Raw genomic sequence first — 69,654 nt, 5'->3', positions numbered from 1 at the left:
AAAAGGGTACGGTCTTTTTTTTTTTTTTTTTAGTTTTATTCATTTCAAGCGGGCCGTAGTTTGCCCACGGCTGTGCTAGGCCAATGAGCTGCAGTCACTAGCCAGGTGGTCACATAGGCTGGGGGGTCATATTTTAATAAGCAGTAATTATACAGGAAAGGTGGGTCTGCAGGTGAAGTTTTCTCAGAAAGCTTCAGGTGGGAATCAGAGAGAGACTTGCACTGGGCATGGTGGAAGGCCCAGGCGCAGGGCCTGCCTGTCTCTCACACATAATCTCCAGGCTCCTTCTGCCTGGCACCCCTTCCGCTGGACTCTGAGAGTAAAGGAATGAGCAGACCCGCAGGGTCCAGCCCTCGGGAGCTCACAGTTCAGAGGAGAGGAGACAGACTGAATAAAACCATGGGACTACACGACTTTCCTTCTACACGGGACTTCCTCTCCCTTCTTCCTTGCTGTAGCCCAGTTTATTCCATAAACTCGGGCCAAGGCTTCTTTTAAATGAGGGCAGAAGGCGTCTCACCTTCCACTTAAGAATGTGCTCTAGCCCTAGCTGGTTAGGCTCAGTGGATAGAGCGTTGGCCTATGGACTGAAAGGTCCCAGGTTCAATTCTGCTCAAGGGCACATGCCCGGGTTGGGTTGCAGGCTTGATCCCCAGTAGGGGGCGTACAGGAGGCAGCCAATCAGTGCTTCTCATCATTGATGTTTCTATCTCTCTCCCCCTCTCCCTTCCTCTCTGAAATCAGTAAAAAATACATATTAAAAATAAATAAAAGAATGTTCTGTAAGCTTTCCTGCTGCGTGAGCTCACGTAAGTGCAGTCAGCACTTTTGCTCATGGGCAAAAATGGTATGAAAGACCTTTGTTTTTATTATGTTAAATGTAAAGCATGGAGTGTTAGCTGTTTGAGCGTCAGGGAATGTTGATAATGACAGGCAGTAGGTAACCACACTAATGAATGTGAACCTGGTAGCAGGTGAGGCATCAGCGGTCATCGTTTTTAACTTGTTTGGAAGCCGGACATACGTTAGCACTGATGAGAGCAGCGTGTGTGGTGCAATTGGGTGCTCTTCAGGGCATCAGTGGTCACCATCCCTAGGAGCCAGTATCCTTTCATTGGGATAATACTTAAGTAAGAACTTGCTTTTCTTCCCCGCTCACCCTGTCTCCCCTAGCTGCTGGAATGTGGTGGAAATTTGTTTGATGCCATCTCCATTGCTGTAAAGGCCGCTCTGTTCAATACAAGGTGAGTCTTCCGAGAAACATCCCCGGGGCCGCTGCAAAACCCAGGCGGATACTGAGGAAATTTCTACTGCAGCTCATAGGTGAAGATAACGAGGGGTTAGCATTAACAATGATATGTAATGTCAAGCTCCAGAAAACAGAGATTTCATCAATTAAAACTAAATCTGTGCATCTATTTCTGTATTTATTTTTTGTATTGTTATTTTCATAAGTAAGCATGTACCATGTAGAAAAGTATTAGAAAACTACAGAGAAGCAAAAAAATAGAAACCAACCACTGGCCCAGCTGATGTGGCTCAGTGGTTGTACACCGACCCATGAACCAAGAGGACGCTGGCTCGATTCCCAGTCAGGGCACATGCCTGGATTACAGGCTTGGTCCCCAGTAGGGGGGCGTATAGGAGGCAGCCAGTCATTGATGTTTCTCTCTCTCTCTCTCTCTCTCTCTCTCTCTCTCTCTCCTCTCTTCCTCTCTCAAATCAATAAGAACATATTTTAAAAAAAAGAAAGAAACCAACTCTAGATCAACTGTCCAAGTACTGTTACTGGACAAAGCTCCATGTGGGCAGTTTGTCCGTTTGGTCTGCTATCCCCCCAGCACCATGAACAGTGCCTGACACAGCAGGTGCTCACGGAGCCCTTCACTGGACACACGCATGTTCTAAAACAAGAGTTCTCAACCTTCCTAATGCCGCGACCCTTTAATATAGTTCCTCATGTTGTGGTGACCCCCAACCATAAAATTATTTGTGTTGCTACTTCATAACTGTAATTTTGCTACTGTTATGAATCGTAATGTAAATATCTGATATGCAGGATGTATTTTTATTGTTACAAATTGAACATAAAGCATAGTGATTAATCACAAAAACAATATGTAATTATATATGTGTTTTCCGATGGTCTTAGATGACCCCTGTGAAAGGGTTGTTCAACCCCCAAAGGGGTCGCGACCCACAGGTTGAGAACCGCTGTTCTAAAAGCAGGGTAGCAGCCTATTCTTTGGTTTTTGTTAAAAGCAGGTTCAGCTTCCCCCGACAGGCTGCATGCATAGCAAGGGACGAGGCACTAAGCTTTTGGAGTTGACATTCCCACAGGCTGTTTGATTAGGTAGCATTTCTCCCACTCAATGCACCAGGTTCTTTGAGGAAAGTTTGCAGCATTTGAAAATAAACATATGGGCCCTAACTGGTTTGGCTCAGTGGATAGAGCGTCAGCCTATGGACTGAAAGGTCCCAGGTTCGATTCCGGTCAAGGGCATGTACCTTGGTTGCGGGCACATCCCCAGTAGGGGGTGTGCAGGAGGCAGCTGATCAGTGTTCTCTCTCATTGATGTTTCTAACTATCTTTCTCCCTTCTTCTCTGTAAAAAAATCAATAAAATATATTAAAAAAATAAAATAAAATAAACATGTGGGTGAGGTGTTCATTCCACAGAGGGCTTATATTATGGTAATGGGATTCTGGGGTATTAGGGAATGAGGATTCGAAGCTTCTAGGGAAATAGCCTATGGAAGTGATTGGATAAGTGAGCAGAGATATCTGAGAAATGTTCATTGCAGCTTTGTAGTGGTGAGAAATTGAAAACAATGTCCCAACATGGGCATTAAAATCGACACAGAAACCTATGTACAGTTTTGTTAATATGGAAAAGCAGCCACTAAACACAGTCCTGTCATCCTGTTTTTGCTTTGTCTTGTTTTATTTTACTTCTGCTAATTCTTATATTTAATATGTCTGGAAATATCTAAATGTCCCAAAATTGTCATTGTGACAATTTTCCAGTGCTCATATTATGGATGATTTAACATTTATCTCTGTTTTAGAGTTTTTCTATGATGAATTTAGACTACCTGCATAATTTAAAACAAAACAAAAACAAAGTTAAATAAATTTAGGTCAGAAATTGTGGGGTCCTCATGCAGAGCTGTGCCACTAACTCTTGGCTGAGACAGTCGAGGGTCTGGCACTGGTGGCCACTGTGGGACTCGAGTAGCAGCTGCCAGCAGCAGCAGCAGCCTGGCTTGGCTCCATTGGAGAAGAAAGGAAGCTGCCATCTGTTGCACCTCCAGCCTAAAAAATTACTCCCCATCTGCCAGCTGGTTTGCATGGGCACCAGGGCAAAAAGAGTAGAACCAGCCGAGGCTGTTGGGCGCAGGGGGAGGTGTCAGGCAGACTGTGAGCAGGATGGTAACCCCAGCTGCTCAGGTTGGGAGGACACCTGTCGTGGGCATAGCCACAGTCTCATCCTCAGAACAAGAAAGGAATGGGGACCCTACAAACACTGGACCCTCTGGCATGTGGAGAGACCTTTTGTACAGTCAGGGCCTTTAGAAGGGGAGAGGCCAGTCTCTCGATGGTATTCTTTAGCCCTTCCACTGAACCATGTGTGCCCACGCACTCACGTTTATTTTTTAAAATAAAACTTCAAACTGGTACCTCTTTTATGAAGTCATATTTAGTAGGAATTCTTTATGGAATATGTCAGTTTATACATACACACATGCACATTTGCAGATATTTTTTTCCACTCTGCATTATCTTTTAATTTCTACTAATAAATGGTGTCTTTTGATGAACAAAGTTCATAATCTTGATATATATTATATATATGTACTAGTATGTGTATGTGTTTTAATTATAACATAGTTGAATCTATCATGTTTTCCCTTTATGATAGGCACTTTGTGTTCTGTTTATGAAATCTTTGTCCACTCCAGAGTCATTAAAATGTTTGTAGTTTTTCTTCTGAAAGCATTATTGTTTTATCTTTCACCTTTACATCCGCAGTTCCTTTGGTGTGAGGTAGGGATCACAATTCATTCTGGACATGGGATTGGTCAAGCATTATTTTTTTAAAAAAACCTCCTTTCTCGCTCTAACTGGTTTGGCTCAGTGAATAGAGCGTTGGCCTGTGGACCGAAGGGTCCCAGGTTCAATCCCGGTGAAGAGCATGTACCTTGGTTGCGGGCACATGCCCAGTAGGAGGTGTGCAGGAGGCAGCTGATCGATGTTTCTCTCTCATTGATGTTTCTCTCTATCCCTCTCCCTTCCTCTCTGTAAAAAACCAATAAAATATATTTAAAAAACAAAACAAAAAAACCTCCTTTCTCACTGCACTGCAGTGTCACCTGTATGCTTTTGACAGGAACGATGGGGAGTACAGGCCTAGCATGAGATTCAGGGATTCCAACTCCTGTTCTCAATCTCAAGAAAAAGAAATTATCTTTCAGGAAGTGAGGATTTTAATTGTGCTTCTGCTTCCAGGATACCAAGAGTTCGTGTCCTGGAGGATGAAGAGGGGTCGAAGGACATTGAACTGTCTGATGACCCTTATGACTGCATCCGGCTAAGTGTGGAGAACGTCCCCTGCATCGTCACCCTGTGCAAAGTATGAGCTTCCCTCTGGGTCTTTTTCAACCCCCCGCCCCCCCCGTTAAGGTTACTTAATAAGTTGAAAAGTTATAGTTTCACAAACTCTAGAGGGAGCTTTGCCCCGAATCCAGTAGTTGGTTATAGTAGAGATCACCGACATGAGCAGTCTTTCTTCTTAATGAGAAGAGGTGGCGGAATGCTGGGAGCACATGAGTGGGTTCAGAGTGAGAGCAGCCAGTTTGTTAAGCTCCTTCTATACCAGGCATTTCACCAAGACACCCTGTAGGCCTGTTTCCTTTCATTTTCTCTGTGGGGTCCAGGCTGGTTGACAGTAATAGGTGGTTGAAAGGCGAGTACTATCCTCTCTGGAGGCCCCAGTGTCCACATCTGCCAAATGAGGGGGTTGCAGCAGCTCCTGGTGTGGTTTCTACATGAGCACAGAGGCCTGTGAAGCCAACATCTGGCTGATGCTGATGTGCACAGAGGCCTGTATTGGCTGAGCTGTCCCTGATTCCACGCAGGATTCATTGTTTAAAAATAAGGCCAATTGGGTTGGGTTTAATTCCACGAAAATCACTTCATAAACCTGAGTATGGTAAAGTGTTGGGACTGACTCAAACCACCTGCACCAGACTCTTTTTTTAAAATATGTTTTTATTGATTTTATTTTTTTAAATATATTTTTATTGATTTCAGAGGAAGGGAGAGAGAGAGAGAGAAACATCAATGATGAGAGAGAATCATTGATCAGCTGCCTCCACAGCCCGGGCATGTACCCTTGACTGGAGTTGAATCTGGGACCCTTCAGTCCGCAGGCCGACCCTCTGTCCACGGAGCCAAACTGGCTAGGGCCTGACTCATTCTTGAGCGTGTCCCTTAGCATGTCCTCTCTTGCTCTCATCTTTGTCACAGGGCAACATCCATGTGGCCGCCCATGTGAATTTCTCCCTGTGCCCCGCTGTCGGAAACACTTGGTGGCCTCTGACTTGGATGGTCACTGAATTCTAGTTCTATCCCCCCCACCCCCATATTTCCATTTCATGCTTCTGCTACATGGCTCACACCGTGGCCGGCAATACATTGGTTGAACATTGCTTCAGATATTTTCCACATGATCAGAATCTAAAAATCTTGATCCTGAATGGGCAGTGCAGGCTTTTTGCTGGTCTGGGTGTACTTCCGGGAGTGGTCGGGCGGGGATCAGGGCTGTGTCACCCACGTGTGCTCTGCTGCCTGCCTGCAGATTGGCTATCGGCACGTGGTGGACGCGACTCTGCAGGAGGAGGCCTGCTCCTTGGCCAGTGTGCTGGTGTCCGTGACCAGCCAGGGAGTCGTGACGTGTATGAGGAAAGTGGGGAAGGGCAGCCTGGACCCAGAGAGCATCTTCGAGATGATGGAGGTGAGGTTCCGGTTCTGAGGCAGGTGCTGGGCCTGGCTGGGAATGCCTGCTGCTTCCTGCCACCTCGGCAGCACCACCGGATTCTCCCATTTACACCCCTGACCCAGACTTGGAGCTTGGAGGACAGCTGGTACGAGCTGGATGTCTGCTGACTTAGCCAGGCGGGTGGGGGGTGATAAGGAACCCGCTGGTAACAGTTGCTTATCTTCCCCTCCCTGATCCCACGTTCACGTTTCTAAAGGAGTGTTGAACTGATAATGTGAACTTATGACTCCAAAATCCCAAGCTTTTGTGATTTGATGAGGGAATTGGAGGCAGCAAAGGTGGAGCCAGGGGCTGAAGGGTGGCCGTCTCCCCTTTCCTCCGGGTTTAGAACTGTTTCAAGGGGAGAGGAGTGGGAGAGGGGAAGTCCTCCTGGCAGCCTGAGGGGTGGATTGCTCCCTCGGGCCTCCTCCACCCTCTGCAGCACCATTAGGGCTCTTTCCAGCTGCTCTGTGCTCATTGGGTGACGTGTTTGTCTCCTCACTGGCCCACAGCCACAGGGCCCTGGTCCTGCTCACCCTCCCAGTCCACCTCAACTTTGTACAAGTCTTCGAGGACTTTAACACTGACCAACTGACCGACTGGATCACATCATAACGCGTGCCCGTAGGTCATTGCTCAGGCAGGGTTGCCATGTAACGTTTCCTTCATTCCTAGAAACGGTGGCTTTTCACGGGAGACTCTGAGCTCTTGGTGTCTGTTTTCTCCTTTTATTATCTTCCTTGAAAGCACAAATGGGCGGTGTATGTAGTGTCGGAGACACCAAAGACCCTATCCAGGCGTTGACTTTGGTCTCGTCTGAGGGGTCTGCTTGGAGATCTGCTGGCAGGTACATTAGAAACTGCTTGTTAGGACGAGTCCTCAGCACCATCTTCATCAGACACACTGCGTGCCCTGGGGTCTCTCTGCCTTCTTACTCCAGGACCGTGGGACTTGGCGGGGACCACGTCCAGACTTGGTTGACAATTTCGCTGCTGTTGTGACCGCAGCAGGAATGCTGAGCGTGAGCTAATGGCCGAGGCAGCCTTTGCTGCTTGCTGCCTGGGGGATGGTGTCTTTTCTTCTCTTTATTGGGATGGAGGTTTTCTCAGAAGGAGCTATTATACTGTTGAGGTTTGGAGTTTGTTTTGTATTGACTGAATTATTTAATTGCACAAAGGCCCGGGAGGCAGATGGAGTGTGTACGGGGCTGGAACCGCAGGCTGGCAGAGGGGCTTCTCCGGGTCAGCGTGCCTGCCTCACGCGTGCTCTCTCCCCTCCTCGCCCTGCAGACCAGCAAGCGCGTGGGCAAGGTGCTGCACACCTCGCTGCACAGCATCCTGCACAAGGAGGAGAGCCTGGGGCCCAAGAGACAGAAGGTTGGATTCCTGGGGTGAGCTGCACATCAGCCCCCCCCCACTCCAGAGCTGGTTTCCACTTTTTTTGTTTAAGCCGAAGTTTGTATATATTTTTCCTAATTATGAATTTAAAGCAGCATTTGTACGTGTAAAATTAAAGTTTATTTTCTGGTCTGGTTGGGTATGGCTGGGATTCTTTAGCGCCGCGTCAAATGCCTTTCGGTGACGCCTGCAAGAGTCTGGCCCTCGCCTCCTCAGGTCCCAAGAAGTGCTCCCCGGGAGAGAGAGGGCTCTGGCCATGGCCTCCCCGAGGGGGCTCATTCGTCTCCTGCTGCAGGAGCTCAGAACAACGAACCCACTGGAATAAGGGCCCCTGCGAAAAAATGGCTTAAAGGAAATGCTTATGATGTGCATTTTGTGAAATTTCCCCCCTCGCAGAGCCTTTAGTGTAAGAATCACACAAAAAGGTTCATTTGCTTGTGCATTTGGCGCTCCCGGGGAGGAGAAGAGAGAGGCACTCTGCCCAGGTGTCCACCCAGGGCTTCCGCCTGGCTGGTGAGCCTCCGGAGGCCTGGGGAAGCCCAGTTCTTGCTTCCTGCCCCCCCCACCCCCCCTTCCCCCCCACCCCAACCCCCCCTGCCCCCCCACCCCGCCCAGAACAGGGTCTTGGTGGCCACTTTGGTCCTTAGCCAACCTTTCTTATCAGCCTCATTCTCAGTGTTTTATAACCACTCCCGGGTGTTTTGTAAGATTTTCTTGTTTTGTCAGCATCAAGAAGGCTGCTTTAGAGATGTTGTCATTTGATTACCCAGCCTGCCTTCATACTCTGGGGCGGGAAGGCTGTCCTCCATGGCCCCAGCAGACTCCCGGGGCGCTGCTCGGAGTGGCTGCCGTGTGTTGGAATCAAGTCTGTTTGAGGGCTGAGCAGCCCGTTTCTCTCCAGAGGCTCGGATCCTCCCAGTCCATCTTAAAGGACCAGGAGAGCAGCCATGGCATTCACTCTGCATTTCAATTCGACAAGTAGGGTAAGGAGCTAGGCATGGATTGCTCAACGGGAAAAGCATGTGGGAGCCATGCAGGCTGCTCCAGGGGGCCTGGCATGGGCACCTCCTCTGCATGGCCAGACCCGTCCCTGCAGAGAGAAGCAGCTGCCCACACTTAGACTTGGAGCCGCTGCCCTATTGAGAACACAGCCTGGATGTAGTTATTTTTTAGCGTTTTTCCAGGGTTTGTCCCTCCTGGTGCCATGACAGTGCTCCCGAAGACACAAGACCAGCGTGCCTCCTCCCTGCTCCTGGTGGACTGTGTGACAGAACGTGGCAGTGGTCAGGGCCAGGTGTAGAAGCTGTCCGTGTTGATGATCAAAGACAGGCAGATGAGACAGACGGGTGAGGCTTTGCCGGGCCACTTCCCACTGCGTTGCGTGGCTAAGCAGTTACAGAAAAAAGGAAGGAGAGAAATACCGGGTGGGGCAAAAGCAGGTTTGCAGTATGAGTATGAGGAACAGTTTATTCTTGTATTATTACTTCCTCATGGTTATTTACTTGCATTACAACGGTAAGCAGTGTACATCACAAATGCAAAAAAACAGCGACAGGCAAGGTCTCCCCAGGCGAGGTGTTTATTAGAAATGTCTGGCCCTCTCAGGCCGAAGCCCCACCCCCAGATAAAGGAGAGCAGCATCTCCTGAAAGAAACTACGCCACTGGCCTTGCAAAGGCCGTACCTGAGTCAGAGGCCTCACGAGTAGATGCCTGTTAACCTCTGCCCCCTCCCTCCCCTCGCTGCCTCCAGGAGATACGGTTCCTGCTGTGGGAAGAACTAGGTTACTCATCAAAATAACGGCAAGACCTGGCTTGGCATGTGCCAGGGGACTGGAGGGGGAGCGGGTCCTGAGGGTGTCGGACCAGCACCATGGCTGGAAAGGGGGTCCGTGTCCCCACAAAGAGGCCTGAGCTTGTTCCTAATTCGCTGCCGGTAGCCCCCTGAAACCTGGACCTGGCAGTCACGTGGAGCCACGGAAAAGGCAACAACTCTTCTTCAATCTGTGAGAGCAGTGAGGTCACGGGGCAAACCTCTGCTCCCCAAATTGGAGAGACCAACAGGCAAATCAGAGACACACTCACTGGGACTGAACCTCTGGGGCCAGAAGCAGGAAGGGAAGCCTGAGCCACACCTGTGAGCTGCTGGAGGCCCGGTGCGTGAGAGTTAAAAGCTCCAGGGGAAGGGGAACCTGGGCAGCAGGGGCCCCACACTTCTGTGTGTTTTATCTCCAGGAGCTCGGCCTGGTTCCCACAGTGAGTTTTGGAGAAATACTCCCCTGGTGCAGAGGGAGGGACAAAGGGGCCATTTTGGAAATACATCAGAGCACTGTTGTTTTTAACAAGGTCCCTTCAGGAGACACTTTCACCAGAGCCTCTGGGGACCTGGCTGCCCTGGAGGAAGGGAAATGCCCTTCTCCAGCCATCCTGGCCTACCCCAGGGCCCACCCCAGGGCCGGGTGGGCGGCAGGGCGATCGGACTGAGAAGCAGTGACGTTCACTGCCAGAGGCACAGCCTCACTGGAAGACCTCATCGCAAGGCCAGGGACAGAGCAGAGGCAACCCTTGTTCAATCAAGAGCTGACCACCAGGCCAGCGAGGCCTGCACCGGAGGACTTCCCTCAGGAGGGTCATGAGGCCAAGGCTGCAGGCCCTGTCGGTGGTTTTGACTCTGGCTGAGACCGCCCTTGCAATGCTCTTGGAGATTCGCACCCTGGACACTCTCACCTGTGAGGAGAGCGTGGGAAGTTCGGTGCCTCCCGGGCCTCCGCGCTCCGACTTAGGCCAGCGGAGCTGGGAGCTGAGAGGAAACATCTGTGCAGGGCGGGGGCGATGTTGGGCCAGAAGTTTTCATGCTGTTTGGGCTGACGTGGGTGGGGTGGCCAGAGGGTGTTTTCTATAACTCAGACTTCCAACAGTTTGGAGGAAAAAAAACAACAGGAACTTGAAAGCTCAAATGGGCCTTTTAGAGCTCTCTCCTGATTTCCCTGCCTCTGTGCCTGGTTAGAAAGATCATTCTTTGTGCAGGAAAATTGGTATAAAAAGGGGGGGGGGTGTGCGTTAGTGCAGGGACATTTCCCTGAGGGTGGGTCACTCATGAACATTAGCCCCAGGTCATCTCCAGGCTGAAGCTACCCCTGCCTGCTGCCCCTCTGCTGGAGAGGCCTGGGGGATGGTGCCAGCACAGCGATCCTTCACACGGGAGGATGAAATCCACAGACTCTCCGGGGCTGTTGGTGAATCCATTGCGGGCGGCCACTGCGAGCTGCTGTTTTTTTAAAATATCTACGTATATAAAAGCCCAGTGACTGAACGGTGGAACTACCAGAACAACCGTTAACCAGTTGCCATGACGTGCACTCACCACCAGTGGACAGATGCTCAACGCAGGAGCTGCCCCCTGGTCATCAGTGCACTCCCACAGTGGGAGCACCACTCGGCTGACCAGGATGAGCGGTGCTCCCACAGTGGGCGGATCACCACAGGCCATGCCCCCACCAGTGCATGAATCCATGCACCAGGCCTCTAGTATATATATATATTATTGATTTTTTACAAAGAGGAAGAGAGAGGGCTAGAGAGTTAGAAACATCAATGAGAGAGAAACACCGATCAGCTGCCTCCTGCACGCCCCCTACTAGGAATGTGCCCGCAACCAAGGTACATGCCCTTGACCGGAATCGAACCTGGGACCCTTGAGTCCGCAGGTCGACGCTCTATCCGCTGAGCCAAACCGGTTAGGGCTGCGAGCTGCCATTTTGATGCTCAAACCCCTGACTTCAGCCCTTGGACCCAAATCCAAGCTGGTTCTGTGTCCTGCTGGCACGTCCCCCTCTTCCTTAAGCACTTCATCCTAACGAACACCCCGAATGCACATCCCTAATGCAGGGTCACTGTTCTGGGACCGCCCTGCTTACTTTAAATACTGGTGCTGCTCCCAACATCTGAGCAGCTTGGGTAAGTCCTTCAACCTCACTGAGCCTCAGTTTCTGCAACTGTAAAATGGGGAGATGGCAGGACTTCCCTCCTGTTGCTGTTGGGAAGCCTCTCTGGGCAAATTCCAGGGAAGGGCGCGACTCCGCACCTGCCCTGGGTGTGAGCTCTGAACTCTATCGTGTGTTTTTCAGAATCCTAGAAAATATTTTAGAAGGCAGGGCCGGAATGCCGGGGGCTGTTCCCTGGGAGGCGAGGCTCTGCAGCTCCCAGCCTTCCCCCTTCGCAGGCGTTCCGTTTTGTTTTGCTCGGGTGCGCCCACAGCCAAGTCTGGGAGGGTTTCCTGGACAGAGGTCCTCGCGGCAGCTGCTGAAGCTGTGCAGCCCTGGTCACAGCGCCACTGCTCTCTGCCCCAGGCGCACTGCAGGCAGCAGCAGCATGGAGCTTTGGGGCGCCTACCTGCTCCTCTGCCTCTTCTCCCTCCTGACCCAGGTCACCGCCGAGCCACCGTCCCCCAAGGTCAAGAAGGCTGCAAACGCCAAGAAAGGTAAGGAGGGGGACAGGGCACCTCTCCATCTTCCGGGGAGCTGGCCGCCCTCTCCTTCGCTGGGTCCTTGGGCCCATTTTCCTTCTGGGTGAGTCCGGAGAACGCTAGTGAAGCCTCTGGGGCCTGGGAGTGCTCTCCATAGCAGGGGCGGCTGCCAGAAAGAACTGACTCTCACAGTCAGAAAGAACCTTCCAGATCATCAGATCCACTTCTCTCCCCCTCGATGTTTTAAAGAAATCAAACTTTTTGCTCAGCCGTCTGGAGATGCTCAGCCCTCACCGGAGAGAGCCAATGGCTCTGCTTTGCAAGCTCCGAACCTCAGGTTTCTCAGCTCTGAAGTGGGGACCTGGCCTTTGCCCCAAGGGTTGTCATGAGGATCTGATGATACAAAGCTTATAAAGTGCCAGGCACATAGAGTATACTTGATGCAGAAGGCTGGCAGGAATAAGTTAATTCTTGGTTCCACAGCGTATCCCAGCCTTGAAACTCAGACCAGGACACCAGAAGCAGCTTTTCTCCCTCTGTCGCCCCTGGGGCTTGGGGTGTCTTTGGGTCACCTTGGCTGCGGCAAGGCCTGCCCTGGGAGCCTTGCCCGCAGTGAAGTCACTTGGAGCTGTGTTGAGACAACACCAGTGAAGTGCCATGGCAATGGACGGGGCTGTCGCCCCCGCAGGGCTCAGAGGCGGGGAGAGTTCCAGGCGCGCCAGGTCCGAGAGCACAGAAAACACGAAGCAGGGAGGGGCGTGTGGGCACCCTCAGGCCCCCCTCGGAGCCTCCTCTGTCCGTGGCCAGTGGCCAGTGGCCGTGGATAGTGGCGTATGTACGTAAAGGTACATCTGGATTAGAGAGACCCACGGGGGGGGGGGGGGTGACAGACAGAACGGGCCGAGCTGATGGAAATAATCCCAAGGTTCCATTTATAAAGCGAGCAAAGAATAGTTCAAAATGGAATGGGTGGTGTGCTGGCCTGTGTTTTGAGAAAGAAATTTATAGGAAAAATCCTATTGTGCATGTGTAGAATTTTTCTGGAAGCCTTTATAAGAGTAACAGTGATTACCTCGGGGAAGGAAAGCTGGTCGGTCAGCCAGAGGCGAGGTTCACAGGGAGGCTCAGGCGGCGGGAACTCCAGGGGCCACGTGGCCACATCCGGCCCAGGAGCTCAGGTCGGCAGGATGGCCTCACAGGGGTCACAGGTCCTTAGCACAGAAGCTGGAGGACAACCATTTCAATCACACATCCAGACTCTGAGCCTCAGAGACAGCGTTGGGGCGAGGGCCTCCTGACTCCTGACCCCGAGCGGTAGGGACCCCTCCTCCCACACCTTCCTCGGGTGGAGCACTGCTAACACCTTCTCCTGGGCCGGTCCCTGGAGCGTGCCTTGCACACACACACACACATTACAGAAAGGCACCCACCCCATGTGTGATCTGACCCAGCACAACCAAGGGCAAGGCTTAGGCCTGGATTCGCGCCCCCGTGTGTCCCCTGAGCTGAGTGCCCTTGTGTAGCGCCCAACTTGTGCCACCTCACTTGGCACCCTGTGCTGGTGCGCCATGTGACCGGGGACAGAGCTGCTGCGGACTGGCTGAGGCAGAGTCCCGGGTGAGGCACACACACCCGCCAGGCTCCTTCCCCAGCCCCAAACCCGCCCTTTTTGGCCTTGCTCATCCGGGTGTCACTTTCCTCATATCTCATAAGTTGCAACACAAACTTCTGTGCACACAAGGGTGGTTTTGCTTGCATCTGTTTCCTGCCATTCCCCTGCCAATACATCTGATGGATGGACAGAGGCTCTGGCCTCACCCCTCATGACTGTGGACTTCATGCAGGCCCAGCCAAATGGACCATGGAAGCCCTTTCCCACCCCCACCCCAAGCTGAGCGCAGCTTTCTTAAAGTCCCTGGGATTTCAGGAAGACGGGTCCACCCACAGAGCTCTCCACTTACACACACGGAGCAGGACCTCTCGCTCACCAGCTCCCTGCAGGGCCTGGGGCTCACGTTAGGAGTCTGTGCTGTCAGAGGCGGGGAAGATCAAGCTCAGAGCCGTGTGGCCTGCATTCAGGCAGCCCTGCCAGCTGCTGGCTCTGCCATCTTGGGCGGGTTGCTTCAGTCTGGCCTCAGTTTGCTGTCCGTGAAGCGGTGGTGCAGAAACATTGCCCAGCTCACAGGGCTGACGGCAAGCCCAGCACTGTTCACACGCTTTATTTCTCCTAGTCTCTCGTTTTCTGCGGAGTCCTCTCAGGTGGGGCTGCTAGCTTCCCATTTTACAGATGAGGGAACTGAGTTCAGAGAGGCCGAGCACTGAATTCATGCTCCAGGTCACGCGCATCCCTGTGACCTCCGAGGCCACGCGCCCCTTTACCTGTGCCACCACGCTCGGTCCCGGGCTGGATCTGTGTCTTATTCCTCCTGCCTGGAGAGGGGAACCTGGGAGGTCTCTAGGGCCCCAGCCCTGCTTCCTGTGCTCCGTTCTCTTCGGAGCTGGGAGGGTGGCTGGATGGTCGGGGCTCACGGAAGACTCTGCCTGCACCCCCAGCCCAGCCCCTGCCAATCCCAACACCACAGGAACCCCAGCAATGTCCCTGAGCAAACGCCACACAGGTCTCACCTCAGCAAGAGCAAGTGACAGGTGCCCCTGGCGGAGGCAAAACCTGAGCGAATACTTACACTGTCACCAGCGGACAGACAAAGCATACACCCAGAGGTCAGGTCGAGGGAGTCCTTTCCCCTTGTCCCTGATGGTTGGTAGACGGAGTCTCCCCCGTCCCTCTGCCCTGCCGATCCCTACTGCCTTCCTCCCACGTGCATCATCATCTCCACGCCCTCCTGACTCCCTCCTAGATGTTGTGAGCCCGAAGATGCTTGAGGAGCTCAAGAGCCAGCTGGAGAGCCTGGCCCAGGAGGTGGCCCTGCTGAAGGAGCAGCAGGCCCTGCAGACGGGTGAGTGTGGTGGCGGCCTTTCCGGGCAGCGGTGGGCCAGAGAGAAGGGCTCAGGCAGGCAGGCAGGCAGCTGTGCGCCCGAGACCTCCAGCCAGCACCCCGCTGGCTCCGTTGGGCCAGCCCCATAGGCCAGGGCACCTGGTGCTCGGAGGCCCCCTGGTGTGTCCCCAGTGGACAAAATCTCTCCCACAGAATCCATCATCACCCACCGGAAGCGGGACCCCTGCAGCGCTCTGTGGAGCAGAGGTGGCACCACCCTAACCGGTCCTGGGAGACCCTCCACTCAGCCAGGCCCTGCAGCCGTGGGGGGCGTCGGCTTCACCCCCTGTGTGTCAGCAGCTTTGCTGACGCTGTCACTCTTTTTTGTTTTTTAATACGTTTTTATTGATTTCAGAGAGGAAGGGAGAGGGAAGAGAAAGATAGAAACATCAATGATCAGAACCATTGATTGGCTGCCTCCTGCACGCCCCACACTGGAGATCGAGCCTGCAACCCAGGCATGTGCCCTGACAGAGAATTGAACCAGTGACCTCCTGGTTCATAGGTTGACACTCAACTACTGAGCCACACCGGCCAGGCCATCGACTCATTCTTCACAGAAAACCCACGCAATGGGCCTATTGTTATAACCCCGCCTCCATTTTCTACCCAGCAGCTGAGTCCCCTCCCCTGCTGCCTCCTCAGAAACCTCCAAATCCTTTTCACTGGGCAGTTTTCACACATCCTCTCCCTCTCAGATCTTTTCTTTCAGCATCCACACTGCCATCCTTCTGTCCCTCTGCTGTGCCACACTCTGTCCCTCTACCACAGGGCCTTTGCACATGCTGTTCTGGCGGCCTGAACTTCTCTGACAAGAGCCACGTAATAAATACCTCCAGCATCACCATCTCAAAGTCTCTAATCCCTCTTCTCAATCAGGCTCCTCAGTTAAAAGCTCTCACAGAATGATGTTCTTTCCTTTATCTCATTTATGGCAATTTGTAATGTTATATTCATGTGTTGATTTATGTCTACACTATGAGCCCCAGGGACATAGCAGCCAAGTTTGCTTCTGGTTGCCCTTGTCTCTCCCGCCCCCCTGCCCAGCACAGTGCCTGCCACATATCAACACTCCATAAATCTCTGCTAAGGGAGGACAAACACAGGACTCTGGACAACATGCTTAACCTGGCCGGTGGGGAAAGGGGGGCTCTAGGAAGGAAATGTCTACCATGTTTTGGCTTCAAGTAATAGAAAACCTAAGGGTAGCTTAAACAACAAGAGAATCTGGAATTAGCTCGTTCCTGCACTGGAGACAGACAAGGAGTGGGGCGTGGGAAGGGGTGCTGGCTGGATCAGCCACAGTGTCTGCATGAGCACAGTGCCACCCTGGGCCTCATTTCCTCACTGTAAAGTGGACGGGGTGGGGATGTAGGCGCAGGAAAGCTCCAAGGTCTCTCTCATGTCTAAGCTTTGTGCTTGTGCAAAGTCCTGATAACCCAGGTGCCACCTTCCCCTGAGGTGAGGGCAGGTGGTGGGGACCTCCCCGCACAAAGCCCATGGCCCGTGGGAATCCCAAGAGCCCCTCTTCTCCGCTGAGTCCCAGGTGGTCACGGTCTCTGGGCCTCCTTGGGGACCTTCTCCCTCTCACCGTCCTTTCCACCACCACCACCTGCAGATCCCCTTGTCTGTAGCCCACCCAAAGCATACCGCTCTGTTGACCTAGCCAGAGTTGAGGGGTTAGGGGAGCAACCCTCCTCCTGGCATCTGCCCCTTTTCTCCGCCCCGCCCCCCCACAATCAGCAACCACATGTGAGGTCCCCATTCAGCCAGCCTCTGCCAGACACACGGAGGCAGAGGTGACCTTGCCAGGGCCCTGCTCCCAGAAGCCTCCATACTTTCACGCAGGGCACTCACTGGCACCCTTCCAGGAGGAGGAGGGAGATACAGAGGGGCTGCCAGCAGAGGGCGCCGCAGGAGCAAAGGGCTGATGGCCAGCCCAGCACTGCTCTCAGGCTTCGTCTTCGTCTAGTTTTCTGCATGAACCCAGGGGGTCACGACTAGGGCACAGCCACAGAATATTAGCGGGGACGGGCAGTGGGCGCTCCGGCTCGGGGACCGGGACCTTGGTGACGGCCCTCTCCCCTCCCAGTCTGCCTGAAGGGCACCAAGGTGCACATGAAGTGCTTCCTGGCCGTCGCCCAGGCCAAGACCTTCCACGAGGCCAGCGAGGACTGCATCTCGCGCGGGGGCACGCTGGGCACCCCGCAGACGGGCTCGGAGAACGACGCGATGTTCGAGTACCTGCGGCAGAGCGTGGGCAGCGAGGCCGAGATCTGGCTGGGCCTCAACGACATGGCAGCAGAGGGCGACTGGGTGGACATGACCGGTGCCCGCATCGCCTACAAGAACTGGGAGACCGAGATCACGGCGCAGCCGGACGGGGGCAAGGCCGAGAACTGCGCCACCCTGGCCGGCGCGGCCAACGGCAAGTGGTTCGACAAGCGATGCCGCGACAAGCTGCCCTACATCTGCCAGTTCGCCATCGTGTAGCCTGGGGACCCCGAGGGAGGACGGGGGGGGGGGGGAGCGGGTTCGTGGGGGCCACAGGGAGCTGTGGGGACCTTCCAGCCTTGGACCCCTGCTCGCAGATGCCCTGCAGTGCTTGGAGCCTATTTTGCAAATAAAGTCGGTGCAGCTTTTGGAGAGTGGCTGGGTCCATGCGGGGTGCTGGGGCGGGGCGTGTGAAGGCAGCTGGACACGCGAGTGGATGCTGGAGAGGAGGGCTTCAGGGAGGGAGGAGGAAGAGAACCCTGGCGGCTGCTGCCTTTTTCTTGTAATAACTTTTATTTTTCGTATCATTTCCTACATACAGAAAAGTTGCAGCCATTCCTGTGTGCCCTTCAATTCGATTCTCCAGACATTAACATTTCCCCTTATTCTCTTTACCCTTTTATTTTTTCCGAACCATTGGGCAGTACATTGCAGGCATGATGTTCCCTACCCCCGAATATTTGAGTGTGTTCCGGAAAGCAAGGACATTTTCTTGCATCTGTTGTCAAGGTGGGGAATGAACACTCTCCGGTGTGTCATCTAAGTCGCAGCCAGCGTTCAGATCCCCAGGCCTCTCTCTGAACTCCGCTTCTCCGTGTTGGACTCCAGCATCCCCTCCCCAACCTCAGGGCGGGGAGACCCCCACACTCCCTTTCTGGGGTGTACTTATATGCTGAGTCCTGCTGGGGGTGGGCGGGAGCAGAGGCTGCCACGGTGGGATCAGCACCCCCCTCCTTGCCCAACACACTGAGGGCGGGGGGGGAGGGGGGAGGATTCCAGAAGCCAAATATGACCATTGCCAGGGTTGCCCGATGGGTGTGTCCCTGTTCTTCCCACTCCTCACAGAAGTCCCCAAGTTAACAAAAGCAGCTGCTACTCGTTGAGCCACCATATCGCAGGCAATTTAAGTATGTCATCTTATTTAATCTTACCCACTGAGGACAAGATGTCTTATTATCCCCATCCCCTAGAGAAGGACGTTGAGGCTCAAGGAAGTTAAGTGACTTCCTTTGGTCACACAGCTCGTAAGTAGCACAGCCAGGATTGAACCCAGGGCTGATTACAAGGGCCTTGGCCTTCCTACCACCACTCTAATGCTTGCTTCATGTCCTGGAATGTTCCCGAAATAAAATAGACGTGGCCTAGCGATCCCTAGAGGCTATTGGCCAGCTCTTGGCCTGACCTGGCCCTTCCGGTCCCGTAGGCTCAGCTCTAATGACACCTTCTATGGGAAGCCTTCCTTATCCCACTGGCCACGGCACTGGCCACTGTCTGGGCTTCTCTAGCACCTTGTTCGGCGTGGTTGTCTTTTGGAGTGTCTCGCCTTCGGTGATAAATTGGTGACAGTGTGATTTGATCCATGGTAGTGGGTGGGCCGGCTGAGGCAGCATACTTCTGGCCGGTCTGCTTGGCATTGTCACAGAAAGAGTCTCACGTAATTGCTCAATTATGGGAAGAGGTAATGAGGTCCATTTTAGGTGCAGAAACTCAGGCTCAGAGGGTGATGTGACTCGTTCAAGAAGGCCCAGCAAAGAGGCAATGCTGACACTCAGATCTCGGTCTAGAATCTGAGCCTTGGGCTCTTTTTAGCACACGCAGCCATCGACCAGGAAGTAGGTGGCCAGAGGTTCCCAAGGTTCCTGAGGTGGGTGGCTGCAGGCAAGAGTGTGAGGACGCGGCACTGGGACGCCCGGTTGGCCAAACAGCGAGAGTTACTCACTTCCAGCAGCAGGTGGCAGTATGGGCAAGAGAATGGTTACCCATCTTGGCTCAGCTGCCAGCTCTTAATTTGGGACACCTGTGGACTTCGAGCTGGGGTACGCCTGTCCTGGGATTTTTATTTTAAATTCCGATGTTTTGTTCACCACGGACTTTTTTGCATTAATTTTTATTTTTACAAATATCTCATTCAAGCATTATGTATCATGATTACTGAGGTTTATTTTTGTGCTTCCTTTAATTTTATACCCCAGGTGAGTGTGTCACTCACTTCACTAGTCCCGGCCCTGGATCAGAGGCACAAAATTAGGAGAATTTTCCAGGGTGTATATGAACAATGATAAGGAATCAGTTTCTAGATCGTCAACTTCTGTGTTGCTCCACTAGGTTGAGGCCTCTTTCACAGTCACCCTTTCCCTCTTTGCCTTGGTGTGTTGCCTTCGCAACAATTTGAAATATTGGTGTAGGTGTCGAAGAAGCAGAGACTGGGGGAACACTCCTTTTGCAAGGGTTCCAATAGAGGGCACTTTGACCTGTCCCCGAGGAGGTCAAGTGGTAAGAGACGTCACTCTTCAGTCCCACCAACTTATCTGATCAACGTTTCTCAACATTTACAGCTCTAAAAGTGAAAACTTGAATTATTGATGCAGAACTCTGCTTCATTTTATGATGTATGAACCAATTAAAAAAGAAAAATCCATGTTTATAAAAATAGACACTAGACCTGTGATGTTTTGCTCAGCTGTGTGCTAACAGTGAATGGGTTGAGAGAATGCTGGCAAAATGTTTGAAGAGCACTGGCCTAAACCCTTCCTCTGAAAACAATGTATTTGAAAGGTGAGTAGCTCTCGCCCTGGCCGGGTAGCTCAGTTGGTTGGAGCATCGCCGGATACATCAAAGCTGTGAGTTCGATCCTCAATCAGGGCACATACAAGAATCAACCAATGAATGCATAAATAAGTAGAACAACAGATCTCTCTCTCTCTCCCTCATCAATAAAAATAAAGCCACACACAAAGAAAGAAGATGTCCCTCCACTGATGTGTCCTTGATGCCTTAAACCTCCCCAGTGGTTCTCAACCTTCTGGCCCTTTAAATACAGTTCCTCACGTTGTGACCCAACCATAAAATTATTTTTGTTGCTACTTCATAACTGTAATGTTGCTACTGTTATGAATCGTAATGTAAATATCTGATATGCAGGTTGGTCTTAGGCGACCCCTGTGAAAGGGTCATTTGACCGCCAAAGGGGTCGTGACCCACAGGTTGAGAACCGCTGCTTTAGGCATTTTTCTTCCTTTGATTTTGGCTTTGCTAAGAGAACATGGAGATATTAATAAAATGAGCAATGTGTATGCTCCCAATGTGTGCTGGACCAGACCCAGAAGGCCCTTACCTTGTCCTGACAATAACCCAGAAATTATCTCATTTAATACTCATAATAACCTAAGAGACAGGGATTACTAAACCGATTTTATAATTGAGGACGAGGTAGAGAGAGGTTAATTTTTCAAAGAACACCCATCGATGGGGCTGGAATTCCATCATAGGTCTATTGAGTTCCAAAGCCCATATCCCATCTCTTATATACATTAAATCCTTGAAGCTTGAAAGTTTCCAGATGCTTCCTGATGTGTGAAAGGTTTGTAAAAGGGAGTTGATAGTGGTGTGTATTGGTGTGTATAGTACTTGTGATTGGTGGCAGGGGCTCCTGTAAAAACACATTTTTTCCTTCCAGATTTTCTAGGGCTATTTCTGAAGCCTGATGCTAGGTTCTGTGTCGCCTGCCTTTCATGGGTGACTCATTTATGAGCATCGTTTATGAATCTTTCAAGCTAAAAATCATGGCACAGCCTACAAAACAACGAGCCAGTTTCCCCACTAGAATGCACTGGCGTGTCGTGCAATGTGAGGACACAGCCAGCGAGAAACATCTCCAAGGTCAATGCCATCTTCAGGCGAAAGAACAGGCGCACGGGGAGGCTGAGTGGCCAGTGAGGGGAAGCAGAGTTTGCCAAAATATGCCTCTTGGGAACATGGGTTATTTTAAGCTGTTTTTTAAAAAACATATTTTATTATTTACAGAATGGAAGAGAGAGGGATAGAGAGTCAGAAACATCGATGAGAGAGAAACATCAATCAGCTCCTGCACACTCCCCACTGGGGATGTGCCCGCAACCAAGGTACATGCCCTTGACCGGAATCAAACCTGGGACCCTTCAGTCCGCAGGCAGATGCTCTATCCACTGAGCCAAACCGGTTAGGGCTATTTTAAGCTGTTTTTTTTTTTTTTTAAAGGCTCTCCCCACACTTCAAGGAATTCATCTAGAAAAGCTTGCCTAAAGAAAGGGAGCATCACCTTAGCATCAAAATATGACCTAAGTGTAGCAGACGGGGAAGAACCTAGAAGGGCTCCCCTCTGTGTCCCGCTGGTGTGCCAGATGCTCGCTCTCGCTCTTCTACCTGTGAACTGCCCACCGTCCTCGGCAGTCCCAGACCCTGGCCTCCCTCTTAGTCCAGAATGTTATATATAGGCCTCAACCGCCCCATTTGTCCTGGAGTCCCATATTCTCAGGGAACTCACCTACATACCTATGTAAGGAACTCTCCCCATTGATTATTAAGTTTGTCCTGCAAGGTTTCAGCTTGCACAGTTGTTTTTCAAGTCCCCAAACGACTGTGACTGTGGAGAGTGGCTACAGTGTTTGGGCAGGTTCAAGCTTCAAACTAATGAGAGCGTGTTGGTCCTCTCGTGGCAAAGCCACGTGCAAGTCCTCGCTTGGAGGGCAAAGTCCTCCCAGCACAATTGTAGCCAAAGGCTACGGCTGTAAGCTTGACCTTCTGGTCCGAACCTGTAGCCCCACGTGCCTGAATGATGTGGGCTTGATAGATTTCAGGTGCATGTAACTGAGTAGGTTCAAAACCCACTAGAAGGTTGTAAACATCTTAACCACGCCCTTACTTTCCCTCCTGGAAACTGGCTATAAAATAAAGACTCGGCTTGTAGTCCGTGGCGCTGTCTCTCCATCAGAGAGGGCAGCATCCCAGCCAGACCCGGCTTTCTTCTCTTTTCTCAATCCTTCCCGGCCCCCCCCTCAGGCTCACCGAACCTGGCTGCGCCGGCTCGGCACATGTGACTCCTGTATTGACAGAGACATGGGAATGATCAGCGGGCATTCCGAGGCCGGCCAGGAGCACCGAGGGGCAGAAGGGCCAGGGGCACCACGGAAAGCCCTCTCTGGTGGAGGACGCAGCCACACACAGTGTGTGGCCCGGAGCACAGAGCTGTGTATGCCCAGCCTCCAGAGCCTGCAGGTGCTCCCGCTGGGTGAGCCCAGTTGGAAGGCAGCTCGCAGCAGGTCCAGACGATGCCATCTAGGATCCCTGTCAGCGCCTAGCTGTCTCACTGTCTACTGACCACACCCTCCTCCCTTCCCTTGACATAAAAGATGCCTGAATTTGGGGCTTTCTTAAGAGGGACCTGAGGATTAGTTCTCCCATCTTCTCAGTTGGCACCTTCCCAATCAATAAACCTTTCCTAATTCCAAACACTGACGTATTGTTGGCCTTTCGAAGCATTAGGCGCTCGAACCTTGTACCTGTAACGGTCCCTGCCCCTGGGCGTCTCCCCTCTAAGCCCATTTAAGCCAGCCATGCTGCCTGACTCCTTGTAAGGGGACGGAGAGAATCAGCAGGGCAGTTTCTCTTCCTCAGCACTACCGACGACCTGGGCAGGATCGTTTTCTGTTCCGGGGGCTCCTCTGTGCTTTGTAAGATGTTTAGGAGCACCTTGGCCTCTACCCACTAGGCGCCAGCTGTGACAGCTAGAATGTCTGCAGACAGCCCCGGCCATGTGGCTCCATTGGTTGGAGCACCGAGCTGTACACCAAAAGGTGGCGGGTTCGATCCTTGGTCGGGGCACATGTGGAGGCAACCTGCCGATGTTTCTCTCTCAATTTAAAAAAATATTTTTAACATTAAAAAAAAATGCAGAAATTACCAAACATTCCCTGGTGAAGCAAAATCGACCCCCACTTTTACCCCCCTGTTGAGAAGTTGAGAAACAGCTAGGGCCAGGGGCCTGTGAAGCCGGAACAGGAAGTGCAAAAAGTATTGGTTGAGACAGACTTTGATGTTTTAAATTCCAAATCGGCCATTTCACATGCCTTACAAAGAAACCATATTTCCCAAGCCAAAATTCAGGACACATGACTTAACAGAGTTTGATTTTTTTAATCTCCTCTATGAATTGATTTATTCACCAGCAGTATACAGCTCCCATTACTTTTGTATAGGGTTTTCCTTCCCCCACCCTTTTTTAATCCTCACCTGAGGATATTTTTTTCATTGAGTTTTAAGGGGAGTGGGAGGGAGGGAGGGAGGGAAACAATGATTTTTAGAGAGTGTGGAAGGGAGGAAGGGGAGGAGGGAGGGAAACATCAATGTGGGAGAGAAACATCGTTTGGTTGCCTCCTGCGTGCACCCCAAGCAAGGCCAGGGATCGAACCTGCAACTCAGGAACCGGGCCCTTTGGTCTGAGGGACGCTCTAACCGATGAGCACCACCGGCCAGGGCTCTCTTCCCCCTTGTATCCTCCACAGGCGTTTCCCTTAATAAAATTCTTGCATGTCTAATCCCCTCTTGGCTCTGCTTCTAGGAAAACTTGAGCTGGTTCGAAGACTCAAAGCGAGTGGTACCAGCAGTTGAATCGGGGCTGGGAGGGAGGTGCTCAGATGCTCTGAGGAAACCTGCTGCAAGGAGCAGAGTTGACTGACAGCTCGGCGGCCACCCCGCCCGCCCGGCTACTGGGGACACAGGCCAGCCTTTCCCTGTTAGCGCCTGGGCAATGACCGAGCAAGGCAGGCGCATCCGAGCTGCACCACGCCTGCCCACCCGCCCGCCAGCCCAGCTGCACTAGGTGCCTCCCCAGTGGCCAGGACAAGGTTTTCTCAGAATTGCACTGCCCTCTGAGGTTCTTCTGCCCAGTCCCTCTCTCCCGTCTCTTCATTCAGATGCTCCCGGCCGTTGATTCTCCCAGTTCTTCCCCAATAAATCTCTTGCACTTCAAATCCCATTTTGCTGCCTGCAACATTACATCCAAGGTAGTAAGATAGTCGTATTACTTAAAGTCGGGACGGACCAGAAAATTGCACTGACCGGTCACACTACCTATGTTTCCCAAGAGAGTGGCTTGTGAGGATTATCTATATTAAGAACGGCCACTTCTTATTGCCTTCCCCACCCCAGTCCCTGGAATTTCCTCCAATAATTCAGAAGCGACCTGCACACCAATGTGATCCCAATTCCTCTTCCCCTCCCCCCCCCAACACCCCCCAGCCCCAGTATGGCTTCGGAATTCCACTGGATCCACTCAGTGACAACTGTGAATCCTCTGAGCTAAGATGCTATTTCACCCCCACCCCCCAAACAAATCCCCCCATTCTGGCCCATCCCTCCTCCCCCCCCCTCCTCTCCCGGTGTGAGGACCCTCATCACCCCACCATGAAGGCATGAGACTGGGACGCAGAGAGGCGGGCTGAGGGTAAGGCTTTGCCTCTGTAGTGAGAACGAGAAAAGCAGCCCTGGCCAGGTGCTCACAGCGGGCCGCTGCGTTCTCCTGCTGATCAGAAGCCCATCTCGCCGATCCCGATCCCCCAGCATCAGACGAGGGTGGGCAAAACGAGACCGTTCCGTAATCACGTCTGAGCACAGGCCAAAACGGGGCCACTGCGCCCCGCATCTATCACTGCCCACCCCCAGCAACGACGGGTGACGGCTGTCTCTACCAACCACGGCTCTAGCTCTGTGGCTTTCATCTGACCCCCTTGTAGACAGAAACCCAGAGCAAAGCCCTGCTTTCTCTGAAGTTCCCCTCGTAGCCCTTAACGCAGCGCGAGTCCCAGGAGGAGTCCTCAAACACCCTGCACCGAGATGCTCAGGGGTCCTCATGGAGACACGTGTAGCAGCTTCCTCGTCGCCACAAAGCAGCCAGCCCAGCTTCGTCCCAGGTGGTCTCTGGCTACAGGGCACAGACAGGGGCCTGTCTGAGTCCAGCTTCCCCCTCTGTCTCTGGGGCGCTGGATCCAACCTATGAAAGAAAAAGAAAAGAAATGAAAGGCGAGACAATGGCAAGTATGCACAGCTGAGTCTCGAGCTCGAATGCTGACTCTGGTGGCTCTATGACCTCGAACCATGCATGCAAAGTGGAAATACACTTAACCTTCACAGGGCTGCCACGGAAGTTCTAACCCAGGCCGGGATGAGAAGGGCCCATGCCCAATGGCTGGCACACAAAGGCACCTGCTGGAGGTGGGAGGACCAGGCAAGTGGAGGGAAGGACAGAGAGGGCAGGCATCTCTATGATTCTTTAAGAATAGCAACCTAGCCCGCTGGGGTGGCTCAGTGGTTGTGGACCTATGAACCAGGAGGTCACGGTTCCATTCCGGGTCAGGGCACATGCCCAGGTTACAGGCTTGATCCCCAGTGTGTGTGTGTGTGTGGGGGGGGGGGGGGTGTAGGAGGCAGCCAATCAATGATTCTCTTTCATCACTGATGTTCTATGTTCTACCTCTCTCTCTCCCTCTCCCTTCCTCTCTGAAATCTATATATATGTTTATATATATTTTTTAAAGGAAAAAAGAATAGCAACCTAGTATTTTCTCGCCTGAAGGGAGAGGAAACCCATACCAAAGCCCCCCAGGAACACAAAGAAGGGAAAAGGAGGCTGGAAGGGCCCCTGTGCTGACCTGGGCCAGGGGCCAGAGCAGCGGGGAGGCTGTGGGAGGCCCGTGGCTGGGCGGCCTTTCAGCCACGCTGTCGCCGTCACCCTGCTAACAGGTCTAGCTGTCCGCTCTAGGGGGGCCCAGCAGGGGAAATAACGCTCCAAAGGAAAACGCTCAGAGCCGGGACTCGGCGTCTGAGAACAACACCTGCTGGCCCCGCGGTGAGGGGTCCGCCAGGCGCCCGCCTGACCAGCCCTTGGCGGGGTCTCCCAGGGTCAGCGGGCTGCGCTCACTCCATCGGGGGTCCCGGCGGTTTCTTTTCTCTCACGCCGGGGGCCTCCGACCTGGTTTTAATGGGGTTGATTTTGCGCCCCGATGCGGCCCGAGGTTCTGCACTTCTACCCGCAGGCCTGTGTGGGAGGCCCCTCGGGGCGCGGGCGAGGCCGGGCCCCCAGCCGCGCCTCTGCAGGCTGCACCCTGAGCCCAGCACCGGCCCTGCTTCTCCGCTGCTGTGCAAGCAGGGGGGGCGCCCCGGCGGAGGGGTCCTGGCTCCCAGCGCGAGACCAACCGCACCAACCGCCCCTCCGGATCCCCGACTCTGCGGTGGCCCCCCCCCCCCCGCCCTGGCCCTGGCCCTGGCCCTGGGGGGCGGGCTCCCCCTTCTCCAAGCCTCAAGGCTCTTTCTCCCCCTCTGGGCTCCTCAGTTGTCCTCCCCTTGGGCCGTTTGAAACCACGTGGCTTGGCATTGGGGGACGGGGGGGGGGGGGCAGGGGACAGGGGACAGGGGACAGGGGACATGGGGACTCCGGCTCTTGCTTCACATGCGCCAGGATAAGAGCTTGACCTTGTACAGGAGAAAGGTCTGGAGGGAGGGATTGGGGCCGAGGTAACCCAGGACCCTCGGGTGGGGGTTTCTGCTGTTGTCATTTGGGGGTGGGGGGGGCAGCCCTCGGCGATGTCTGGGAAGGAGGCGCCCCTTATTTAATGGTCCCTGTAGTAGGGGCCCTTTCATGGGAATTTGCTGGAAGAATTTGACCGACCAAGGAGGTACAGCTCATGGACCCCCTGTTCCTTTCCTCTCGTTACCACTAACCCCACACCGTAGGGTGGCTCACTCCGGGGCCAGGACAGTGTGTGTCCTGCAGAAGCTCGTCCCTGGCACAGCCATTATCTTCGAATCCCTCTTCCTGGCGCTTTGGGTCCTCAAAGAACTTGGGGAAGGGGGACCTGGAAAAAGTCAATTCAGAAACGTGAGATGAACTAAAGCATCCTGGACGTGCCTGTCCTCTCTGCCCCAAACGCTGGGTATGATGAGACGGATCACGGACATCCCAGAGTGGCCCTGGCTGGGGTGGCTCAATGGTTAGAGTGCCAGCCTGCTCACCTCGGGGTCGTGGGTTTCATTCCTGGTCAAGGGCACGCACCTGATTGGGGCATGTGCGGGAGGCAAGCAAAGATGTGTCTCTCAGACATCTTTCTTTCTTGTCCCGTCCTCCTTTCCCTCCCTTCCACTCTATCTTACAAAAAAAAGCAATGGGAAAAATCTCCAGTGAGGATTAAAAAAAAAAAAAAGAATATCCCAGAGTGTCACCCAACCCAACTGAGCCTGTTTGCTTCTTTGTATTCCTGGATGGTTCCCTCTCCCCTTCAGGTGAGAGAACATTAGGTTGCTATTCTTAAAGAAATAGTAGTTCTCTCTGCAGAGGTTTGGAATCCAGATTAAACCTTGAGGTGAGCCTGTCTCTTACCGGCTCACAATCTCTAACCTTCTAGCTGCTGACATGATAGAGTGGGTGGCTTTCTTTCCCAGTATCCAAAATGAAAGTTATTAGTTAAAGAATAATAGTGATAAATCATTGCAATATGTTTTAATTGGCTTAGAGATTAATGTAGCTTGTTTGCTAAATAACTTCCAATGTGGTCTGTTGCCTAGGGAACAGGGCTAGGAACAAAAGCTCAGAATTGGGCAAACTGAATACAAATTGGCAAAGAGCCTTCATCACATTTTATTACTGCTCCTCCAGGCACAGCCCCACATTCATGCTTCTACTTGTTTAAAAGTGTCATAGCAGCTCGAGAAAGCATGCCGGGCTTGCTGAATGGATGAGTGGTTGCCACCACCTAAGGTCTGCAATCTCGGCCCTCCTCCCCTGCCACCCGGGTCTGAACCCTCCTACCCTCCCACCCATGAATGAACCCTCCCTCACAGCACTTTCCATGGCAACTTCTCCAATTAGCCTTAGCACAATGTCTTGCACACAGTAGGTGTTCAAGAAGAGTGAATTGAAATAACGGAACTGAATTGGACACCCCGCAGAACAAATACCACACTGTTCAGTGCTGCCCACACTCACAGACCAAAGCAGATGTGATGCTATGTTCCATTATCACGCAACCCTTGGCAAGAATCTGACGACAGAAACATCTTGATCTATCCGTGCTTGCAGCATCTGTAGCAAGTGTAAATTTTTCTCTTAAAAATCATGTCTCTGGCCTGGAGGAAATAAATTTGAATGACTGTTTTTTAAACACCAAAGACAAAGACTTTATTACAGGAGCTTGTTATCCATGTTATTTATGGGAAACATAATTGAAAACACAACTACATCCCGGGCATACCAGAGTGACTTGACACTAGACTAGACATTATTTAAAAGGTATGAGCCATTTTTATCTTCACATATTGGAAGTATCTCTGTTGCCAGTGTTTCTCAAAGAGATTATTTGCAGAAATTTCACTGGGTTGCCTTTCAAGAGGTGGCGAGGAAGATTTCTGGAGAGATCTAACCCCTGACTGTAAGAATCACATCTGACAGACACATTTCCCCATCATCCTTTCTTCAGCTGGGCCTCAGTTTCCTCATCTGTAAAATGAGCGGGTTGGTCACTAGATAACCTTTAACATTCTTTCTACGTCTAAATTTTCAAAAGCCTTTGCTTTTTGCCAGCTGAAATGAAGGGCAGTTGGTCAGTTAATACCGACGTATGAATCCATGTTACTTTTTGTTCGTAAAGGTGATTATGTGAGGAATGGCTTCTGCTGCCACTGGTATCCTGAAGTATTTTCTTTACCAGTGTTTGCATTTCAAGTAGAAACTGAAAATGGCAGGGAATCGAAGTCTAGCCTCTGCAAACCAGTCACTGCTTAGAATGAATCAGACTATTTAAAAAATACAGGAAATCCTGGTTGTTTTTCTTCTATCAGTTTTATTGAGGTGTAATTTACATACAAGAAAATGCACCCGCCCTAATCGGTTTGGCTCAGCGGATAGAGCATCGGCCTGGGGACTGAAGGGTCCCAGGTTCGATTCCAGTCAAGGGCATGTACCCGGGTTGCCAGCACATCCCCAGTAGGGGGCGTGCAAAAGGCAGCTGAATCGATGTTTCTCTCATCGATGTTTCTAACTATCACTCTCCCTCTCCCTTCCTCTCTGTAAAAAATCAAAGTATATTTTTTTTAAAAAAAGAAAGAAAATGCACCCATTCTTTAGTCAGTTTTGACAAATGTTTACCCCCAATAGAACCTACCACCTCCATCACGACACAGAACATTTCCATCACCCAGAAAGTTCCCTCACGCCCTTACATGGCAGTCCTCAACAGACTGGGTCTTCAGTAGACATCCCTTCGCATCCCAGTGTCTGACTTTGCTGGGGACAAAGAGGACAACACAAAGGCCAGGTGTCTGCATTCAGAGGGCTTACACGCTCGTGCTGGCGGGTAAGCAGGTCTTCAGCTAGCACAGCCCCAGTTGAAGGAACTCGGCCTCTGCTACTGGATGCGGAGACAAGACTCTCTCTAAACCTTTGGGGGGTGCCCCACATGGGGGCGTCCCTCATCCCTCAGTGTCCCCAGCCCTTCCCTGAGCCGGTCTTGGTTGTCTCCCCTCCCTCCAATCCTTTCTTTGGAACAGATTGGCCTTCCAACAGGATGGGGAAGTCCCTGCTGTGTCTCCTGCAGCCCAACGCCAATGACGTCTTCTTCTGTCCCATTCCTTCCTGGCAACCGTGCGGGGAGCCCATCAGGAGCTCTGAGTGGGTGACCGTGAGGAGCAGAATTGCTGAGCGCTTCAGAATCATGTTGTTCTCGTTCTCTGGAAGGCGGTAGCTTGTTTTAGAAAAAACACTTAGCCCGCAAGGCTTATTTATTTTTCTGGAGATCATCATCTATAGTAAAAGTATACCCAGTGGGGAAAATGATGGTAGACTGAGAGGGCAAAGTTAAGACACAAAACTGGCTCATGTCCTCCAAGCAGTAAAACCATATTCTCTTTTCTGTGGGACAGAGTGCATTTGCATCTCTACCTGACAAAATCATTTGCAACTTGTCAATTTTCTACAAAAGAACATGTACCCCGACCGCGTCTAGTTCCCCGCCAATGGTAAGCCCACCAAAGGTCTCATTTCCCTCGAGCTCCGACTGAGCTGGAAGGGAGCTTCTTAGACGATGCTCTGGGAGACTCGGAAAGGACAGCGGCTGTCTTTTTGCCTGACTTTCAGGTTTTGGGTCATTTCTCTTAACGGGATTGATCGACCTCTTGCAAAATACCAGCCAACCCTGATCGGACGAAAGGGACAGGGGCCCGTCGAGCTGTTGCCGCTGATGGCACTGCTGTCATAGGAATCCTCTCTTCCCCGAGGCTTCCCCTCAGTACAGTCTGATGGACGAGGTATTTCTTGCAGCTCCCTCGTTGGTGTTATCAAGTGACAAAATTAGTACAATTTAGTACCGAGTTTGATGTCCTTTAATCAAGGGAAAACAATCCATGGACCGGGGAGTGTAGTGGCTCACTAGCAGCAGAGGACTCTTCCTGAGGGATTCAGGGCAGGAACGAGTTTTCCAGAGTGTTTTGGACAGGTTCAAGCCTCGGACCGAGGAGAGGGCACAGTCCTCTCATGGCCACGTGCAAGTCCCAGCTTGGAGGGCAGAGCCCTCCCAGCACAATTATAGCCAACAGCTGTGGTTGTGAGCTTGAACCTATGGTCCGAACACGTGGCCCCACGTGCCTGAGTGATGTGGGCGTGATAGAGTTCAGGTGCATGTAGTTGAGTAGGATTGAAACCCACGAGAATGTTATAAACATCTTGATCACGCCCCTACTTTGCCTCGTGGCATCTGCTATAAAATAAAGACACAGCTTGCGGGCGCTGTCTCTCCATTAGAGAAGCAGCGCCCCACCGAGACCCGGCTTTCATTCTCTTGTCTGTCTTTTCTCAATCCTCCCCCCCCCACCCCCCCCAGGGTCACTGAACCAGGCTGAGCTGGCCTGGCCCATAAGGCGCCCTGGGGCTGAGTATGCCATGGCCGTGCCGGCTCGCCACACGGAGTGTTGGAGAGACCCGTGGAAACAGGGCACGTTGGCTAGGAGGTGGGGATTTCCTTAGAGGGCGAGCAGGTCCTGTTCTCTGGGGTAAGGTGAGCTAGCTAACGCTGAGTTGGAGGATTATGATGGGGGTATGCTAGGTTTCCTCAACAATGAGGCGTTTCCCGTAAGTGCAGGCTGACTTAGGTTTAGATTTGTGACGCAGGCCGGGCCACAGGGGCGGCCTCCCTTTTGTGGGTCCCAATGAGTGTCTTTCTGAAAAGGAAAGACCCATTGCTAAGAATGCTCAGCTTCCCGGGAAACTGGGGCTCTCAGAATCAAAAGACTGATTCATTCTCCTTTGGCAACTTTAGATTGAGTTTTTTGACTCATTGGTGGTTTTCCTTATAGGAGAAGCTTCTAAGCAAAAGAGGGGGAACAGGCCTGATGCTGAGTCATAGTAATCCCTACACAAAGGCCCCAGCGAAGGCTGCCCTAAAGCTCCGGGGGCCTGTGCCATCGGGAGCACGAAATACCGAGTGAAAGATCCGCAGCCACTGCACCGTCTCATCAACTCCCTTGGGGAAGCAGGAGGCTGGAGTTGGCCCCATCAGCCTGCCAGGTTCTTGCTGCAGGGCCGTAGGCAGAAGTCACACATTTTGTGTTTCTTGATTTAAATGAAAAGAAGGAAGATACATCCTGCTGTACTATTCTCGGGGGGGGGGGGGGCGTTTATAAGGGCCAAATCAATTTAGAATTTGTTGAGTTGGTACGTGCCAGGCACAATGCTGCCTGTGGGACCAACTGAGACACTTGTCTTGCAACTCAAAAGAAAAGGTATAACCCGGCGGGTGTGGCTCAGTGGTTGAGGGTCGACCCATGAACCAGGAGGTCACGGTTCAATTCCAGGTCAGAGCACATGCCCAGGTTGAGGGCTTGATCCCCAGTGTGGGGCGTGCAGGAGGCAGCCGATCAATGATTCTCATCATTGATGTTTCTATCTCTCCCTCTCCCTTCCTCTCTGAAATCAATAAAAATACATTTAAAAAAATAAAATAGCCGAGGCCGGTTTGGCTCAGTGGATGGAGCATCGGCCTGCGGACTGAGGGGTCCCGGGTTCAATTCTGGTCAGGGGCGTGTACCTGGGTTGCGGGCACATCCCCAGTGGGAGATGTGCGGGAGGCAGCTGATCGATGTTTCTCTCATCATCGATGTTTCTGACTCTCTATCTCTCTCCCTTCCTCTCTGTGAAGGGTCAATAAAATATATTTTTAAAAAAATAAATTAAATAAAGAGAAGGTATATTAGGTGACAATTATTAGGATCAAAGACTCATGACAATTAGCCTGCAGGCTGGCCCTGGGGGCTGCAGCCCCCAGGGGTGTGGGTGGGGGAGCAGTGCTGGTAGAGGGTTGAAGGGCTGTCCTGAGGTGGAAGGTGGGGAAAGAGACTTAACCCAGAAATAGCAAAGGATTCCGCCTCTGCCTCCTGCTCAGCCTGCAAACCAGCTCCCAACAGGCTACCCTGCAGGTGGCTGGCAGCCAAGCAATTAGTGCCGTGTGAAAAGAAAGGATTGGGAATAGAATTGCTCCCTGCTGGTCTCCTGAGACCCAGGGAGCCAGCTCAGGTCCAAAGTCCCCGCTGGGTCCAAGTCCCAGGCCGAGTGGCTCCTCCACTCACCCCCAAGGGGCTGTAGACATGGATTACGGCTAAAAATATATTTCCTCCTCAAATTACAAAACAACCATAAAATGATTTTCTGAGTAGCCCTTCCCACTGGCAGGCGTTTCTCCCTGAGCTCCAGGGAGCAGCCGGAACCCCTCACCACCCCAGTCCCTAGGATTAGGGGACCGGTGGGTGTGGATCAGGCCTGCTTATGGCCGGCAGGTGGTGTGTGGGTTCCTGACCTTGTACAGGAGAGAGCTCACAACTCGAATCCAGGTGACTTCGAGAGTTCAGTTTATTACAGCTGGGGACGGTGAAGCAAGGAAGGACTTAGGATGGAAGCAGCCACGGGAGCGAGATGAGGCTGCCTTGGCTCATGGGAAGCCAGAGAAAAGGGGCCTTGGGGTCAGGTTCATGGGTTTAGCCTGGGACGAGCTGCAGCGGCCCATTGCTCCCTGGTTGCAAGTCTCCTGGGACCCCCAGAGTTTAGGAGATGCCGACTGTGGGGAAAGATGAGGGGGAAGGGAAAGGCAGGAGCTTGTGGGGTTTGCCTTTATAGAATCTTTTTGTTCTCTTCAGAGCGCAAACCTTGACTCCAAGAAATGCACTTTGTTCCTTATTACTCTGTTTCGGGTAACACTTTCCTCCCAGGCTGGGGAAGAGGCTGTCGGGGCTCTACCTTGTAACTCACGGAATCGGCCAGAGGCAAGGAGGGGGCCAGCGGGGCTGAGGTGGAGGCTCACGCCTCTGAAGCCCCAAAGCAGCCGGGGATCCCAAAACAAGAGCAGCTGGCTTGGCTGAGGGTACTTTGGACAGAGAGGAAACCACGCAGGTGTAAAGTATGACCCCCTCTTTTGGGGGGCAGGAGTCCCTCAGAGGCATGGTCTGAAGGCCGGGGGGGCTGGGCAGCGCACACTCCTGGGGAGGAGCTGCCTCCACAAAGCCCAGAGGTGGCACAGGTGGGGGTACCCGGGGGATGTGAGTGGGAAACCCTCCAGGCAGTGAAAATGTGCGGCTGGCACCCAGGTAGCTATCAGCCAGGACGTGTAGCGTTAGTGGAACCCCATGGGGCAGTGGCAGAGATAAAAGGCGAGAGGCCCTAAGACTGAAGCTTGGGGATCAAGTAAAGGATCCGGGACAAGGGGCAGTAAGGGGGGATGTGGCCCAGAGGCGAACATGGTCAGTGCTGTCCGAGGCCTTAGACGCTGGGCTCTGATCTTCCCAGCCCCGCTGTAGTGTACTAAAGGCGGCTGCAGTCCAGCGCCGTGGCTCAGTGGTTGAGGTCATGGTTGATTCCCGGTCAGGGCACATGCCGGAGTTGTGGGCTCGACCCCCCAGTGTGGGGCGTGCAGGAGGCAGCCGATCAATGATTCTCTCATCATTGATGTTTCTCTCCGAAATCAATACAAATACTTAAAAATTAATTTTAAAGAAAGGCAGCTGAGCTACAAATTCTTTCACCCCTCTCCCACAGGACGTGGCGGCTTTGCTTCCTCCCATTAAGCCTGGGCGGGCTGACTGATGTGCCCACAGACTAAAGACCCCCATAGACTAAATACCGGCAGCTCCGACTCCCTAAAGCTGGGAACACTTGCCCTTAGAAGCCAGCCACCCCGCTGTGAATCCCCTTAACGCGGTCCAAGGATGAGGAACCTTAGCTCACATCACATTCGTGAGCTGAGGTTTGGGGTGGTCATACAGCAACATCCATCCTCCTCTCCCAGGGCCTGGTGGGTGGTGGGGGCCCACCTGGAGCTCCCCTCTCCCACCACCCTCCCTTTGCTTCTGCTCTGGTGGCTGGTGACCTGCACTGGGCTTATAGCTCAAGTGCAGTTAGCACCGAGGGTGCCCCCAGGACTCTATGGGGGTCAGGTTTGGGGAGTGGCCACACACAGCTGCTCACCGTGGCCTCAGCAAGAACAGGACAGGACAAGCTCTGGCCTCTGAGTGACCCACAGGCAGCCACAGCCCAGCTTCCTGTAGTGGCATCTGCTGAGCCCATGTGAGCCTGCCCCAGGGAACCGGGGACAAACAGCCAAAGCATTTAAACAACCTGATGCCCTTTTGTTGTTCTTGTTCATTTGTTTATTTAAAAAAGTGTAGGAAATACAATGCTACTTAAAAAGTATAACAAATAAATTATTCCCAGTTAAGCATTGGGCGGGTCCCTTCCAGGAGGCGTATCTTCAGAACACGTGAGATCCACCAGAGGTCTCGGGAGACAGCGAGTCGGCCTGCAGTGTGGCGCTCTCTGTTAGAAGGAAATGGCCAAGGGGGCCCCTTGCCATTCAAGGGGATGTGTGTGATGACAGCCACACTTTGGGGCAGAAGGCAGAGCACCAACCCAGCAAACCAGGAGGGAAGGGAAGGTAGGGAATGGAGGGCCAGGGCTCCACCGGTGATTTTTAAACAACGATGCGATTTCAGTGGAGGGAAGGAAGCCACACCTTTGCTCCGGCCTTTCATGACAGGGATTGTCAGCATCTCAGGTTGGGAGGCCCAGGCCGGGGGGTGTGGGGGGAGGACATGGGGGACGGGGGACTGTGCAGGAGCCAGCCTTTCAGAAGAGAAAGGTGCCATAGGCCGAGTAGCGCTGAGGGCACAATGAAACACACACACAGACACACCACACTCCTCCTTTTGGAAAGAGTTCAAGAGGCCTTAGAATGCACACCACTAGGGAGATCACAAAACTCCTTTTCATGGAGGCAAAGTAGCACATGAACAAGTCCAGCTGCCGCTTGGACAAGTCCAAGGTGAATTCCCTGAACTCGAGGAAGTGCACTCACTTTTTCAAAGGAGGTTTTGCCCCCGGGGCATTGAACCTGGGGCTGTGCTGACAAGCCGTAGCACACTGTGTCCTCCCAGCTGTGGGCAGGGGCCCCGCAAAGGCAGGCACCCACAGGAGCCGGGCTGGCAATGATAGTAAATGAGGGGTGTGGCCCGTGAGTAAGAAAACGTTCCTGAAACACACGCCAGCCTCGAGGCCTGTCTTCTCATTTGATACGAGATACAGGTCCCAAATGTTTCCTTTCATTATGAGAGAAGCAACTGTGGGGGGAAGCTGATCAATAGAAACAGACAATGAGCCTCAGTGTGGGGGGTGACAGGGCGTGGGGGAGCTGTGGTGAGCTGGTAGACCAGATGCCCCAGCTAGAGTGGAGCTGTTTCTCAATGTGGCTATTCCCGAGTGAGAATGTGAGGCCCAGCTCGGCCAGATCGAAGGATCTGGGTTGTTATGTAAACATTTTATCAGTTTTTAAATGTTAATAATCAATTCCAAAACAAGATACTGTTGGCTAAACAAAGCACACTTGTGGGCTGAATTGTTTCGTAGTCTCTCCTGCAGTGTAGGCAGAAGAATGCCCCCCTTCCCCGCTTCCCTCCACCCGCCTCACAAAGAGGTCCAAACCCCAATCCGGGGCTTGTTGCAACCCTGTCCCGGGGTGGCTCACACTTCTCTCTCATTACGGGCTGGTTTCTAACGCAACCTGAGTTTAGAAGGACATGAGCCACGATGACTGTATCCAGACCAGAATTCATCATCTTCAACATCTTCATCGTCGGAATGAGTCCACTTGGAAATCAGAAGTTGGTGGTGTCCAGGAAAACCTGCGGCTGTTCCTTCCATACAATTCCTCTTCTTTGGGATTTCTCGTGAGCGCCCAGCTTTATGCAAAGTCTTTGGGATGGGTCCAAGTTACTCCCCAGTCTCCGCTGGCTCGTGGGCATCCAGCAAGGGAATGTCTGTGTTCCCGTCACTTCCGTTCTGCTTGCTGGGATGGGAGAAGGTGTACGGTTCACTGTCAGACTCAGGATTGAAGTCAGGGGATGACTCCTTTGTGGTCAACTTTATAGTTGGGACCTTGGAATATGGGAGGAGGAAGGAGGGAGGGCAGTCCTCTGTGGGGCCCTGGAAGGGCCGGTAGGTGTCCACCTCGGGCTGGACGAAGGACCCGTTGGAATCCTGCAGCAGATGCCCGTACACCATGGTGTCATCGATGACGGCGTACACGTGGGCATCATGGTCCTTTTGTACGTTCGGAAACTTTTTTGGCTGCATCGGTATCTGGGTATTGATGTTGCCATTATAGATACCTATGGCTGGGCCCTTGTTCATCTTCTTTTTCCTACTGAGAGAGGGAGCAAGACAGAAGTCAGGAAGACAACGGTCTTAGATGTGCACCATTGCCCTTCCCTGCTGGAACTCAGATCCCTGCACCCCCTGGGCTGCGGGAGAAGAGACTGTGTCTCCCCCATGCCCCATAAATCGCTTAGTCTTTGAACCTGAAACTACTGTTCTCAGTAAATATTTAAAAGGACCAGCTTCTGTCTCTAGCTCAGGTGATGGAGGGAGGGAGTTTGCAGGGCTGGACTGGCGGGGCCCATGTGGCCATGACCCCGCCCAGATCACCCACACGATGCTCACAGTCTAATGGGTCCAGGGGACTTGTGCTGAGGTGGCTGCATAAACACTGCAGGCTCATTATGTCACCACACCTGTATTTTGGCTTTTTGTCCTGTCCGTACCCCCCCCCCCCCCGGCCCCGCTAGGTATGGGATATTCTTCCCCTCTAAGTATACTTCATTTCTGGCAATATGATTTAACATCGATCTTTGGGAGGGAAATGGGAAGCAAGCAAAAAGCTCCATAATTAGTGAGAGGTCACTGTGATCTAAGGGGTCATCAGATCAGCCGAAGACAGAGAAATTCCACCTACTTCTTTTTCACAAGGCAAATGATGAGTCCGAGGGCAAACAGCAGCAAGGCGCCGCCTCCCACCACAGCAATGAGGATGACAGTCATGTCTGTGAGCAGAGACATAGAGAAGGGGAGATGTGTGGGGTTAGGTCTGTGATGGACTTGAGTACATAGCCTCCAAAGATGACCACCACCCATTCTTTTGCCCCCTGTACCCACATGCTGCCCACGGATGCATACGTCCAGCTCAGATCAGAACTGCCGAGCCACCATCTGAGCAATAACAATGGCTGTCTTTAAGCCACTGAGTCCTGGGGTGTTTTGTTACACAGCATTACTGACGCAATAGCTGACGGATACACAGACAGCCAGGACTCAAAGCTATGTTTTCTGACTCACCTCCCAGGCTTGCTCCTTCCCCTTCAGCCACCAATTTGCTCTCCATTACCATCCCCGAAAAACCCCGAAGGCCCTTACCTAGCGTTCTCCAGGTAAGCGACACCTGGAAGAGCAGGTCCAGCTTCTTGCCACTCACAGGGCTGCAGTTGGAGATGTTGACCCAGAAGTTGTGATGGTGGGAGCTGGACTTGGGGAGCGCCTCCTCCAGGCTGAAGAACTGCTCGGCCTTGGTCCGCTGCTCCTGGATGATCATGAACGCGCGCCCCGTCTGGCACACCAGGCCGGTCCGCTCCTTCAGGAAGGTCAGGTAGGCCACCTGGTCGCTGGGCACGCTGATGTTCCAGGACACCGAGGACAGGGACGGCAGGCCCCGCTCCCAGTTAGGGGTCATCAGGTAGACCTTGCTTTTCATATCCGGGGTCACCGTGAAAATACCTTCCTCTGCAGGAGAGGGAAGAGAAGGAACACAGACGTTTCCATCGGAAGGGAGAGAAGAAGTCGCGGCGGCGGAGAAGATGGTGGAGTGTCGTGACCAGAGCTGTCCGACAGAGCTTTCTGTTCTCATCTGCACCTTCCACGGGAGTAGCCACGGCCGCACGTGTTTGCCGAAGACCTGACACGTGCTCGGTGTGACCGAGGAACCGCATTTCAAACTTTCTTTACTATGAATTTACATTTAAGTTGCCACAGGTGACCCGTGGCTACTGTCTGGGTCAGCACAAGATGAGAGTCTCAGTCAAATCAAAAAGCAAAAAACCAGGCCAGTTTGCCAAACGGGTGGTTATCTCGGCTTCCTTTCAAGAATGCCCTCAGCATCGCTAACATTCACCTGTGCCCCACGGTGGGATGGGTATATACCGATTTCTGTTTCTGAGATTAAAACCTCAAGTCCTGGCCCTGGATGGATGGCTCAGCTGGTTGGAGCTCTGTCCTGTATATCGAAAAGGCTGTGGATTCCATTCCCTGTCGGGGCACGTGCCTAGGTTGCGGGTTCGATCCCCAATTGGGGCTTGTGCGGGAGGCAACCAGTCGCTGTTTCTCTCTCACATCAATGTTTCTCTCTCCCTTCCACTCCCTCTAAAAATCAGTAACAAAACAAACGAACTAACAAAAGGCCCATCAGGTCCTCAGAAGATTTCTGGAATTGCAAAGCAGGCAGTGCCTCTGACACGTCAACTCATCTACTCCTGACCCCCGGGGAGATAACCCCACCCCGATGAGTGTGTTACTTTCACAAACTCCCAGGAGGAATTTCTCTGATGATCTTAAAGATCTCCAGCAACCTAGATGGACCTTAATCTTAGGGCCACAGGTTCTTCTTCCTCACACTCATGCCTGAGAACAAAGGTGTGAAGCAAACCTCAGGGAAAGCCCTTGGTCAATATTCCAATTGCCTCTCACGTTGGGCAATTTGTGATGGCGACTGTGACTTTCAAAATCAGCCATGCTTTAAAGAAAAAAAATAAATAAAATAAAATAAAAAATAAAAAAAATAAAATCAGCCATGCAGAGTTCTAGCGTCACCCTCATGACCAATTTAGACCTCATTTCCTGCCTGGGACACAGAAGCTCACCGTCCTCTCCCAGGAAAACGGGACCCTGGAGTTCTAGATCCTTCTCTCTCCCAGCATTCCTTTCTGGCGCTCTCCATGCTGCATTCCGAATTCTCAAATCAGAATCATAAAAATGCCCGCATACGGGTTTTTAGGTCACCACCTTAAACATCCGGGACTTGGGACTATGTGGTTAGTTCTAACTTATGCTCTGGCCGCTTCCAAGAAAGACTCGAATCCGATTATAGGTTTTGCTGCCATCAACCATCACCTCCCCTGTCACAGGGCCTTGGAATTTTCCACTCCAGGTTAACGGTGGAATCAGGATCGGGACGCAAATGTCTGGTGTGAGGTCCAGCCCCCTCAGCTATCTGTCCTCTTCAATTTGACAACTGGAGTAAGACGATCACAAAAGCAAAACAGAGGAGTGCCCGCGTGGGAAAGGCCTGGAGACGGAAGAAGGTGAAAGACGTCCTTACCTTTGAAGGAGGGTATGAAGGTCACGGTCAGGGCCTGCCTGGAGAGGTCCTGCTGGAAGCTGGGGGCGAAGGTGCGCAGGGTCACCAAGACGTTCTGCTTCACCTGGATCTGCTCGATGGAGCCTCCGGCGCAGAAGGAGCCGAAGTAGAGGTCCTGGCCCGGGCCAGTGCCGGCCACCAGGTAGCTGAAGCTGCTGTTGCAGAACCGCTCCTGCGTGTGCTGCTGCAGCTTCTGGGCCGGCACCAGTGCCAGGCTGAGCCTGTCCTTGGGACCCAGCAGCTTCCAGGAGAAGTCGTGCAGCTGCACGGGCAGCTGGAGGATGTCCCTGGGCACCTCGAGGGAGTAGGACCTCCTGTGGCAGTATTGGTGGTTCGTGCAGCCTGGAAAAGAGGGGCTCGTGGTACCCAGGCCGGGAGGAGACAGGAAGAGCATCCTCCCAGCTCTCAAGTCGGCCCCAGGCTTCCTGGCTTTTCCCTTTGGTCCTTCCTCCCGCGCTGTCCCCGACTCCGGCTCCCTTTCTAGCTCCCCGTCCTGCTCTCTCACACTCTTCCTAACCTGGCTGACCAACTTTCTGGGGAGTTTTTAGGGTTGAACTTTCTCTTCTTGTTTGTCAGGTTGTCACCTCTGTGTCTCAGGTGCTAAGTGCCAGGTGGGCAGGGCACAGGTCTCCCCGCCCAGGCCTGTTGCCCAGTGTCCCTGTCTACGGGAGGCAGTTCTGTGCAGTGGTGACAGCAGGGCGTGGAGCTGGGGGTCTCAGCTGGCATTCCAGCTCTGACACTTCCTACGGGGCGGCCCCGGCTCCTGCACCCGCAGAGACTCTGCGAGCATCCACGCCGGAGATCACAGGGGCCCCGCAGGGAGGTGACTGTGGGTCTGGCTGCCCCACCTTCATCACACATTCACTACGTGACTAGCACATGGCCAGCCCTGCTAGGGGCTAAAGGGGTAAAATGCAATAGCCCTAGCCGGTTCGGCTCAGAGGAAAGAGCGTCTGAAGGGTCACAGGTTCGATTCCGGCCCAGTTGCAGGCTCGATCCCCATCCCCAGTTGTGGGGCACGTGTGGGAGGCAGCCAGTAGATGTGTTTCTCTCTCACATAGATGCTTCTCTCTGTCTCTACCCTTTCCTTCCACTCTCTCTAAAAGTCCATGGAAAAAAATATCCTCAGGTGAGGATTAATAACAACAACAACAAAAAAGAGACAAACCAAGACTCAAGACTTGGAGTCTCATGTGGGAGACCACAAGCGGGCAGTGAGCGTGGAAGCAGGGGGCGTGCAGGGGGAGAGCCACGACTAGAAGGAGGGGGTGCCACATGGGGAGTCTGAGGAGACGTGAGCATGGACAGGGGTCACACACAGCCCTTCTGAAGGGTGCACGTTCCAGCGGAGGCGGCTGCTCCCAGGGGAGGCAGGTCTCCACCTCCTGGTTCGCTTCCTGGTGGCCCTTGCTCGCCCGGCACCGTGGGGGACATTTCTGGTCATACTATTTACACCCTGCCCTGTGGACCCCGCCAAGAAGACAGGGCAGGATGCAGAGAGATGCCCGCGGCCCTGGAGGAGGGGGGAGCGCCCCGACCACGGGCGTACTTATGGTTTTCTCGACGTTCATCCACAGGCGCGTCAGGTCGTCGCAGAGGAACGAGATCCTGTGCTTGGAGCCATGGGCCAGGGTGAGGTTGGTGCTGCAGGTCCGAGACTCCAGGCACACAAAGCAGCCGGGGACGAAGCGGCGGCTCAGCTTCACGGGCCTCGGCTCGATGGTGACCGACATGGCTTGCTCCTTACTCAAGTCAACCTCGTAGGTTATATCTGGAACCACACACACAAGACAGGCGTCAGCGGCCGCCCCGTGAAACGGGCAAAGAGTCACACAAAACCTCTCATGCCCGGGGAGTGTGGGAAACGCTTTTTAGTATTCAGGCAGCATCACAGTAAGTCGGAAAGAAATTTAAAAAGAAACAGCATGGACCGCATTTCTACCACATTCCTTTACCCATCCTCCTGTTGATGGAGATGTAGGCCGTTTCCCGTTTTTGATTTTTCTAAGCGTGCTGGACCTATGCCTTTGCACGACTGTGAGTGGATGTACCGGGCCACTTCTTGGGTAAACACTGAGGAGCGAAATGCCTGGGTCAAAAGTAGGAAGGCACAGGTTTAACTCTGTAAGAGACAACCAGATGGTTCTAGGTGGCTGCAACGTTTGGCACTCCCGACAGCACTCTGACCCTCAGTGGGTGCCCCAGCCTTTGTTAGTTTAGCCATTCCTGTGGGTGGTGGGTGGGAAACGGTACAGTGGTGTGACAGTGACATCTCCTTCGAACATTACTATATAATAATCAGGTGGGCAGAAATGAGACTCCTGGCAGTTGAGCTGAAACAGTGCAGTTTGTTGAGAAAAAAGCATCCTGATTCTGGGGCAAGACAGGACTTCCATGGCGGGAGTGTCAGTAATGCACTGCTTCCCGCATTCTCATTTGCAGATGCAGTCCATGCGTTAGTCACTTAACGTGTCCTCTCTCCACACTGACTCTGGTTGGATCTCAAGATAACTGGAGGGGCGGGGCAGACACAGCACATGGCCTTGCTGCCTAAGTAATGTCCTCATGCGAGGCGTCAGCAGGCAGAGCGGGATGGAAATGTGCAGAGACGGGGCGTTTTAAATGGAAACGTCACCTTTTAACACTCACCAATCTAAGGAAAGACAAGACGGATTGTGACTGTGTCTTCTGTGTATTTTGACAGGTGGCCTTGTCCCACCCCCACAAAAGGGAGGGCGGGGAGGTGTGGCTGTCAATTGACAGCTGAAAGGGGAGGCACCGGAGAGGCTGAAACCACCGGCTCAGGGTGTCTCAGGTCATAGAGTCAGACCTGTGATCTGAACCTGGTTTCCCACCACAGAAGACTCTCATCCTCTTTCTACAACACTGTGGGTGTTTCCCGCATGCAAACAAACATCCGAGCCCGCAGCTTAAAAGACAGCCCCACACAAAGACAGACAGCATCTCACTACTGGATACTTATGAAATGTAGGCCCACATCAGGATGAAAAGGACCCAGACGGCGCCATCTAGAAACCGGAGATCTTCCCGAGTCCAGCCCAGCCTAATCTTATCCCCCAAAAAATTCCTGCTGGTCAAGGTCACGCACTCCTCTAGAAAAAATGGAAACCCCACTTTAGGGCGAAACACCGCCACACTGCAGCTCATCACTCTTTATGCTGGTTGTAGCCTGTTTACCGTTTGGTTAGTTTTAGAAGTCAGCCCAGCTGATTTTGCAGGAAACAGAAGCAATCAGCAGCTCCTCGCCCTAAGATGATAAACAAATCTGTCCGTCTTCTGAAACTCAAACCCACTCCATTCCAAATCCTTTCGTGGCTGTTCCAGCATTAAATGTGACAGTGGAACTCCAAAGTGTGTCAATGGACACACACACACACACACACACACACTCTCACTCAAGTACATAAAGTTACGTCTTCTACATAATTATTGTGAATTAGAAGGAATCTTGGGTCAAGATACGGGCAAAGTCAGGCCCAAGTGGGTGCCAAGGGGGCATTCCTAAGGCAGCCTCTTGAGTGCACCCTACAGGGTCACTTTTCAGATGTTTATCGGCCCTATAAACACAAACAGCACCCTAGCCAGTTTGCTCAGTGGTTAGAGTGTCGGCCCACAGACTGAAGGGTCGTGGTTTCGATTCTGTCCAACACCTGGGTTGTAGGCTGGATCCCTGGCCCGGTTGGGGAGGCAACCAATCGATGTGTGTCTCCCACAAACAGAAACAGCATGCCACTCCCCACTCCGACTCAATTTTTCTGCCTGGCTCTGCCTACTTCCCAGAAATAAGTAAGAAAAACAAGCTGAGAGTCAGCCCTCTGGACAGAACCCATCCTCAGCAGGTAAGAAATGCCCGGCCCACCTGCCACAACTCACTCCTTCCCAGATTCTAGTTCACAGATGAGCCCCATCCACGCTGGCCTCCTCTTGTACATTATCTCAAAATCCACACCATAACCCTCGGGACCAGGGCTCAGGTGCGGCAGGCGAGGGGCCCAGGGCTCAGGATGCACCATCTAAGGAGGCACTCGCTCTTGGGGGCTGACCTGTACTTTCGCCTCTATCACAGGGAGCCCCTTGGAGTGGGCGCCTCCTTAAACGTTGCATCCTGAGCACTTCACCTCACCCTCGTCCTGGCCCCAACTTCCCTTCTTTAGTTTCGAGGCGTCTGAGTAATTGTGTGTGGGATGAAGCATAACCTCATGCTCACCCACCTACCTGGGGCTCAGTGTGGCTCACAGCACGGGCTCTGGGTGCTGAGCTCGCTCGGCTCCTGGCCAGCTGTGTGATGTGAGCTTCGTTCCAGAACCTGTCTGAACCTTTTGGTTCCTCATCAGTAGATGAAGATAATTCCTGCCGCCCCTACTGGGTCGTCGTAAGGATTAGCTGGGACATATAAGCGGCGTGCTTAATGCAGTGTAGAGCGCTCAACGGCGTTAGCGATCATTATCATTGCTGCCGGTGTGGGGACATCGAGACTCCCAGTGTAGGGTCAAGACATGCTGTCTAGAGGGTAACCTTCCAATGCCTTAATTAAAAACAACTCTGCCCCAACCGGTTTGGCTCAGTGGATAGAGTATTGGCCTGTGGACTCAAGGGTCCCAGGTTCGATTCCGGTCAAGGGCATGTACCTTGGTTGCGGGCACATCCCCAGTGGGGAGTGTGCAGGAGGCAGCTGATCGGTGTTTTTCTCTCTCATTGATGTTTCTAACTCTCTATCCCACTCCCTTCCTCTCTGTAAAAAATTATTGGAATATATTTTTTAAAAAAACATACAAAACAAACAAACAAAAACCCAACTCCACAGCCCTGGCTGGTGTGCTCACTGGTTAGAGCACTGGCCCGTATACCGAGGGGTCTGGGGTTTGATTCCCAGCCCTGGTTGGGGAGCATGTGGGAGGCAACCATTCAATTTCCCTCTCACATCAATGTTTCTCTCTCTGTCTCTCTCCTCCCTGGCCCCTCCCTCCCTCCCACTCTCTCTAAAAACAAACCAATAGAAAAAATATTGAGTAAGGATTAACAAAACAATAACAACAGAAATAACCTGGCACCCTGAACGTAAGTTTGTGTGTTGGATTCTTATTGTGTTTCAATGGCTGGGCATGCCATACCTTCACCAATAAGCCTGCCTCGCTGCCTAGCACATACTTCTTGCAACTCTTCCAGGGTCCAAAGGTCCAGAAGCCACAGCTGAGAAACAGGAAGGAAAGGTGTTGGAGGAGGAGGGGGAAGGAAGGTGGGCTCACTCACTGCTTTCATTGTGTGGACACTGGACCAAAACTTGAAACTTCAGCCGGAGGATCCCCGGATTTTGGGCATCTTGGTCACATCCTTGCAGAGAGAGGTTGAAGTTCCCAGCCATGTTCCCAGGCTGCTTGTCCGCCAGCCTGAACACCTCGGGGTTGGTGGTGGAGCCCGGGATGTAGTACTCAACCCGCTCCTCCTTCTTCGCGCAGTTGGAGTTATTGAACTGGAGGAAGGAGACGCTGGCCCGCAGGTGCGCAGGGATGACAAACTGCCACGTCATGAGCTCGTCCTCGGGGAAGCTGAACGGGTAGTTGGCAGACATCAGGGTTGCTGAGCCTTCACCCTCAAATACAGATTCGATGAAGCACAGTCCTATTGGGAGGGGAAACCCAAACAAGGCGATTAGATCCTGCCCTGACTGTCCCCAGCTTAGGGCAGGGGAAGGAGGTTCTCAGGTCCCGAGCCGTGGGTAGGGATATGGTATGAGGAGGAGACATCAGTGGCGTGCAAGTCTATGTTTAACAACTGACTCGGCGGGGGAGGGGGAGGGCGTTCTGATATGTAGGGCCTGCCCATTTCCTTGGTGTAAATTTCCCACCATAGCTGATTTCAAGCTACCAATGGGGGATGACCGAATGTGGACTTGGGAAGAGATGGACAGCAGCTCACCATCATAAAGGATTTCCACTTGCAGAGAGATTCAGCATAAATAACCTCGAAAGCACAGACAACAGGAAAACGTAGAGAAATCACTAGGGGGCAATGAGTTTGGAGTGTTTATGGCCTTTGTTTCAACCTGAGCAAATAGCAGGAGGGCATGGCGAGCTCACGTTTTATGGATGACTGGCTCGACATGCTGAAGCCGGAGTGGCTTCTCTTGTCGAACCACGGCAGGTGTAACGTTATCTTGACGCTCTCCTGCATCTTGATCCGGGACACGGTGCCGGTGCTGCAGAAGGTTCCGATCCGGACCTCGGTGGCACCGATGTGGCCGTTGATGTTGTAAGTGACTCCGTCTGGGCAGCTCTCCCCTCGCCCGATCTGCCTGAGGCGAGGCCTGGAGAACACCAGCTCCAGACTGGTGCTCTTGCCAGCTTGGATGTCCCAGATGAAAGTTCGGTTGAGGTGGGGCAACAGCGATATTACGGGCTGCAGCTCGAACTCCCCGAAAGGACATGGGTGTGATGTGCAGTCTGAAACAGTCACAAAACAATCTTGTCATAAATGCTGCCAGGCCTCTCCCTGCTCCTCCTCATCTCTTTAATAGACCCTCTGGGAGCACCCCGAGGTGGACACACCCATCTCCAGGTTATACAGTGTCGATGGCCAGTGGCTCACAGAAGCCCCCTTCTTCGCTGAAGTTCCTAGGCTGGGGGTGCCTCCCGGGCCAGAGATACCTGAGGGTTTCGCTGCCTACCCCAGCAGGGAGCAGCAGCCCATAGCCAACCACCGCTCAGCTCATCGCAAGAGTGAAAATGCCTGACCTCAACCTGGTGAAGCCACTCCTTTGCCGGCATCAGCCTGCAGCTACACTTTAGCTAAAACCGCATCCTTGCCCAGCCGGTGTGGCTCAGTTGCACCAAGAGGTCACTGATTCGATTCCCTGTCAGGGCACATGCCTGGGTTGTGAGGTCGATCCCCATTCGGGGTTGTGTAGGAGGCAGCTGATCAATGTTTCTCTCTTGTCAATGTCCCTCTCGCTCTCCCTCACCCTTCTACTCTATAATAAGAGCATAATATGCTAATTAGACCAGATGTCCTTCTGGATGATCTTCCAGATGAAGCCGCGGTGGCTGGGACTGAGGCAGAGTCAGTGGTTAACCAACGAACCAGGAGGTCAGGGTTCGATTCCTGGTCAGGGCACATGCCCAGGTTGCGGGCTTGATCCCCAGTGTGGGGTGTGCAGGGGGCAGCCAATCAATGGTTCTCTCTCATCCTTGATGTTTCTATCTCTCTCTCCCTCTGCCTTCCTCTCTGAAATCAAGAAAAATATATATTAAAAATTTTTAAAAAATAAATTATATCACTTCAAACAAAAACATCTTTGCTTAGTCCTTCCCTAGCTCACTCCTTCTTTCTCACTTCTTCACAGGGTGCTTCCACAGGTACTCTCTTGACAAGTGTCTTAAGCATAAGTTCCCATTCAGGCTGTTTCCAGGGAACCACACCCAAGACACTTCCTAACTCTTGTGTTTTCACATGAAGCCGGTAGAATCCAGTCGGTGGGAGGCCCTTTGCCCTGGAGCCGGAGCCACTGTTTCACAACCTTGGGCACAGTGTCAAGCTCTGCCTTTTAAAACTGGTTTTCCCATCCACAGGCTCATTAACTCACTGAGTACACTCAGAACGTACAAGCCCCTTAATGGCTGGAACCCCAGGCACAGTTTCTTTCTGCCTCCTGGCTTTAATGCTCACATTTTATTACCGTGTTGGATTTTCTTAAAGCTAACAATGGATGAAGGATGTACCTTGTTTCCTAAGCTTCTAAAACAAAGGCAGAAACGCTGTTGTCGGGGAGGAATAGGGAAAGCACGTGGGAGAAGTAACAGCCCGCAGGCAACCCAACAGGCTGTTGTCTTGGGCATGGGGAATGTGAAAGGGGAGATGGATTCTGGCCACTTTATTTTTTATGTTTTTAAATATACTTTTATTGATTTCAGAGAGGAAGGAAGATGGAGAGAGAGATAGAAACATCCATGATGAGAGAGAATCATTGATCGGCTGTCTCCTGCACGCTCCCTACTGGGGACTGAGCCCCCAATCCCAGCATGTGCCCTGACCGGGAATCCAGCTATGACCTCCTGGTTCATACACAGGTCGATGCTCAACCACTGAGCCACGCCGGCAGGGCAACTCTGGCTAATGACCTGCGCATCTTCACTGCTGCTCCAGTTGGGTATTTGAAAGCACCGCCCACTCGAAACGAAAGACTGGGAGAATTTTACAGCTGAGCTGGACCTCTGAGGTCTTCCATGCCAAACCTCTCCTTTTTCAGCCCCGAGCCCGGGGGACGGGCGTGCCGCTGACAGTACACACACAATCCCAGGACAGAAGCCCGGGCTGTGTTTGCTCAACCCGAGTCCCTGCCAACACACGGCACCTCCTAACCCACAAAACAGGGTTAGATAACAAGGTGACGAATGTGGCTAAAATTAGAGTTTGTCTGTCAGTAAAGACAGCACCTATTTTTAGGAGCTCTTGCAACTTCATTGTTTACGTCAAGTCACTTCTTTCCTTTAACATCTGGCCTTGTCGCTTTGCATCTCCACCTCCAACGTGCCCAGGGCCACATGGAGCAGCTCCTCCTGGGTTCCGTGCCCTTGTGGGATCACCGAACCTGTGAAGGGGGCGATTCTCAGCCCAGATGCACTTGGAGGAAGTTTAAAAAATACACATGCCCGCCCGGCCGGCATGGCTCAGTGGTTGAGCATCAACCTGTGAGTCAGGAGGTCACAGTTCGATTCCCGGTTGGGGCACGTGTCCAGCTTGCGGGCTCAGTCCTCAGTGTGGGGTGTGCAGAAGGCAGCCAATCAATGATTCTCTCTCATCATTGATGTTTTCCTCTCATCTTCCTCCTTCCTCTCTGAAATCAATGAAGATATACTTAAAAAAAAATACACATGCCCTGGTTGGTGTGGTTCAGTTGGTTGGGTGTTGGTGAGGGTACTGAGACTGCCAGTTCGATTCCTGGTCAGGGCACATGCCCGGGTTGTAGGCTCGATACCCAGTAGGGGATGTCCAAGAGGCAGCCGATAGATGGTTCACTCTCACATCCATGTTTCTCTCTCTTTCTCAAAAAAAAAAAGTCAATGAAAAATATTTGTTAAAAGAACACACGCCTGCCTTAGCCAGTTTGGCTCGGTGGATGGAGCCTTGGCCTGCGGACTGGCGGCTCGATCCCCAGTAGGGGGCATGCAGCAGGCAGCCAACCAATGATTCTCTCTCATCACTGATGTTTCTGTCTCTCTCTCTCCCTCTCCCTTTCTCTCAGAAATCAATAAAAAATGTATATTAAAAAATGCACATGCCTGGGCCACCTGAGAGATTGTGATTTAATTCTATACCAAGAACTCGGAGCCACAAAGCTCCATCTCTCAGCCACAACTCTGTACCGGCCACACGACACAGGGAGAGTCAGGTCATGTAAGCACTTGTCAATTGGTTGCTAAGAGCTTCGGCTTTGAGGATGGACACACAGGGAAGAGTGGTCACAATAACCAGACGGGACTACCCCCAACCAACTGAGCCACACCGGCCAGGGCTCCAGGGAACCCTTAAGCATATCAATATTCTCTGACATGTTAATTGTAATCGACTTAAACTGGTCAATTAATTTGGAGGAGAACTGACAGTTACAAAGTACTGAGATTTTTAAGGAATACAGTACACCTCTCCATGTATTTGTGTCTTCTCTTTTGTCTCTCAGTAAAATTTTACATATTTTGCTTCCTAGGTATCCTACGTATTTATTAAGATGATCCCTAAATTTTTAACTAGAACTTCTGAATAACAGTGACCAACAGCATGCTTAGTGGGAACTCTTATGTTGTTCCCCAGGTTACGGGCAATGACTGTTGCATATGATATTTGCTACCAGGTTCTGATAGAAACACTTCATTGGATTAAGCAAACACCCTTCTATGTCTGGTTGACTGAGAATGTTGTATGAAAAACAATCTCTTAAGCTGATCACGTACAGTTTTTTTTCCTCATCTAACAGAGCAAAGCATTCCATTAGCCGACTTGCTAATGGTGAACTACCCTAGTCTTCCAGCGGACCCTTCCCTACTCGTTGCTTTATTCTTTTAATACATGTTTTATATTTTATCTAAGATTTTTTTTTTCTGCATGTACAGTCATAACAGACTGGTTGATGGTTTTTCTCTTTTTATGCTCTTGGAAGATGTTGACATCAGGGTTGTAAGGGTTTATGAAATGAGTATGAAACTTCTCTTTCTATGCTCAGAATGGGAGTTGGCCAACTACAGCCCATGAGGTCAATCCAGCCGAACACCTGTTACTGTAAATAAAGTTTCACTGGAATGTTCCCCGCCTAAACGTTCATCTATTATCTATGGCTGATTTAAAAATTATATATCAACACTAATAAAAGAGAAAAATGGTAATTGGTGTACGAGCTACCCTTTTCATTGGCTAATCAGGGCTATATGCAAATTAACTGCCAACTAAGATTGGCAGTTAACTGCCAACAAGATGGCGGTTAATTTGCATATGTAGGCACAATGCAGGGAGGCGAAAGGGAAAGCAGGAAGAAGCCCCCTGCCACTGACAGTGATCAGAAACCCAGGGGGGAGCTAAGAGCTGGGGGGCATGATCGGAGAATCAGGTGCCTTTGCCGCCCTGGCCAGTGATAGCAGGAAGTAGGGGTGGAGCCAGCGATGGGAGCTGGACACGGTCTAAGCTGGCAGTCCCAGGAGCTAGGGGTCCCTTGCCTGGGCCTAAAGCGAAGCCCACGATCGTGGGGCTGCTGCAGCTGCGGGTCCCCGCTGCCCGGGCCGGATGCCTCAGCCAGAGGCGTCAGGCCTGGGCAAGGGGCCAATCCTGCGATTGGAGGGTGATGGGGGTCAACGCCTGAGGGCTCCCAGTATGTGAGAGGGGGCAGGCTGGGCTGAGGGACACTCCCACACACACACACACACACACACACACACACACACACAGTGCACGAATTTCGTGCACCGGGCCCCTAGTATATATATAAAATTGATTTCAGAGAGGAAGGGAGAGGGAGGGAGAAAGAGAAACATCCATGATGAGAATCATTTATCAGCTGCCTCCTGCACACCCTCTACTGGGGATCAAGCCCTGCGACCCGGGCATGTGCCCTTGACCAGAATCGAACCCCGGACCCTTCAGTCCACAGGCCGAGGTTCTATCCACTGAGTCAAACTGGCTAGGGCTCTATGGGTGACTTTATGCTGAAATAGCGCAGCTGAGCAGTTGTGATGTGACAGAGACCATCTGGCCCACGGGGCTTTGGATGTTTACAGAATGAACTTGCCTACCTTTCTCTAGAATGGCTTAAATACCAGAAATTACCTGCTCCTTACAGTGTTATAAGATCCTTAATGAAACCATCTCTTTTTTGTTGTTGTTGTTAATCCTCACCCAAGGATACTTTTGCATTGATTTTTTAGAGGTAGTAGTGGAAGGGAGGGGGAGAGACACAGAGAGAGAAGCATCGATGAAAGAGAGACACATCGATTGACTGCCTCCCGCACGTGCCCCGATCAGGGTCAAGCCTGCAACCAAGGTACGTGCCCTTGACCAGAATCGAACCGTGGACCCTTTATTCTGTGGGCCGAACACTCTATCCACTGAGCCAAACCGGCTAGGGCTGAAACCATCTCTAACTAAGCCAAACCCCATCTCCTCCATTGCTATTTATTTATTCCAGTTTCCTACCTTTTTTATGAGCCCATTAAGTTTTTCCTGAAAATCACCATGTCCATTCAGAGTTTCACACTGAATATCACATTGTCTCTTACAATTTTAGAAATCGCCTTTGTATATGTCATTAATCCACATTCACACTTTTGATGCTGTATATTTGTATTTTCTCTTTCCTTTCCTTTTTAGGAGACCAGGCAGAGATTTGTCTACGTAATTGGTCTTTATTAAAAATCAGGTCTTGATTTTGAGTTATCAAACGTAACTTTAAATCTGCTTTTAAGGACTCTAATTTCTCCTTTTTTCTTTTTCTGAATGCCTTCTTCCTAAGGTTTATTTCATCCTTCTCCCCCCCAACCCCCACCCCCACTTCATGATCTATTGCCCAATTCACTTATTTTCCGTGAAAGGCAAAGAAATGTTCTGAGTAGGCTTTGAGATCACAAATAGTGTTGTTAGTGTTGTGAATACTCAACTTAAAACGATGGGGAAATGACACACTTGTTTTTTTTCTTGCCTGATTGTTATTTGTGTCAATCTCTTACCCCAAGCTCAAGTTCTGAGTAATAACAATACCAAATACCTATAGTTTGTTGCATTCTTGAGTATCACACACTCTCTCAAGCCATTATTTTATTTCATCTTCCTAACAACCCACTTGGTTGGTAAAGGACTCTTATTTTATAGACCAGAAAACAAAGTCAAAAAGGAGTTAAGCAACTTAGATGAAGTCCCATGAAACCCAGCTCCCTCAGCCTCCACAGCTGCTACCTTTGCCCTTGCGCCTTGTGGACCCATTTCTCTACCCACCGCCTCAACCTCCCGTCTCTCTCGTCCTCCAATCCCTTGACTCGCACCCGTCATCAGCCAAGTCAGTGGTTTTAGCACATCCGACAGCATCCCACGCCCGAAGACCCACAGCTCTGTTCAGAGACAGTGTGGCTCAGTGGTCACAGGCCAGGCCTCTGGAGCCCGAGAGCCTGGGCTCTGGTCTTGCTGCTACTCACTGGCTGTGCCATCTCAGGCAAGTCCCTTTGTGAACTTTTCTGAGGGCCCTTTGGGGGATTAAAGAACTTAACCCGTACCAGGCACGTATAGGACTGAATGAAGTGCAGTTTCAAAACAGACCTCAGCTCCCCTGCACTAGGGGCTGGCTAGGACGGCAGCAGTCCCCGAGTGTGTACTTACCAATGTTCCTCTCGACATCAATGACAAAGTGAGCCTCTGGATTATGGCAGGTAAAGCGAAACTCCTTTCTGTCTCCGGGTTTGATGAGCAGCGTGGTCGAGAGTTTTCCAGACACGAGCAGGTGACAGGGGTTCGCTCCCAGAGGTAGGAGCCCCCGCTTTATAAGGATTGTGATGTTGGTTGTACGGGGCAGACCGAGCACAAAAGCTTCTGAAGGAAGAGAAAGGGAGTGAGCAGGACCATTCCGGTCTGCAGACCTGCTGTCTCACCTCAGGGGTCCAGGGAGGATGCCCTCTTTGACATCTTCGTTACTTGTCCCTTCCTGCCCCCACTCAAGCCCCCCAACCTCCCCCCCCCCTCCCCCTGCCCGCCCCGACTCAGGGCCTAGAGGGGAGGATGTAAAATGACTGCTCTCCTTACCAGTGGGAAAGAATCGGGCCCTTGTGGGCTGGACACTGACACGTGTCTCTGGTTTGAATTATTCATTTTTCTAAAAATCAAAAACAGTGAACCCCGTCCTATATGGCTCGAGCTGTATGCTTTCAGATACCCCGTCTGTGTCAATAGCAATTAACCAGAGAAACTGCCACGTTTCCTCTCAGTATGACTGCAGACCAAAGTCCACACCCAGAAACTGTTTGTAGAGGGACATGTTTATCTGCAAAGAGCTGCCTTCCCCTGCCCTGGGTGCTTCATGGGCCCAGTATATCCATATATACACAGCGTCAGAGGTACATACATACATACATTCATGCAGTACTGGAGGGGAGGAAAACTTGCACAGAAATTAGATATAAACATATTATGTCAGCAAATTTGGAAATCAGAGCAAAATAATGCTAATACCTCAGGCTGGGGTTCAGCCATTGATCTGAACACACAGGACCAGGCCAGTGAGAGGCGCTGGTTATTAAACAGAGGCGTGCACTCCGGTGAGGACGGGGCCCTGATTCTGACCAGGCAGTCTCTTTTCCATTCCCTTTGCTCTGTCGACCTTCAAGTCTTCTCAGATGAACCAGGAAGAGCCAGCCACTTTCTCCTTGGTAGCTGCCACCCCTTCCCTGACTTGGGTCCTGACTGTGGGCTCTGGGCGGCCAATGAGCCCGACGGCCCGCATGAAGGGACGATTGTCCAGTGGTGGGTCCCATGGTGGGAACCCAGGGGCTCACAGGGCTGAGGCCGCTGCCTCTGTCCCACCATGCTCTGCAGCAAAGGGATGGTCAGCACCCCCACCCCCACCACCCCCAGTCGGGCCAGTGCATCTGAGTGCTTGATGAGTGCACTGTCACTTAAAGAAAACAGATGGTCGCCCGGCAGACGTAGCTCAGTGGTTGAGCGTTGACCTATGAACCAGGAGGTCGAGGTTCGATTTCCCGTCAGGGCACATGCCCAGGTTGCGGGCTCGATCCCCAGTGTGGGGCGTGCAGGAGGCAGCCCATGGATGATTCTCTCTCATCATTGATATTTCTCTCTCTCCCTTTCCCTTCTTCTCTGAAATCAATAAAAATATGTTAAAAACAAAACAAACCCATGGGAATCCTCTCCTTCAACCTCTTTCTTTGGTTTCCCCGGGAACGTGGCATTTCATTGCTATACTATTTCAGGAGATCTATTTCCCAGGTTCCCAGAAACCCAGCCAAAGCTCCATTCTGGGGTGGTTCTGAGGTCTCAGCGGCTGAAAGAAATCTCAGCGGAGCCTCACGGCAGCAGCGCTCAGAGCATCCGGGACATGAGCAAGCGCCTCACTGGGCCCATGAGTCACAGCTCTTCCCTTTCCTGCCTCCCTCCCCACCTCCCCTTATTAAGACACCCTCGCAGGCGTCTGCCTCCCCAGCAGCTTTTCTGAGGGAATTTCCAATCACTTTCATCACCACTCATTAATCACCATTCATTCATCCCTGTGCCACAGGATTTTATACAAACGCCCCGTTATTTCTCCTCCCTGCCACTCTATTTCTTTGCAAGGGGAACAAATACAAGAAAGAGGATCCCACCAGACAAAACCCAGGGAAGTTATCTGCTCCCAGACTTGTTAAATGCAGCTTAAAAGGCTAACAAGTGTGGTTTAAAATTTCTTCGATGGGGCCGAACCAGCTGCTTCAGATCTGGGCGTGCTTTCCTGGGAGGCTCGGGTCTCATCCCCTCTGTCCAATGAAGGTGAGCCGAGCCCAGGCAGCAGGAGACAGACGCACACTAAGGTGCATGCTGCCCTGCAGGAGGGCCCGGGAAGGTGCCGGAGGTAGACGCAGCATCATCGTGAATCAGCCGGGCAGATCAGTCACAGCCTGCACGGAAGTCAGATGCCTACCGGGAAATTCATTTTGGCCAACACAGTCCTGACCTCTCTTGGGAAGATGACGCATTGCAGACCAACATCCCTCTCTACAAGTTCACCAGCTGCGGCTGGGCTGGCCCATCCGTGGAGCAGATAGATCCCTGCTTCTTGGATTGAGCTCCGGGTAAAATGGCTAAACTGTGGATGTTCCCTTCAAGCATGGGGTGCTCACACCCTGGGAGCCCCAGGAAGTGACACCAACAGCCCGACAGAAGGGGCAGTGATCCACCCTTAGGCCATTGACATAATTTCTCCTGCCTTTACCCCCTGCAGGAGCAACTGCCGGCTTCATGTCAGTTGAACGTTTGTTTGCTTGTCCCTCTGTCCCACCAGACCCCCCTGAGAGCAACTTGAGGCACCAAGGAGGATCAAGGTTCTCTGAAGGCACTGGGTCAGCTATTAACACTCTGGGGACGGTGGTCAAGGATGGCTCCACAGAGGAGGCATCACTGAAGATGGGTTTTGGAAAATGAATAGGCGTTTGTCAGCCAGGGAGCGTGAGATGGGTGTCAGGAAAGACAGGTGAAGGGAAGAGCAGATGCAAAGACACAGGGGTATGGCCTGACCGGGCGGGGCTCAGGGGCTGAGCATCGACCTATGAACCAGGAGGAGGTCATGGTCCGATTCCCGGTCAGGGCATATGCCCAGGTTGCAGGCTCGATCAATAAAAAATATATATATTTTAAAAAGGCACAGGGGTATGAAGAACATGGCTTCCTGAGAGCCCCTCCAGGGAGTTTGTTTGGGCCGGAAGTCGAGGAAAATGTGGGTAGAGGAGGCTGGAAACAGGCAGAGGCCAGGCTACGGAGGGGCTTGGCTGTTGGGCTCCACCCAGTGGGACCAGCATATCTCAGCAGCCTCGGGGAGTGGTTAAGAGTTTGGATTCTAGACTCTGACTGCCTGGGGTCAATTCCTGGTTGGACCACATACCAGCTGTGTCCCCTTGGGCAAGTTCCTTAGCTTCTCTAGCCTCAGTATCCTGATCAGCAACTGGTAATAACAAAGGAATTGTCAGGAGCCAATCGCCATGGCTGGCCAATACCGCCAACCCCATGGGCTTGCTTCACTCTCCTGCGTGCTTCAACCCCCCCTCCACTCGCCTAGGGTGCACTGGGGACAGTCTGAGCCCCCTCCCCCGTGCCCGCCCCCCCCCCCCCCGTAGCCAGGGGCGGGAGGGGGGAGAGCGCAGCGACCGGTCTGGGTCTGGGTCTGGGTCTGGGTCTGGGTCTGGCTCCCTCGCCCAGGGTTTCAGGGTTTCAGCGAGTGCTGCTGTGGGTGGGTTGTAACACCGTGGGGCGGGAGGTGGGTCGGAGGTGGGTCAGTGTGATTGCTGTTGACATTATGAATGAGCGCCTGTTACAACCACTGACACTAGTGATGGGCAGCATTCCAGGGTGTGAAGCAGGGAAACAAGGGTAGCAGCAGCTTGGCTCTCAGTCTAAAGCCCCTGAGTCCTGGCTGGCTGGGCGGGGCGGGCGGACAGGGAGGCAGGTAAGGCTCCCCCCACCCCCTGGGGCAAGTTTTAAGGAGGCACTCACTGTCTGGGTTGTGCAAGTTTGGGTGCCTCCTTAAATCCTCCACCTCCCCAGCCCTGACCCTGCTCACTGGCTAGTAAGGCCTGTCTATATGCAGTGACTCGGTGACTCGTGTGACATTAGCAACTCTTGGAGGCTCACAGAAGTGACCTCACTTCCCATTTGCTGAGCTCAGGAGGCAGCTGGGATATTCTGGTCTGACTTCAGCACCCCGCCCTCTCCACTCCCCAGGGAACCACACTGAGCAGCCCTCATGGCAGCTGCCAAGGTTGCTCCAATCAACCAGCGGACGGGAAGGGAGTGCACGGAGCTGTTGGCTGACATCAGGGCCTGGGCAGCACCACCAACATCACGCATTTAATGGGACCTGCTGTGGGGAGGGGGTGCCGGACTGTTACACCACCCAATGCGGAGTCTTACACTCCAGGGGACCTGGGCAGTGGCTTAGCCACCCTCAGTCCACTTGGCCCTGAGTTGGCCAGGTCCCTTCACAGACTGGTAAGTGGAAGTGAACGTCTGACCAACGGCCTGGAAGTATTCCATTTCCCGCATCCACAAAAGAACCACAACTCAAGTTGCTGTCTCAAGAACGCAGGGGTCTCTCTTGGGTGAGGAGCCTTTGACATCAAGACACCAGGCCTGCCTACATACTAACGACAACGCACACGCAATGAGTGCTTTATAGGTGCAGGCATTGGGTGAGTATTTCTAAATCCCCACAGATATCAATAGTAACATTAATATTAACCCCCATTTCACAGAAGAGGACACTGAGGCTAAGTAACTTGCCCAGGCCTCAACGATTAATAAAGGCAGGGCCAGGCTCTGTGCCCCAGCAGCCTGACGCTAGAGCCCAGCACCTGGTCCGTGGCTATTCAGCAGAGCCGGCCCTGCCCCAGGAACTCCACACACAGCCAGGAATTTGGGGGTGAGAATCGTTTGTTCCCATCAACAAAGTCAATCAAGCCGGAATAAAACATTTCTCAGCAGCCGGCTCTCCGGGAGATCGCCAGGGGATCCAAAGGGACAGATGTTTGTTTGAGATGGTTAGCCGGGCAAACTACATTAAGACAAACCCCTCATTTCAAAATAACTGGAAAGTGTACTTTGAATTTTAACATAAAGCTCCCTGGAATTTGAAATGTTTGGGGTGCGGTTCTTCTTTCGCGCATATTTTTGGCAGTGTCTCACTCAGTGCAGGGAACTGAGAGAGAGAAACTGGCACGTTAGCTGTGGTCATAGGAGGCAGGTGGCCGAGTTGGTGGCACAAAGCACTGGGTGTTAAGGGCTAGTGCCACCTCTTGGCAGAACAGCATCCTGCAAGAAGGCGGGGCTCACGTCACAGGGACCAAATCTGACCTAAGTTTCGGAGAACTCCCCACATCCCCATCTACCGAATCTCCTCTTCCTTGAGTTGGGGTGAGCAGCCCAGTTTCCTTTAAAATCATATGTTACCACTCCCACAGCTCTAGCGCGATCCCAGAAGGCAGTAAAATAAAGTTCAAAGAGCAACGTTAAAAGGAACTCCTGGTCGACCTGACTTGTCGGAACAGGGGACTGTTATGTCCACCCATTCACTCCCTACCCTTAATCCCCAAACTATTTGGGAATGAAATGTACAGGCAATGATGCAAGTTCGTTATTTTCTAAAGTAACCGAGCGCTCGTCCACAGGGCACCCTGGCGATCACCTGTCTGCAGGGCTGAATATTTTTCTGACGCGGTGAAGGGTTTGCTGGGAGCCACCCACGCCCTCCGGGGGTAACTTCCCTGCTACGATCACCCACACACGCAGGGTCAGAGACCCACCACGCGGCTGGGTGCCCGCCTGCAGCAAATGGACACATCGACTTGTATAACGCGGTAACACATGAACACCTCTCTCTTTGGGGCTGTGGCCAAACCAAGACACGGACTTGAACTCCATATCGCACCGAACTGTGCTGGTTGGAGGGATGGCTTCAGAGAGGACCGCAGAGGTTCACTGAGTACATTCACACGGTTCAACCATCACCACCATCCATCTCCAGAAATTTTTCATCTTCCCAAACGGAAGCTCTGTCCCCAGGAAACAGTAGCTTCCCGTTCCCCGACCCCAGCCCCTGGCCACCATGAATCTGACGCCTCCAGGAGCCTCACGTAAGAGCAATCATTCCGTATGTGTCCTTTCGTGCCGGTGTGCTCTGCTTTTAGACCCGAGAATTAATTGCTAATCATTCAATAACAACCCCAAATGGAGCAAAACTACACAGACTCAAATTTATACCTAAACATAATCATCAAAATGACAGTAACTCGAAAACTCAAAAGATGGCAAAAGGTTATGAACAGTTAGCAGGTTATGAAGATCGTCACGGCCTGCTGGCTGCTGGCACCCGGGACCTTCCCTTTGCGCCGTTGGCGACGGATGCGCGGTCTGCCTTGGGGACAGGCACGCACAGCTACCGGGGAACGTTCCGACAGGACTGCATTCTTTTGCGGTCAGGGGCAATAGGAGAGAAAACGTTCTTACTTGTCTGCACAGAAGCCGTGAGCTGGCTAAATCCAATGTACGTTTAGTCTAAAATGGGCTTTCCCAGTAGCTGACAACAGCCAAGGTCTTCCTTATTATTCATTGTCCCTCGAAGGGTAGTGTGAGAGGGTCAAAGGTCGGGAGGGGCAGGAAAATGGTCACTGTGAAGACACCCACCGTGGCCTTGAGTTCAGCTTCGGCTTTGAAAATCCACGCAGAAGGGAGCGGGCAGGTGGCACAGGAGGGAAGGTTCTATGAAGACAGAGGCCTGTTCTGAGGCCGTTTGACTACTGACCTCCATCACTCAGTTGGCTGGGGGTACCACGCCCTGCTTCTTAAACAGTGACTTCGAATGCTGGGCCACCTTGGACAAGCACCTGACCTCTCTAAACCAAGGTGTCTCCTCTATAACATTTGCTCAAATACATGAACTGTGCAGGGCTCCTACAAGTACTGCAATGAGAGCACACGGGTAAGGCAGAGAGCATGGGCTGGGACAGCCACCCGCGTGACCCTGCCCACAGTATGCCCTCCTACCCCTGCGAGGGAGGGGCATATGCCAGAGAGACTTGTTTCAGCCCGCAGCACTCAACGCCACCAACATAGAGAGAAGGGTGGTGTTTTTTCTTCTTAACACCCACTCTGTACCTCCCCCCTGCCCTTCGCCCCAGTACAGACGCTCCTGCGATCAATGAAAATGTAGGTAGCATGGAGGCTAGTCATCCAAACAAGGCTCTCTACCTAGCATGGGCCCCTCCCTTGGTCTTCAGTCTTGCCCCCCGGAATCCCCACTTGAATTCTTCCTCATGAATGACAGGTCCTGGTCAAACTCTCGGACATCACCACCTCCTCCACCACCTTTATTCCCGCTGTGTCAGCAGCAATCTGCACGCTGCCTTTACCTGGTCTAGAGGGTGGCCCTTAGCTGACTCAACCCCAGCTCCGTCCTTGGGGCAACTGGACAAGGGCAACTGGACGCACTGCAGCCTCCGGCCCCTGCAGCCAGGGCGTGAGAGACAGTGGCCGCCTGTTACCTCAGCCTTCGCCACGTGGCAGCTGAGAGGCATGAAACTGGTCTATAGGGAGGGGGTGCTTAGGTCTACCGGTTTCTTCACTGTGAAGGCCCAACCTCTTGCTCACTTAGGGGAGCGCGATAGGGGAGTGTGCGTGTATCACCATTCCAGGAGCCAGGGCAGCCCACAAGGGATCAGGACCTTTTGTTGTTACTTTGTTTCCAGCTATCTTTTTTAAAAACTATATTTTTTTTATTGATTTCAGAGAGGAAGGGAGAGGGAGAGAGAGATAGAAACATCAATGATGAGAGAGAATCACTGATCCTCTGCCTCCTGCACGGCCCCTATTGGGGATGGAGCCCACAATCCAGGCATGTGCCCCGACCAGGAATTGAACCGTGAGCGCCTGGTTCAGAGGTCGACACTCAACCCCTCAGCCATAGTTGGGCTGTTTCCAGCTATCTCAGAGGGGGCTGGGGTGGGGTCCACCCACACAGCCTGACATGGAGAATAAGTCTTTGAATGAAGCTCTCTCAAGTGATCTCGGGCCAGGTTGATAAAGCGATTCCTCTGGCCAACCAGGTGGACCAGGGGAAAGCAGGTCGGCAGAGGAGGGGTAGACACTTGAGGAAATCTCTGGGACAGACAGACGCATGCTTCCCTCGCCCAGTGGGACCAGGACAGCCCCCAGGAGGGGTGACGTCACTAAGATCAGCCACATCGGTCCTCGGAGAAGCTGCCATTCTTCCAAGTGGCTGCAGAGCATCCATGGTTTGGATGCGCTATCGTCACCCAGGCCTCTAACAGCATGTGGGCTGTTTCCGCTCTCCAGCTACCAGGGCAAGAGCAGGAGAAGCTCATCTCGGCTTTCAAAGAGCCAGGGGGCATGGCAGGCACAGACCACGGAGGCTGGAGGTGTTAGTCCCAGGGCTCACTGGGTTGAGGCGGGCGGTGGCCGGTCCCAGAACTAGTTACCATTTGGAAAATGAACTTTCTCCTACAGATTTAGCCCGGGGTTGAAGTGCCTGATAAGACTGTCAGCAACTTCCAGGCGGGTTAGGCAATCCTTCAGCTCTCAGGGGGCCTCGGGATTAAAGGCCGGCCCTGCCAGGCTCCACAGAATGCCAGCTCAGGTTTCCAGGCCTGGCACTCGCCAGCCCCTTATCCCCTTATCGTATCGCCAGCCCCGTGTCAGTGCATGACACCTGCTCTCAAGCGGAGCTGTGATCCGCAGAAGCCCATGGGGCGTTTCATTCATTTCTCACGTGTAATTGGCTATGACATGTAAGTTATACGAAACTGGTCTGGTCAGTTCCTTGGTAACAGGAAGTGTGTGTGTGTGTAGAAGCTCATTGGAAAACAATTTATTATTATTTTTTTCTATTACAGTTGACATACAGTATTATATTAATTTCAGGGTAGATTTGCAAATAATGTTTAAAAGCTTGTTCTAGGCCAGTGGTCGGCAAACTCATTAGTCAACAGAGCCAAATATCAACAGTAGAACGACTGAAATTTCTTTTGAGAGCCAAGTTTTTTAAACTTAAACTATATAGGTAGGTACATTGTTATTGACTTAATTAGGGTACTTCTAAGGCTTAGGAAGAGCCACACTCAAGGGGCCAAAGAGCCGCATGTGGCTCGCGAGCCACAGTTTGCCAACCACGGTTCTAGGCTGAGAAAATTTTTTGCAGAAAAGCAAATTCGGATTTTGTGCTGCATTCTATCACCAATTCAGCGTTACTGTTTAGAGAAAACCAAACCAACCGAGGTGGGAGGCTGTGGAGCGATGTGAGTACAATGAGAGAACACGCAGGATGACACGAAGTCCTTGTCATTAGTGCCACTAACAAACTTTCCTCACACAGGAGGCCGCTGCTGAGCCACACCGTGACGCCAGACACCCAGTGTAACTAGCTCTTTCCAGCCTTTTTCCTAAGCTCATGTGAGATCTAGACAGAAAGATAGCAAGATAACATGACTAGAGTCATGCCATACACACACACACACACACACACACACACACTCACACTTCACTCCCTGCTGCTTTCACTGTCTCTCAAACCCTTCTCCACCCTTTTCTGGTTATTCCCTTGAAAACTGCGGGGAGTGGGGCTGCATTCCTGCAAACCCATCCACATCCCCTTCCCCTCCCTCCTGGACACACATTTAAAGGGACCAGCAGAGCCTGGCCAGTGTGGTTCAGTGGTTGAGTGTTGACCGATGAACCAGGAGGTGATTCCCGGTCAGGGCACAAGCCTGGGTTGTGGGCTCGATCCCCAATAGGGGATGTGCAGGTGGCAGCCAATTGATGATTTTCTCTCATCATTGATGCTTCTATCCCTCTCTCCCTCTCTCTAAAATCAATAAAGACATATTTAAAATTTTTTTAAAAAAATAAAGGAACAGTAGAAACTTACAGGCATGTGCTATGCAGTGAAGCCCCCAGGTTCTGGGGTGAGGCAGAGGTGAACCCGGAGTGAATGAGATGTGGATGGACATGGAAGCCACACGTTGAAGATGGTGAAACCAGAAAGTGGAAGGAGCCCAGGCCTCTGCTTGGAGGAGATCTCCTGTTTGCAGCCTTACGTGAGCAAGAAGTAGACGTCTATGGTGTTTGAGTCATCACACACATCTGGGTTTGTGTGTCACAGCAGCTTCAAGTGGTTACACCTTAACTATTAGACTCATCAGTGTAAGAAGTCAGCAAGAGCGAATCACTCATCAATGACAACACGAGGAGCCACCAGAGCCCACGCCTGCCCTCAATCTTCTCAACACATTGTGCTCCTGGCCTTCTGATCCCTTAACCAAAGTAAATATTTGAAAGGAAACTCAAAATGTTTCCCTCACCTAAAGCTTACGGCTAGTTCCAACTGGAAAGGCGAAAGGAAGCAGTGAACCGCGGTGTGGGGTGGAAAACAACAACCCAGAAGCATATGGGATGCATACCCTGCGCGATAATTAAGCTTCCATTGTTTGTATAAAGTAGGGAGGTACTTATAAACAATAACATGTGTGGACTAGCTCCCACACAATGCACCAGAAACCATGGCTCGCTCCCTCTGGGAGGAGGCCTGGGCTCAGGGTGGAAGCGGGCACACTTTTACCCCACACACCGTTTCGTACAATTTGAATTTTTGTTACCATGGACAGGTAATTCTTTTTCTAAACACAGTTTTTAAATCGTCTGAATATTTAAAACAAACAAACACATACACATCCCTAGGAAAAATATGATCCCAGCACTCAGTAAATGTTGATTTTTTTTTAAAAATAAAATGTCTGGCGTGTAGACACTGCCTCTAAAGCTAGCCAATGCTTCTTCAGGAGTCCCTCTGTGCGAAGGGCACAGTGCCAGGTGCCAGTCTCCCTGGGCTGCCACCTCAACATCACTACATACCAGCTGGGTAACCCTGGGCAAGTTACTTCACCTCTCTGTGCCTCTCCATACAGGGAGGTTACTGAGAGCACCTGGTTGAGGATGGAGAGCTGAATGACGAGCAGATCTACCCAAGGTCACGTCCTCCATTTACTTTTTCTCAGGAGAAAGCTTTGTTGTTATTACTCAAACACTGTCGACCTGATGGTTCATCTTCCAAAGTTATTTTTGGCCAATGTCCCTTCAGGAAACATGTTTACATCTCCAAACACAACACAACATTGTAAACAAAATGACGCGAAGAAGCTGCGACTTACGTTGCAAATACAACAGATAGAGCGCGTCGGGATGAAGTGGAGGTGGAGGTGCCCGAGTGTCAGCAAAGGGGGTTTAGTAAGTTACTGCCCACAAAGCCACTGTCGGTGAAGGAGCCTGTGAGTAGTTGGCCGTCGGAACTGATGTCTTCAGTGCCTGGCACAGAGCGGATGCTCACATGTGTTAGCGCTGACAAGCAGTAGATAGTAATTTGAAAAAACTGATGTACTGAATACAAACCCAAGGCTACAGTACAGGGTGAGGGAGGGAACCTGGCTCTCCTCGCCTGGTTGTCCAGAATGCTGCCAGCGGCCCAGGAGAAGATGATGGGCTAATTACAAGGTTGTAGGAAGCAGTCTGAAATAATTTGATTGTGGGGTGATTTTTATAATTTAGAATGAGAATTAGAGGGTGTGAACGTTTCTTGATCACCCAGTGGAAAGCTGTAGCTAGGGGTCTCCCATACCAAGGGTTGGGTCATCCCTTACTGCACCATCCACCTTGACCTCAGTCATGGATCCTTCTGACCAGCAAACTCTGCACACTTCCTCCTTCCCGCATCCAAATCGCAGGCGGGGTTGGACCATGTACCGGCTACTGGGATGCTCCTGAGATGCTCTAATGTCCACTAACACTGTCCAGACCCTGCTTGCTGACCTAGAGGGAGATGCTAGTGAGGCAAGGGTGGCAGCCTGGGCGAGTGTGGGAAACCCATTCACTCACTGCTGGCCCGGATGTGCACCAGGACAAGATAAACTCTCCGCTGCAGCCTGGAAACCTGCAGCCAAAGCCCTAACGTTCTCTCCACTCTTCATCCCAGCAATTCTGTTTCCAGAATTTCAGCCGGACAAAACCGTCCGCAATGTGCAGAACAATACAGCCACAAAAACACATTTTCAGATATATCAAAACAGGATGATCTGGCTTAGCCTCTATTGCAACCTTGACACAACAATGACATTTCCTGTCTTTACAGAATCTGTGCTATATAATTTTTAATGTGTTTTCATTGAATAGACCTATCAAAATTGACACAAGCAGTTCCCTATTGTTGGACATGTTCTATTTTTTAGTAGGAAAAATGAAAAGCAACCTAAATGTCCAGCAGTAGGGGGGTGGTTGAAGCCATATAATGGGATGGTCCTATATTTGGTTTCACACACACACACACACACACACACACACATACACAGAGGCTGTGCATCAATATGAGCAGGTGGTTTGCTCACAGATGACTTTTTTCTTCCCATTTTGGTTATATTTATGGCCAATTTTTCTATAATAACTATATATTACATAAACATTTTAAACATTGTTTTCAACTTCCTTCCTCCACACGGAAGCCTGAAAGAACCCCTAGAAGAGTGAGGGGTGGGGCGTGGTACAGTCATCACAGATGAAATGGCAGCATATGCCTCCAAGTCATGCAAACCTTTGGGGGTGGGGGTGGGGGAAGTAACGCATCAGGCCTGCCAGTTACACGACCACAGCCAGCAGCTCTGCATTTGACCAGAAGAATGATGAGCACACTCCCAGGTGGGAAACACCTCATTTGATGTCTGCACATGGTGGCAGGAATGAAACCACTGACCCGGACTCTGGTATCTGGGAAGTTCTTGGAAAGCCACCAAGTTGAGTTTTAACAAGGCCATGACTCCTACTTAACCAGTCCTTCACCCTTGGAAGTGGGGGCGCTGGTGGGATACCAAACCCCTAAGAAGCCAATTTTCCTTCACTCTTCAGCTCCACCGAAAGTGCAACTTCACTTTCAGGCAAAAGCAGATGTACGAGGCGGCTGCTCCAACCACAGAGGCAGAGCCCTCGGTTAAGTCTGGGATGTGGCCTCGCCCGGCCAGCTCCTGAGAGCACAGGGAGGATTAAAGAATGTGAAATGGGCCCGGCCAGCGTGGCTCAACGGTTGAGAGGCCACCCAGGAACCAAGAAGTCACGGGTTCAATTCCCAGTTAGGGTACGTGCCCAGGTTTCTGGCTCCATCCCCAGTGGGGGGCATGCAGGAGGCAGCCAATGAATGATGTTTCTCTCTCATTGAGTTTCTATCTCTCTATCCCTCTCCCTTCCTCTCTCTCTAAAAATCAATTAAAAAATATTTATTTAAAAACAAAAGAGAAAGTGAAATGGGACAGTTCCTACACGTCCTCAGGTTTACACACCAAGCCCTGAGACGAGGTTCCCACAGTCAGAACTTCCTGGAAGGAAGATTCCATTGCAGCCCAGATGGGGCCTCCCAGGGGGAGATCAGAGGGTAACAGAAGCGGGTTCAGGACAGGCTGCCATTGTCATCAGTGAAGCCTTGATTAACACCATATTCTTGCTGGAGGAGTTCTCAGCTGTTAGCACAGCCAACCACAAACATTACCAATTCCCAGTTTCCCTGCAGCTCCCAAGAGGGGGGGCGGGGGGAGGGGAAGGGGCGGGGGCAGGAGAAGGGGGAGGAGGGGGGACCTGGCTCTCCTTACTTGATGGTCTGTTGCCAGCTGCCCAGGAGAAGGACCGGCTAATGTGTGCATTAAGGTTGTAGGAAGTGGTGGGCACACATTTTTCACACACACACATTCACGCACGTTTTCATTCGCTAAGTGACTCCTTATTCTTTTGTTGTTGACTTTTGCTTTGTAATCGGTATATTCAGGGGCATTCATACATTTATATTATTCTTTATTCTTAAAACTGACTTTTTTCTTCAAAGGAACTCTTGAAAACTCCGTCTTAAATTACAGTGACGATGCCCAAAATACTTTACATGCGGCCTTCACATGCTCCGTCTACTGGGCAGAAAGGAACCAGGAAGCTTGACTTTACAAGGACGGCAGTTACCGAAATGCCCCAGTTCCGTTTTATTCCTGAATTTAATTTACCCTCCTTTACCTGCGGGCGAATACAGACACCCACTTCGGTGCAGCAAAGGGGGATCATCAAAGACCCCAGTCGCTTCCTGACCGCTCTTCACAAAACACAAAACCTGCGCTCATCTCAGGAAAGGCCTCAAAGCAAGTTCTTCCGAGAAGCCAGGTTATTTTACAGGTTTAATAGATCCAGCGCCCGGGGCACCTGGTCGGAGGCCCAGCGGCTCGGAAGTGGCGGTCCGGCCCCCAACCGGAACCGCGCGCGGCGGGAACGCCCGGCCCTGCGGACCCCCTGCCGCGGCCCAAGGCCACTGCACCAGGAGTGGAGGTTGGGGGAACTGGGGTGGGGATGTGGGGGAGGGGGCACGGGGGGTGGCCGGGGGACGGGAGAGGGTGTGGGGGGCGGGGAACCGGAGCCTCCGCGGCCTTGCACCTTCTCCCGGGCGCTACCACTTTACTGTTCCTGAACCTCAGGGAAGCGAGAAAGTGGCCTACGAACAGGGGAAAAGGTGATCGGGGGGTATCCGAGCACCGAGACCCTGTTCCCTTGCACCTCTCCCTGGTCCAGGCGAGGGGGCAGGAGGGGGCAGGGTGCCCCCACGCCCTGCCGGCCCCGGCGCACCCCCTCAGCCAGGTAACACCCCGAGCGGAGCGCGCGCGGCTCGCCACCTCGGCAGGTCCCGGCTCGGTTCGGCTGCCACGCACTCATCTTTCCTTTCTCGGTCGGCGTCGAGCTCACGCCCGGACCGCGGGCTCGCGGCTCGGGGACACTCCCACGTGCCGCGGCCGGCGTCAGGGTCAGATCACCCCGAACCCAGGAGGGCACGGCCCTCGCGTCCGACGCGGCGCGCCCCGGAGGCGGGCGGCCCCAGGGAGTCCGCGCCGTCCGTGCCCAGCGACGCTCAGCCCCCGCCCCAGCTCCGTACCCTCGGTCCTCGGCGCTCCTCCGTCCCCTCCCCGCCCCTCCGTCCCCTCCCCGTCTGGCGCCCGCTCGCCGGATACTTGGGCGCTGGGTGCGCCGCACTCACCCGCTCCACCCGGCGGGCGCGCCGCTCCCAGCAGCAGGACCCCCAGCAGTGTGAGTGTGACCCCGCAGCTCTGGCTGGCCATGGCTCCGGGGCGCCTCGGCCGCGGCGGGGAAAGCGACTGTGGCCCGGGGTTCGAGGTGGTGCCGCGGGCGCCGGAGCTTGGCACCGGCAGCGCTGCGCTCCGCCCCTCCTGGGCTCTCTCACCTGCGCGCAGGCGGGCTGGACGGGGTTCCGCCCTGCGCCGCTGGAGCTCGAGCTGGCCCGACCTGTCCCCACCCCCTCCCCTCCCCCCTTCCTGCTTCAGCACCTGCCCGTCGCTCCCTGGAGGCTGGGACTTGTCGTCACCTTCCCTGGGCTAGTCCTTCCTGTCTAGGCCGAGAGTGATCGGGTCTTTTTATCTAAAGGCGTGGTGGTCGCGCTTGGCGGAAGCCAGGCTGCCTTCCCTTCGCTGTCCTGAAAAAGTAGGTGGAGGCCACTGCGTTCCCCATTTTGCAGGAGAATGTTTGTGGGTCTCCCCAGGCCCTGGCTTCCTCCTCTGTGCTCTCTCCTCTGCTACCTGACTTGGGCGGAGGCGGGACTTTAAAGCCCGCTTCAGCTGCAGCCTGCCGCCTCCTCCAGGCACCTCACCTGCAGTATTTCTAACACTGAAACACCCTTGCTGAGTTCCACAACCCGCCCAAGGTCTCTGGGCCAGTGAGTAATTTAGAGACCGGACTTGACAGCTCGGGATGGGTTTTCCACAAACGGAGATGCTTTGTTAAATGTTTGAAGAACGATTGAGTTGAATGAATGAATGAATGAATGAATGAATGAAAGCAGGAGGCCAGAATGGCCAAGAGAAGAAACCTGAACGGGTCCACAGGGGCCCCTTTCTTCAGGTGTGAGTGGAGGAGTAAGTCCCATGTGCATTCAGGTCAGTTGTTGGGGTGTAAAAATGAATGATGCTGGCTCCTTTCCCTCCTCCCAGGGGCCTTTTGTCTCTGGCTTCTGTGGGTTCTTCTCCTATTCTGGAGGCCACACACCAAGTTCAGGGGCATAAGGGCACTGGGCCACAGGGAGAGGCAGTGGATGGTTTGCCAGGAGATTCAGCCCCTATTGTCACTGCAATGCCAGCCACTGATTGAGAGAGAAAAGGGCTTGGGTAGCGAGGCCCTTTCGTGAGCCTGGAAATGGAGGAGTTTGCCGTGGTCTGGAGCTGAAATAAGTGTTCCTGGGGATGACTTACTTTGCCAAGTACTTTGCCCCAGAGGTAACCACGTGGTGCAATTTCAGTCGTAGGATGAGTAAGACGAATAGGGAAAGGCCTCGAGGAGTAGCTGTAGACGCGCGGGGGGGCAGGGGGCGGGGGGGGGGGGGGGCTGAGTGAACCCGGTTCCACCGGACTCGGGAGCTCTCTGGATCTACTCTCCATCACCTTCCCAAATTGTGCCACCTAGGAGGTCAAGTTAAAGGGTCAGGGGACAAAAGGAGGAACAGTGGAGCTGGAGACAGCTCTCTACTCTCTTCCGAAGCCTCTGTAAGTCACATGCCCACAGGGCGCAACGAGCCAGACCCTGCCCTTCCCAGGAGAGCGCCCTCACCCTCGGATATGATCCTTGCCCACGCAGGCCCCTGCCTGCCAGCCTTGCTTGGAGTTTGGGCGGAAACAGTCTTAATGCTTTCAGGGGTTTCCCCCCAGGAGAGGGAATCGAGTCAGACAGTCATTGGGCTGGAGGTTCTGGAGCTCACCTGGGTGTCACTTCCGCTGGATGGAGTCACAGAGAGGGGAGGTGACACAGTCAAGGCACACCGCAAGTGACCTTGAGAGCGGAAGCCAGTGTCTGTTTAGGAACCCA

The 69,654-nt window shown here is 52.4% G+C and overlaps 3 protein-coding genes across 5 annotated transcripts in view; 2 read left to right on the top strand and 1 right to left on the bottom strand.

The window, feature by feature from the left end:
* The window catches only part of EXOSC7 (exosome component 7), a 26,487-nt gene extending 18,918 nt beyond the window's left edge, over nt 1-7,569 (top strand). The window contains exons 5-8 of the mRNA XM_059664354.1: nt 1,174-1,244; nt 4,510-4,633; nt 5,861-6,016; nt 7,330-7,569. Coding sequence (XP_059520337.1) covers nt 1,174-1,244; nt 4,510-4,633; nt 5,861-6,016; nt 7,330-7,434 — 456 coding nt within the window. The 3' untranslated portion in view covers nt 7,435-7,569. The remainder of the gene's footprint in view (nt 1-1,173; nt 1,245-4,509; nt 4,634-5,860; nt 6,017-7,329) is intronic.
* A 3,952-nt stretch (nt 7,570-11,521) lies between these two features.
* CLEC3B (C-type lectin domain family 3 member B) lies at nt 11,522-17,542 on the top strand. Its single transcript, XM_059664336.1, has 3 exons — nt 11,522-11,915; nt 14,759-14,857; nt 16,989-17,542. Exons 1-3 carry the CDS (start codon nt 11,597-11,599, stop codon nt 17,387-17,389), a joined length of 819 nt encoding a protein of 272 aa, XP_059520319.1. The 5' UTR covers nt 11,522-11,596; the 3' UTR covers nt 17,390-17,542.
* An 18,609-nt stretch (nt 17,543-36,151) lies between these two features.
* On the bottom strand, nt 36,152-68,046 carry CDCP1 (CUB domain containing protein 1). Of its 3 annotated transcripts, none has more exons than XM_059664333.1 (9): nt 67,820-68,046; nt 52,837-53,046; nt 46,068-46,430; nt 45,241-45,609; nt 41,519-41,740; nt 39,931-40,311; nt 37,977-38,339; nt 37,519-37,606; nt 36,152-36,930 (listed from the first exon to the last, which is right to left on the bottom strand). In XM_059664333.1, the coding sequence occupies exons 1-9, from the start codon at nt 67,899-67,901 to the stop codon at nt 36,498-36,500; spliced, it is 2,511 nt and encodes an 836-aa protein (XP_059520316.1). In that variant the 5' UTR covers nt 67,902-68,046; the 3' UTR covers nt 36,152-36,497. The 3 variants fall into 3 exon arrangements, with proteins under 3 accessions (XP_059520316.1, XP_059520317.1, XP_059520318.1); XM_059664334.1 differs by having other exon boundaries at nt 36,152-36,927; XM_059664335.1 differs by lacking the exon at nt 67,820-68,046 and adding an exon at nt 67,461-67,679.
* Nucleotides 68,047-69,654: the final 1,608 nt, after the last annotated feature.

This window comes from Myotis daubentonii, chromosome 14, assembly GCF_963259705.1.
Source record: "Myotis daubentonii chromosome 14, mMyoDau2.1, whole genome shotgun sequence".
NCBI lineage: Eukaryota > Metazoa > Chordata > Mammalia > Chiroptera > Vespertilionidae > Myotis > Myotis daubentonii.
The sequence above is the reverse complement of the archived record's forward strand: the minus strand, read 5'-3'. Positions and strand labels throughout refer to the sequence as shown.

Bases quoted from the DNA above. Each gene is read 5' to 3' on its own strand.
- CDCP1 (XM_059664333.1), bottom strand. From the start codon at position 67,901: ATGGCCAGCCAGAGCTGCGGGGTCACACTCACACTGCTGGGGGTCCTG. The intron at 53,047-67,819 runs GTGAGTGCGGCG...CTCTTCCTTCAG, and splicing joins GCGCCCGCCGGGTGGAGCGG to AAGCTTTTGTGCTCGGTCTG. The intron at 45,610-46,067 runs GTGAGCTCGCCA...CCCTCCCAATAG, and splicing joins GAGCCAGTCATCCATAAAAC to GACTGTGCTTCATCGAATCT.
- CLEC3B (XM_059664336.1), top strand. From the start codon at position 11,597: ATGCCGGGGGCTGTTCCCTGGGAGGCGAGGCTCTGCAGCTCCCAGCCT. The intron at 11,916-14,758 runs GTAAGGAGGGGG...ACTCCCTCCTAG, and splicing joins GGCTGCAAACGCCAAGAAAG to ATGTTGTGAGCCCGAAGATG. The intron at 14,858-16,988 runs GTGAGTGTGGTG...CTCCCCTCCCAG, and splicing joins GCAGCAGGCCCTGCAGACGG to TCTGCCTGAAGGGCACCAAG.